General features: G+C 36.4%; 1 protein-coding gene across 2 annotated transcripts; it reads left to right on the top strand.

The window, feature by feature from the left end:
* The first annotated feature begins 39,835 nt into the window (after positions 1-39,835).
* Positions 39,836-70,764, top strand: Dcn (decorin). 2 transcript variants are annotated; one of them, XM_069989744.1, is made up of 8 exons: positions 39,836-40,116; positions 43,779-44,055; positions 52,371-52,483; positions 58,491-58,704; positions 59,579-59,692; positions 61,547-61,640; positions 64,804-64,942; positions 67,058-70,764. In XM_069989744.1, the coding sequence occupies exons 2-8, from the start codon at positions 43,812-43,814 to the stop codon at positions 67,250-67,252; spliced, it is 1,113 nt and encodes a 370-aa protein (XP_069845845.1). In that variant the 5' UTR covers positions 39,836-40,116; positions 43,779-43,811; the 3' UTR covers positions 67,253-70,764. The 2 variants fall into 2 exon arrangements, with proteins under 2 accessions (XP_069845845.1, XP_069845843.1); XM_069989742.1 differs by lacking the exon at positions 39,836-40,116 and adding an exon at positions 42,861-43,044.
* The last annotated feature ends 1,325 nt before the right edge of the window (positions 70,765-72,089 follow it).

The following is a 72,089-nucleotide window of genomic DNA, read 5'->3' as shown; positions in this document are numbered from 1 at the left end:
TAGTCTTTAAAGTACTGAGCAAAGTAGTGATCTGTAGATAGGAGCTTTTATAGTTTCTCCCCTTTTCATTCCTTTCCCATAATATCCTTACTCTTGATCTTTAAAACTAAGAGTGACAAATTTGATTATTTCAAGAGTATAAACTGTATTACAGAAACAGCTACTAAAATTGTCAGGATATAATAAATATTTCTATAATGAATGTAAGTGGGTTTGTGTGTGTGTGTGTGTGTGTGTGTGTGTGTGTGTGTGTGTGTGTGTGTGTGTGTTTGTATACACATTAGCTCACAAGCACTATATTCAAATAACACTGTTCAGAGAATTTATTTGTGGTTGAATTCACAACTAATTCTTAAATATTCCTGTGCATGCTCAAAGCATGCTCAAAGCATGTTTAGGATTCATGACCTAAACTGGAGACACCACACAGTCCAAAAAACACCTGTATTGTAGCATATACTAAATAGACTTTTCATTGGGACCTAACATTTTTCAATTAATGATCAAATAAATAATACTAATTAATCAACACAAGATAATTTGTATGAAGCTATTTGAGTTTTACATTCTGTACCTATGAAGTCTGCTGTGTGGTGCTTGGCATTTTGGTTCAATTTCTGGAGCTATTTGTTTACTTCATTTTTTAAATTTTATTTTATACGAATGCATGTTACTTTGAAATTCCATTACTCACAGTTCTTCAGCAGACTTAAAATTTGACTAATTTAAGCCAGGTGCCAGTGGTTCATGCCTGTAATCCTAGCTACTGGACTGAGGAAGCTGAGATCTGAGGATCACGGTTCAAAGCCAGCCCGGGCAGAAGAGTCTGTGAGACTTTTTTTTTTTTAAATTGTGAAAATACCGTACAGAGGGGTTACAATTACATGAGCAAGATAATGAGTACATTTCTTATCAAGCATTGTTGCCTCCTCCACTATCTCCAATTAACTACTAGAAAACTGGAAGTGGCTCTGTGGCTCAATTGTTAGAGCACTCATCTTGAGCTGAAGAGTACAGGGAGAGCCCAAGCCTAGAGTTCAAGCCCCAAAACTGACCAAAAACAAAATATTGATGAATTCTTGCTAAGATACTCTTGATAGATAAAATCTTAAGTCTGATTAGTCAGTATTCAGACTTTATCTTTGTTATCCCGTAGAACTCAAAAGCTGTTTAATTGAAAATGTCCAATATACTAAAGATACCCAATGTAGAGTGAGTTCATAGTCCTTTAAGAGATTAGAGAGCTTTTTGTAATTAAGTCTAAATTTTAGAAAAACAATGATATCTTGGCATTTATATCACCTATTGTAAAGTAACAATATGCTTCTCATATATTTTTTCTTTCTTTCTTTTTTTTTTTTTTTTTGTCAGTCATGGGGCTTGAACTCTGGGCCTGGGCGATGTCCCTCAGCTCTTCTACCACTTGAGCCCCAGCACCACTTCTGGCTTTTTCTGCTTATCTGCTGCTGAGGAATCAAACTCAGGGCCTCATGCATGCAAGGCAAGCACTTTACCACTAAGCCACCTTTCCAGCCCCAATATTTTCTTGTTGAATCTTTTAAATAAGTTTATTAAGTACATTAAATTCCTACTATATAGAGTATGAAGAAAATCATCAATAATTACTAACACAGAAAAGTACATATAGACTTTATGACTAAAGAATTATGCTCTTACATCCCATGAGAACCTCTACTGTTATGCAGGACATATTTTTATCAACCACCACTGCCTCTGACAAAATAGAGCACAAATTGAACCATCATCAGGTATATACTCCTCATTGTTTACAACACAGGACACATTGTCAGGCCTCATGGCGTTTTTTTCTCATCCAGATTCAGGACAATGAAACTGACATAATGAATTTTTATTGGACCATATAAGAATAGTTATTGTACTCAATGTCTAACAATAAAGTACTTTGATTTGAACACCTGCATTCAACATACATCAACTTCTGAGTATTATTGTACCTGATACGACTCTTTCACCATAATGGAACATGGAAGGAGTTTTTCTAAAACATGTTCCGATTTACTTATGTTTATTTATCAATCCAAAGAATTTTAACAAGTTAAATAATACTACATGTTGGCAAAATTTTAGGGTAATGATGGTTTTGATGTACTCTTTCTTAGAGTGCAAATTGTTAGAATCAATTTGACATTATCTAGTAAAGTCAAACATGCACCTGCCATCTGACTTTGCGATATTATTCCTAGAAGATGATAGGCTCTAGAGAAAATCTAGCACTGGCACACCAGGGAGAATCTGGACTGTTCCTTTATAAATCAAAGTCAATCTGACAATAAGTCTTTATCTCTTAGGACTGACAAAAAGTTACTTTCAGATATTTTAATTTTGCCTGCTTCCTGTTCAGATTATCAAGGTCCAAGTCCTTCGCATATACCCTGTAGATAGACATTCCTTGTCCAACATACTAGAATACAATATTCTTCAGCCATTCTCTGCGTATAGTGTACAGTAAAGGGACATTTGGTAGGGCCGAAAGCCCTCAGATCAAAGTGTAGCCTGTATAAGGTAGTTCCTGTCATCTTTCCCTGGAAACTTCAAAGTCAGCATCTGTGTCACTTACCAAGTCATTGAACTCCTAGACTCTGCTTTAGAGTGTAGCATAATCATCTCCTTTGCTGCTTCTCCCTCTCATCTCTGATCCTCACATTTTCTTTAAGCAATTTTAATAAAAAAAAACAGGAAGTAAAAGAGGAAAATTGAAGATAGCATAGAATACATATACTTACCTTGGAATAGAGAAATAAGAAGCACCAACTTAATCCAATGGAGGAAGTATGGAAAGTAAAAAAAGAAGCACAGAATAGTATCTCAGTAATATTCCTATCACCATTCTCATGAGTAAATTAGGCCACAGCAGGGTACCTCTTTAGATACCTCATCATTTACTAGGGTTTTGCACTTCAATATAATCTACTTTTCCATTTTTTTCAATCTTTTCAGTGGACCAAGAAAAATAAAAAAACAGTGAGAAACGAGCCCTTCTGGTTTGAAGTATGAAATAAAATACACATGAGGATTCTCTCTGAGCCATTTTCCTTAATGTGGAAGGTCAGCCTTGAGATGGTAGAATCCCTTTTTTCACTGTCACATGTCTATAACCAAAGTAGCATTTCAGCATCATTTTCAAGGTTAAACCTCTACTTAGCATAGTTTAGCTTATGTTGTTTTGGGTAAACCAAACCCCAATAATGTATACTTATCCCAAGATCAAGAATAACCCCAAACAAAGACAATAAACAAATAAAAGCATTGAATTTGTATTTGAGGATAAGTGTAGGCATGTTCAGAGTATCATGGACCCATTGTTAGTGGGCAAATCCTATTTTTGGAACAAAATTTTATTGTCCCCATCATTCCACGGATGCACACTCCTCAACATCAGTAAGGAACAAGGAAGGAAGTGAATTGGAATTCCACCCCCCCACAATTGTTAGTGAAACTTTATATAGTTCTTATGCAACAGTATTTACCCTGAAAGGCTAAACAGGATGTTTTTATTTTCTTTTGTTGCTTTTAAAAATGTATTTTTATTATCTTTTAGTAGTTGTACAAAAAAGTTGCCATTCAACAAAGAAGTTTATGAATGGAGTATATCCTCATTAATGTACCCCTTTTAATATTCTTGCCCACCCATCCCAACTACCTCCCTTCACCTTTTTTTGGGGGGGGGGGGTTGTGGATTTGAACTCAGGGCATGGGTGTTTGTTTCCCTGAACTTTTAAAATTTTATTTTATTTTATTGTCAAGGTGCTGTAGAGAGTGGTTACAGTTGCATAAGTAATGACATTTCTTGTCGAATATTGCTATCCCTTCCCTTGTTTGTCTCCCAATTCCCCCAACCAGTTGTAAAATTTATTTCCAACACAGTGTCTTGCAAGTATCACTGTTGCATTGGTTCACTCTTGGTCACTATTTTGTTATTTCTCACCATATTGTTATTCCCTTTCTCTTCCCCAAATCAGATAAACATATATACAAAACACAGGGTACCAAAATAAAAACAGTGACAACAGGGAATAAACCAAAGGGGGAAAAAGTAAGAAACAAGAAATAACTTTACACAGTACATTAAAAACAACAACAAAGAAAAACCTGGTTTCCATATCTTGGAGCTCATTTCAATTAGCATCATTGTATATAGTCATATGTACATAGCTATTGAGCTATTGTGATCCTCTGCTAGGACTATCCTAGACATATACTAATTATTACACATGAGGGAAACCATGGAGCCTATGCTTCTTTGGGTCTGGCTTACATCACTTAATATGTGCACTTTTTCACTCAGTGCTAGTGATCTAACACTTTAAGCCATAACACTACTTCTGGTTTTCTGGAGGTTAAACGGAAATAAGAATCTCATGAACTTTACAGCAGGGGCTGGCTTTGAACTGCAGTCTGAAGATTTTAGCCTCCTGTGTAGCCAGGATTATAGATGAATACTGGGACACAGTCCTCACTTTTCTTAATTTTTAGGATATGTATTGAATTATTTTTTCCATTTAACAAAGCAATATATGTATACAATGCATCTTGAGCTGTGTCATCCCTTCAACATTTTCACTAATCTTTGACCTGCCCTTTCCCTATTTTTCACAGTTCTATGGTATACACAATTCTTGCCTGTATACTATCCTGTTGCCCCTTCATTCTTCTACTCTTCCCTCCCACCTCCGGGCCCCACCCCCTCCCTCTTGTAAGTACATATTTCCTGGTACTTACTTTAGTAGGCTCATTGTTTAGAGACAAAATTTCAAGTTGCTCAGGATGGCTTTGAACTGCTAAACCTCTTGCTTCAGCTTTCCAAGTGCTAGTATTAAAGGTGCTGAATATAGAATCACCATACCTAGTTCTTAAAAATATACTATTTTTAATCAGATGAAATGATAGAAATTGTGTATGTATAATTGATTTCTTTTAAGTGTATATTTAATATAATACCATCTTTTTATGTTTACAACAGAATTTGTTTTTCCAGTGCTGGAGTTTGAATTCAGGGTCTTAGGTTTTATCAGCATTCTATAACTTGAAATATACTGTCAGATTCGTGAGAAGAGATAAAGAAGGTCACTACATACTAATTAAAGGATCTCTCCTTCAGGAGGATATTACAATTCTAAATATCTATTCGCCAAACAATGGAGCACCCAAATTTATCCAAGAAACACTACGTTCCCTCAAATCCCATATAGATCCAAAGACATTAATTGTTGGGGATTTTAACACACCACTCTCCCCACTAGATAGATCAACTCGGCAAAAACTCAACAGAGAAACCACAGATCTAAACAGCTGCATAGATCAACTAGACTTAACAGACATTTACCGAACATTTCACCCAGCAGCATCAGAATACACGTTCTTCTCAGCAGCACATGGAACGTTTTCTAAAATAGACCACATTTTAGGCCAGAAAGCAAACTTGTCTAAATTCAGAAACATTGAAGTTATACCTTGCATTCTCTCTGACCACAAGGGAATAAAATTAGAACTCAACACCAAAAGCCACCAAAGAAAGTCCGGTATCACATGGAGGCTAAACAACACACTGCTGAATCATGAGTGGGTCATGGAAGAGATTAGAAAGGAAATTCAAATGTTCATGCTATTCAACAAAAATGAACACACAAATTACCAGCTCCTCTGGGACACAGCAAAGGCAGTACTCAGAGGCAAGTTTATAGCTCTGAGTTCCTACATCAACAAATTGGAGAGATCTGAAACTAACAATTTAATGACACATCTAAACCTCCTTGAAAAAGAGCAGCAAGATAAACCCCAATCCAGTAGACGGAAAGAAATAATCAAAATTAAATCAGAATTAAATGAATTAGAATCCAAAAAAACTATAGAAAGAATCAACAAAACAAAGAGTTGGTTCTTCGAAAAACTTAACAAAATTGACAGACCCTTAGCAAACCTTATCAGAAAAAGGAGAGAACACACCCAAATTAATAAACTCAGAGATGAGAATGGAAACATCACCACGGAAACAACCAAGATTCAGAACATTATAAGGGAATACTTCTCAAAACTTTATGCTAATAAGTTTGAGAACTTGACAGAAATGGACCTTTTCCTAGCAAATATTGACATGCCAAAACTAAACCAAGATGAGTTAAACCAGCTTAACAGGCCCATATCAAGCATTGAAATAGAAACAGCAATAAGAGACCTCCCAGCTAAGAAAAGTCCAGGACCAGATGGTTTTACAGCGGAATTTTACAAGGCCTTCAAAGCAGAGCTCATACCAATACTCCTCCAACTCTTCAATGAAATTGAAAGAGAAAGCTCACTACCGAACACATTCTATGAAGCCATCATAACCCTCATCCCAAAACCAGGCAGGGACTCATCAAAGAAAGAGAACTATAGACCCATTTCTTTGATGAACATTGATGCAAAACTTCTCAACAAAATTTTGGCCAATCGACTTCAACAATTCATCCAAAAAATCATACACCATGATCAAACAGGATTCATTTCAGGGATGCAAAGCTGGTTCAATATACGCAAATCAATTAATATTATTCATCACATCAACAGGAGCAAGAATAAGAACCACATGGTTATCTCAATTGATGCAGAAAAAGCATTCGACAAGATCCAACACCCCTTTACGATGAAGGTTCTGGAAAAATTAGGAATCCATGGATCATTCCTCAATACAATAAAGGCTGTATATGACAAACCTACAGCCAGCATTATACTCAATGGTGAAAAACTAAAGCCATTTCCTCTTAACTCAGGAACAAGACAAGGATGCCCACTCTCTCCACTTCTCTTCAATCTAGTATTAAATGCCTAGCTACAGCAATAAGACAAGATGCAGACATAAAGGGGATCCAAATAGGGAAAGAAGAAATAAAACTCTCCCTCTTTGCAGATGACATGATCTTGTATTTAAAGAATCCCATAGACTCCACTCCCAAATTACTCAAGCTGATTCAAAACTTTGGCAAAGTAGCAGGTTATAAAATTAACCCCCCAAAATCAATGGCTTTTCTATATGCCAACAATGAGAAAAGTGTGGCTGAAATTAGGAAGGCAACTCCATTTGTAATAGCCCCACAAAAAATAAAATACCTAGGAATTAACTTAACCAAAGAAGTGAAGGACCTCTATGATGAAAACTTTAAAATCTTGAAAAAGGAAATCAACACAGAACTTAAAAAATGGCAAAACCTCCCATGCTCCTGGATTGGCAAGATTAACATCGTGAAAATGGCAATACTTCCCAAGGCTGTCTACAAATTCAACGCAATACCTATCAATATTCCACCCTCATTCTTCAAGGAAATAGAAGAGGCAATCCAAAAATTCATATGGAACAATAAAAGACCCCGAATAGCAAAAACGCTCCTCAACGGAAAGAACACTGCTGGAGGAATATCAATACCAAATTTCAAACTCTACTATAAAGCCATAGTAATCAAAACAGCTTGGTATTGGCATAAGAACAGACCTCAGGACCAATGGAATAGAATTGAAAACCCAGAAATGAAACTACAGACCTATAGCCATCTAATCTTTGATAAGGAAGCTAAAACAATAGAATGGAAGAAAGACAGCCTCTTCAGTAAATGGTGCTGGCAAAATTGGTTAACTACATGTAGAAAACTAAAGCTAGATCCTTATATATCACCCTGCACCAGAATCAACTCCAAATGGATCAAAGACCTTGAACTCAAAGCAGACACTCTGAAAACATTACAGGATAGAATAGGAGAAACCCTAGGTCTCCTTGGCTCAGGCCGAAATTTTCTGAATAGAGACCTGGAAGCACAACAAATCAAAGAAAGGTTGGACAAATGGGATTGCATAAGGTTGCAGAGCTTCTGCAGGGCAAATGACATAGCTAGCAAGATCAATAGAAAGCCCACCGATTGGGAGAAGATCTTTACTAGCCATACAACAGACAAGGGTCTCATATCTAAAATATACTTGGAACTCAAAAAATTAAACCACCCAACAACAAATCCTCAAAGAAACAACTGCCCAATAAATAAGTGGGCGAAAGACTTAAAGAGAAGCTTCTCTGAAGAAGAAAGAAGGATGGCCAATAGACACATGAAGAAATGTTCAACATCCCTAGCCATAAAAGAAATGCAAATCAAAACAACATTGAGATATCACCTCACTCCAGTTAGAACAGCAAAAATCAAAAACTCTAACAACAACAGATGCTGGAGGGGATGTGGACAGAAAGGAACCTTACTTCATTGTTGGTGGGAATGTAAACTTGTTCAACCACTTTGGAAAGCAGTATGGAGGTTCCTCAAAAGACTTCACATAGATCTCCCCTATGATCCAGCAATCCCACTTTTGGGCATTTACCCACATGTTTACAAATATGACCACACTAAAGCTACCAGCACAACTATGTTTATTGCAGCATTATTTACCATAGCTAAGATATGGAACCAACCCAGATGCCCCTCAGTAGATGAATGGATCAAGAAAATGTGGTATATATACACAATGGAATTCTATGCCTCCATCAGAAAGAATGACATTTCCCCATTTGTTAGGAAATGAAAAGGTTTGTTAAAAATTATATTAAGTGAAGTAAGCCAGGCCCAAAGAAGCATAGGTCCCATGGCTTCCCTTATTTGCAATATCTAGTATAGGTATGAGTCAAGCGGAAAAGGTCAGATAATGTGATGTTAGGAAAATGAACCCTTAAATATGTATTTTAATGTTTTCGTTTCTTTCATGCATGTGTTTCTAACGCATTTATAAGATTATTTCTTTGTTGCTTTGTATGTCCCTCCCCCACAGTGTAACCCCCGCTTTCACTATATTTGATGTCAGTATAACATGTGGAGTAGATGGGGACAAACAAGTCGTTTAAGGATTCAGGTGGACTTGTTGCAACAATGAGAAGTACAAAATGTCATGTCAAAACCAACTTTACAATGTCGGTGTGTGGGGGGGAGGGGGGTATAATTGGGTGGGGGGAGGGGGGAGGCTGGGAAGGGAGGTGAAGGGTAAATAAAGGAGGAGGCTGCAATGCTTGGTAAGAAATGTATGCATTATCCTGCCCATGTAATTGTAGCCCCTCTGTACAGTATGTTCTCAAATAAAATAAAATAAAATTAAAAATAATAAAAGAAATATACTGTCAGCCCAGCCTCTGACAGGCTAATTTGGAGGTAGAGTCTAGCAGTGCAGACTTTGAACTATTATCTTTACTATCTCAGCCTCCTGAGTTGTTAGAATTCCAGATGTGAGCTACTGACACTCAGCTATAGCAAGAATCTGGAGAAAAATAAGAAAGCTTACCTAGTTCAATAATGCTGATAATGTTAAACATCTTGCTGAAAGATCTGTTATTATTATTGTTTCATATATAATGTAGATACAGGAAATGTGAATTTATGTTACTGCTACATCACTTAAAATAAATTAGGTTCAGTCCGTCTCCTTCAAACTGCACATATTGAAATATGTAAATAAAGCCAACGAAATATAAATGTTAGATATGTGTGTCTGTGCATATATTTAGATCATATGATTAATTGCTCAACATGTTGAGTCTGTGGGAAGGTGAATGCATTTATTTAGAATGTTGTGGTAGGTAGTTTTGCATGATCATGCAAAATTTAGAGAGCATCTAATTAAGAGGATAAAAGTTCACTGAAATTAAAAGCAGAAGAAGGAAATGATTTGAGACTCAAGGAAGTAGACGACTGAGAATGATTAGGAAAGATTTTCACTGATAAAGAAAAGTAACTATCACAAAATGAGAGGAAAGAGACAGTATTTGGGGAAGTAAGGGGGGTCAAGTTGGCAAAATAGTAAGAATTCAGAGCAAATATTGAAAGTATTTGGAATTACTGATTGTTCAGATTAAGTGGTCAGAATGTATTATTTAAAGATACTTATAAGTTGAGAAAGTTTAAGGAGACAAGGAAGATTTTAGGGTAAGAAAGGGAGCACAGAGGCTGAGAGGCCAATGTTTTCATAATAAGTCACAGGATGTGGGGATTTCAGAATGAAGATTTCATAACTCTCAATTACCTCTAAATGTTTTCTGTAAATGAACTCTTGGAATATGAAGTAGACCTTTCTGGAGTCTTGAACAGAATATCCCACTGTGCAGCTATGAGCCACTGAGTGTGGAAATTAACTCCTTCTTAAATATGAATGACTGATACATTTTCCAAAAGGTAATATTTACTTGATTCTAGCTAGATGTTGCTAGATTCTATTTATGGCCACCTCCGGCCAAGCAGTCCTTCCCTCATATGGATGCACTTGGCTTTTCAGATACCAAGTGTGCAGGTGGCATGCCCTGAGGCCTTTCCCGTATCTTCTACCATTTCCTCGTTCAGTGAAACTTGGATGAAAGTAGAAAAATACTATCCTCCACGATTCACATTTCCACACTATCAGACAAGAAATCAGGAATGGATTATTGAATCACTTATTAGCAAGTTTATCTTGGCTTTTCTAGCTGGTCTGGTATTTGTGGTGTGCCATTATATTCTCACCTGTTTACAAGTGAGGTATTTGAATCCTGGATTTCTAAAAATTCCCACCTTTCATCTTTAGTAATTCAAGGATAAAGCTGACAATTCAAATTAATCTCTGACCAATTGAAAATTCCTTTTATTCCAACTGAATTTTGCCTAAAATTCAGCTTCCTTAGGTTATAGTATCAATTCTTTTGAATTCTCGTGAGGCCTCATCATCATAAAATTATTATGCTACAGGAAGCAAAAACATGTATTTCATTGGATGGTAAGAAAAATACAAGGGTGAATTTAATCGAAGTATGTATGGAAATACTATGATACAATCATGGCCAAAATTGTAACTCCCTTTTTAAATATACTCAGATTTTTATGCAGTAAATATGGAGCTTGAGGATATTGGCCTGTCCCCCAACTGTGGAGGGAAACATAGGTCTTTGCCAAATAGCTTTGGTTTGGGGACACCCATCCCAATGCACATATGCCTAAATAAGTATTTTTGTGAGCTGGCAAATGGAAACAATGTGCATGGATTGCTGGTATTCAGTGAAAGTAAAGAAACATCAGTTGGAAAGAATTTAGGCTGACAACACTGGACAAATGTGTACATGTAGTCATATAAAACACCCACAATAAAACCGCCACTAAAAATCTATGTTAGTCAACTATGTCTTTGTGATATGTAAGGAGGGAAAAGCTGTGACAACCATCTTGGAACAATGCTCTGGAATTTTGCTGATTATTATTATTTTTTTTATTCCAGATCAAGAATAGCACTCAAGAATTCAGTTTTGTCTCCCAGATGAAGGTTCTGGCTGAAAGCAATGTACAAACAAAACATGAAATAAAAAGAACACAAAATGAAATATTACTACTTGAAATTTGTTCACATGCCCATGGTCTGTCATACCCATGAGAATAAGTAACACGAGAAGAGGGGACCTTGATTTCCTCAATATTTTTGTTATAGTATCTGAATCTGGCAAAGAAAAGGTGGTTGATGAATACGTATTAAGTAAAAAGACAAACAAATAAGTGGATGAATAAATATAGTAGCCCTCCTGTATGTTGCAGAATCCAGAAGTCACAGTATTATACTGTGGTCTGGGATCACCCCCTGAATTAGTTGAAATTCTAGTTAGTCCCATGTTCTAAAGGCTCCAGGAGTGCTATGCTACACTTTGGTTCCTCTTTCAAATGCCTATATTTGCTCAAATTTGGGATTTCATGATGTGGATAGTGAGTGAGCAACTTTTGGATTATTTCAAATGACATTAGGGTTTGTGGTTCAGAAGGAAAATTCCAGAAAATCCAAGCTAGTAAAGCTTATTGGCTTACTAGATTTTTTCTCACTTTGCAAGCTATTTTAAAATACTAAAAAAATGTTTTGTGACATATCATGCTCTTAAAAAGTGAGTAATTAAAATAATATGAATGACTGGTGCCTGAAACCATGTGTAAAGTCATGATTCTGGGGAAAAGATCATCTAGTAAGTACCATCTTTACAGTTCCTGGAATTTTTTCCCATTTCTTTATGCTCTAGACATAGATTACACATTGGCTAAGACAGGGAGAAATCTCTTTCACTGTCACTACTCAAGACTAGGATCAGCACTGCATTTGTTTGTCATGTACTTTATTTTACAGTAATGCTCTGAATCTAACAAGAGTAACTCATGAAGGATTGATGATACTTTTAAGTTTTCTACTCCTTCCATGTACATTAGAAGCCTCTTTTTTCTCTTAATCCTTATTATAGCAATCTTCTAAAATGTACTCTACTCCATAATCTTGTACATTTAGGGCAAGAAGTCTATTATTCCTCTGGAGATGTAGATTTTTTATGTCTTAGAAACAACTTATTTATAATCAGTTTTAATTTTTTAAAGGCTAGCACCAAAATTGTGCTAGCACAATATATTTCAAATTTATTTTTTATTCACTAGATCTTTTCTATCAAATATTTACATTCATTCTACTTCTGCCCAGATAATTGAAACATATTTTTATGATTTTTAAATTTTTATTGTTATTATATAGGTAATGTACAGAGGGGTTACTGTTACACATTTATTTTTGGACAATATTACCCCTCCTTCACTCTGCCAGTTTTTCCCTCCAATCCCTACCCACAAGTTTTATAGGTCATTTTCAACATAGTGCCTAGTGAGTACCACTGCTGTCTGTTCACCCTTGTTTACCCTTTGTACCCATTTCCTACCCTCCCAAAATAGATAAATGAACAAACACACAAAATAAACAGCAACAAAGGAAACAACCTCTTGCTTCCATTTCCTGGAGCTCTTTTAGATAAATATTATTTTATATGATCAGATGCACATAGTTATTGTGCCTTTGTGTTCCTCTCCTAAGAATATCCTCCGTTGGTCTCACTGTGTGTGAATGCCTCGAGACCTGTATAACTTATCATGTCCCAGTGTATTTACTTACTATTTTAACATCCAGTGTGTTCACTTGTAGATTTATAGCCACATTCTAGTTACTATAAACAAGGGGAAACATGTTCATACAAATCTGAAATGGTAGAAACTAATGTTTCACTGATGTGAGTGGATGGCAGAAAATCTGGATCTGAAACTCTGAGGAGTGCTTTATCTTTTCCTTAGCTCTCATACCTGTAACATAAGGTATGCATGATCAAACACCTCACCTCTAAGTTCTTCTGTATACTCTGTTTATCATACCAAATTGTAGTAGTGTGTTTTGTCCACTGTAGTCCAGGGAATACACCCTGTGTCTTCGAAGACCTCTTTTTGGTTCTCCCCCAAATGAACACTTGGATAAAATCAACTCAAGCCACAAAGACAAAATTATAACCAACTAAAAAAAGAAATAAATGTAGCCATAGTTATACAGTCATTATAATGAGAGCAACACTCAAGTAAAGCTGATGGACAGAAAAGAGGCTAAATTTAAATTAGTGATATAGAGGGCATGTCAGTAGGAAATAAGAGTCATGAAAATAAAGGCAAGGCACATCAGAGGGAGAAGGGTAATGTGAAGGTAGAATGTAGAAATCAGTTATAGTATTAAGTTATATGGCAAGGTGTCATGGAAGAGGATTGTTGATGTAAAGAGGCAGGTGTGTATATAGTCAGGTATGCATATACAAGACACAGCGTATCAAAATACAAAACAGTGACAACAGGGGATAAGCCAAAGGGGGAATAAATAAAACAAACAAAAAAAAAACAAAGAACTTCACACAGTACATTTTAAAAAACCAAAAATAAACCTTGTTTCCATATCTTGGACTTCATTTTGATTAGCATCATTTTATATGGTTATGCATACATAGCTATTGAGCTATTGTGATCCCCTGCAAGGACTATCCATATAATATATATAATATATTATATATATATATATATATATATATATATATATATCATTACAAATGAGGGAAACCATGGAGCCTATGTTTCTTTGGATCTGGCTTACTGCATTTCATATGATTTTGGAGGCGATAACACTGTTTGACAAGAAATGGACTCATTACCTTACTTATGTAACTGTAACCCCTCTATAATCACCTTCATAGGGGCTGGGAAGGTGGCTCAGTGGTAGAGTGCTTGTCTTGAATGCATAAGGCACTGGGTTCAATTCCTCAGCACCACATAAGCAGAAAAAGCTGGAAGTGGAGCTGTGGCTCAAGTGGTAGTGTGCTAACTGAAGAGCTGAGGGACAGCGCCCAAGCCCAGAGTTCAGGCCCCATGACTGACAAAAAAATCACCTTCACAATAAAATAAAACAAGAATAAATAAAATAATAGATGGTTGTAAGAAAAAAAAAGATGCAGTGACATACCTTGCTTCTTTGAACAATGGTAAAGAAGTAACTCTAATGGAAAGAGGAGTGTGTGGAAATATTTGAGGATAAATCAGAGAAGTTAATATTGATGAATTAAATTTGAAGAATTCTTTTATTTCCTTTTCTAAATAGAAATGAGAATCGTCACAGGATTTTGTGCAGAGGATCAACGTGCTGTGAATTTCGTGTTAACTTTATATCATTGTGCTAAGGAAAGCCTCCCATGAGTTCATACTGCTGTCTTCAGCATCTAAGTTTAAAGTCTTTGCTATGTTGCCTTTAATTTCTTCATTAGTATTATTCATCTCATGATGTAGCTGCTCACATGATTTGAGTAATGTCTTTGGAACACATGGTCTTTATTTGCTCCCTATTTTCTAATGCCATGTAAATAAAAAAAACAGAACTTCTAGATATGTTAATAATTAAGATCCAAATGGTGAACTTTTAACCCTCTATAGTCTACTACATCTGCACTTTTTTTTTTTAATTGTGAAAATACCATACAGAGGGGTTGCAATTACATGGGCAAGGTAATGAGTACATTTCTTCTCAAGCATTGTTGCCTCCTCCTTTGTTTCCCCATCCCCCTCCCCACCCTGCCAAAGTTGTAAAGTTCATTTTTTGATATAACATCTTGTACATCTCATTGTTGCAATGGGTCCACCTGTATCCTTATTTAAACAATTTGTTTTTTCCCTTCCCCTCCACAAATATACCAACATCAAATAGAGTGAAAACAGGGGTTATACTGTGGGGAAAGGACATACAAAGCAACAAAGAAATCATCTTATAAAATTATATTAAATGAAGTAAGCCAAGCCCAAAGAAACATAGGTCCCATGGTTTCCCTTATTTGCAATAACTAGTATATGTCTGAGACAAGCAGAAACGGTCAGATAAGTTGATGTTAGGCGAAATGAACCCCAAGATAAGGATTCAAATGTTTTTTCTTTCTTACAATTGTTTCTTACATCTGCACTTTTATCATTGATTAAATCCCAATCCCTGAACCTATTAGTCAATATTAATGTTTAGTATTAATTACTATTTTAAATGAATTATTATGTTTACTATTAATACTGTGCTGACTATATTTCAGGTACCATTATATGAGTTAGTGAATTAGTAATATACTAAATAAACCAGCATCATGTTTTCATGAAATGTACATTAGAAATTAGATAGTGAATAAACCATCCAGTGCACATTTGAAGGAGAGCTCTTAGACACATAACTTGAATTTCATTTCAATGAGGTAGAAGTGTAAGAAAGCATGTGTAAGTACAACATACTCTTGAAATATAACAGCATCCCATGTCACATGTATTTTCACAGTCAGTTTTTGTTTGTTTGTTTGTTTTTTTGTTGGTCGTGAGACTTGAACTCTGGGCCTGGATGCTGTCCCTCAGCTCTTCAGCTCAAGGCGAGTGCTCTACCACTTGAGTCATAGCACCACTTCCAGTTTTCTGGTGGTTTAATGGTGATAAGAGTCTCATGAACTTTCCTGTCCTGGCTGGCTTTGAACCTCATTCCTCAGATCTCAGTCTCCTGAGTAGGATTACAGGCGTGAACCACCAGTACCTAGCTTCATAGTCAGGTTTGTACCTTTGAACGAGAAGAATAGTGCCCTCACATTTAGCACTTTCATTCCTCATTTTCCTTAGTTTTATTGTAGGTTCTTCCTTTGCAGAGCTCATTTGAACAGAGAATAATCCTAGCTCTAGGTAATCCCCGTTGGGCTCATCCAGTAGGCAGGACCCATGCTTTTAGCCTTCAGGGATGAAAACATAACTCAACTTAGGTCAATATGATAGAAAAAAATGTCTTCCAAGTATTTTTAATGAAACCCTTACTATCCTAGGTGAATTCTTCAAAAAATGTTGTCTTTTTCTGTCCTGTGTAAATGAGATGCTTTAGAATCACTTACAGATAACACACACCATTTTGCAGTCTTAAGAAAACACCGTCTTGGGTTGACATCTGTTTAAAAACCTAACTATGTAAATTTTGAGACTCGACAAAGCTTGTATCTGTACATGACAAGTTTCAGCTGGAAAAAATATTGTAAATTGTCACATCACAATTAGGGCCTCTACTAATCCCCTCAACACAGCTGGACTATATTATTTCATAGTTATTTTATGTGCATTCCTAAACCCTAAGGAGTAAGTGAATCTCCACCTGGATTATTATATCATGCTGCCATGATGAGGGAAAATATTTTAAAAATCAATATAGCATATTTACTGCTATCAATCCAATTATTTAAAACATTATTTTTTCTGTACTAATTATCAATGAACTTTAAAAGCATACAATAAAACAAGTATTGAGTACATACCAAAGAAAGAGATAAGGCAAATATCTAAAGTGGAAAGAATATGTAAACACATTGATTTATTATAAGTTGATTTAAAGTAATTTAAAGTAATTTAAAGTAATATATCATTAAAAGTATGTTACCTGTTCAGTGTCAAATAACTTTTCCCAAAGACTCTAAGGTAATCAATATGTAGCTTATAACCAAATTCCAGATACTTCCCCAGGTTAAAGCACAGCTTATTCATGTGGCTGGAAAATGAGAAAGGTAAAAAGAAGACAGAGAAAGGGAAAAGAGAAAAGAGAAGCAGACACAGAGACAGAAACAGACAGAAAAGAAAATAGAAAGAAACATAAGAGTGGGGGAGAGACAGAGACAGAGAGGAGGATGAAGAGGATACTAAAGGGAAAAGGAAAAGGAATTCATTTCCTAGACTAATTGTAATTTACATAACATTTCCATGACTGTTAATGTTTTTTCCATTTCTACAGCAAGCCCATTAGTATCCTATATCACAATAGAGCAAGTATTTGCTTGGTTAAAAACAATCTTGCCATGCGCCAGTGGTTCACGCCTGTAATCTTAGCTACTCAGGAGTCTGAAATCAGGATTGTGGTTCAAAGCCAGCCCAGGCAGGAAAGGCCATGAGACTCTTATCTCCAATAAACCACTTAGAAAACCGGAAGTGGCACTGTGGCTCAAGTGGTAGAGTGCTTCCCTTGAGCTGAAGAGCTGAGGGACAGTGTGCAGGCCCAGAGTTCAAGCCCCACAACTGACAAAAAGGAAAAAAAATAGCGCCATCTGGACATATTCAACATATCATATGTAAATAAATACTTCCAGCCTGATGTTGGATGGCTGTATTGACTTTTCCACAATACTGTCCCTCACCATGTCCCTCTACATATGCCTTAGGTTATTTAAAGAACCTAGCACAATACTACAGCTTTTCTTTGATACTGATGATAGCACTTCCTTCCCTTTTCTGCAGGGATGGCCAGTGTTTGCCATTGCAACTGGTTTCTGGGTATCAGCAATTTCCTCTTCTTTATTGCCTGAACACATCTATATCTATATATCTATATATCTCTCTATATATCTCTATGTATGTGTGTGCATATTCGTATATATACATATATATATATACACGCATATATATACACATACGTATATATACGTACATATATATATAGTCTCTTCATTAAATAACTGTGAAGAGACTATATATTCTGGCATAAACCATAACAAATACCAACTAACAATGAAAGCTAATGACTTTTTCAAAATGAGAATCATTATATGTCCATTTACATGTCCATTTTAGAAATTGTAAAGTCTTTTCGCACAAAAGTTTATCATAGCTTTCTGAGGCTGATATATTTTATGTAAAAATGTATATTATAAAGTTAATATTATAAATTTGAGGGAGTGCCAATGACTTCCTAAGATTATTAATCCTACATAAAGGAGGTAAGTAGAACCCAATCTTTTAATTGAGTCTCCATTACATAGAGCCCTACATTAAATATCCCATAACAACCTTAATAAATATCCAATGCATCAATATAAAAAGTACTTTCATAGCTGAGAAAATCAAATCAAAACCTAGTTTCTTAAATTGTTTTTCCAAAGGTAAAATTCCACATCACACTGGGCTATTATAGGATCTGATGATACAGTAAGTTTTCATGCTTCTTAAACTAAGAGTGTATGTTTTTCTACACATGGAAATTCTGGTTTTGACATTATCTCTGTGGTAGTGCAATGCCTACATAAATCTGCCCAACAACAAAAGCGTGAATGATACAACATCTGTCACTATTTTTTTCTTGAAAATGCCAATAGCTGTGCAGACTAAACCCCACCAGAGCAGACTTATCTCATCCTGCATTTCATGTGCTTAGAAATATCCATGGATCTATAAAACTTATCTCCTGCTGTAATAGAAAAAATATGTCCTCACTTAGCAAGTATTAGTATTTATCTTTCCAAAAAAGAAAAGCCCTATTAATATCAGACAGGAGCTAGAGAGAGTTTTTCTTAAATAATGTTAAATTTATCTTAACTTTGCCTAACTATTATAAGAGATACACTAATCAGTGTTCATTACAATTCTGTGAAAATAAGTTAGTATTTCATGTTGAGGACAATGAAGTAAAAATTATGATTAGTTCAGACTAACCCCTCTTGTATATTTCTTTTTTCTTTTTTTTTTTTTTTTTTTTTGGCAGTCATCGGGCTTGAACTTTGGGCCTGGTCACTGTCCCTCAGCTCTTCAGCTCAAGGCTAGCACTCTACCACTTGAGCCATAGCACCACTTCCGGCTTTTTCTGCTTATGTGGTGCTGAGGGCCTCATGCATGCAAGGCAAGCACTCTACCACTGAGCCATCTTCCCAGTCCCTCTCTTGTATATTTCTAAGAAGTAAATGAGAGTTTCAATAAATGAATAAATCGTCTGCTAGACTTAATAATTATTCTGTCTTACTTATTGAGAGCTAAGCAAACTAAATATTGACTTGCTTCATTGATCAAAGTTAAATATACATCATAGGCTCTCTTCTCCATGTCCAATTCTATTCACATTTTAGGCATTATCATAGCCTCCCAAAGGAATTTTGAGTTCAGTGATTGCTATCTCCAACAGTTCTAGGATGAAGAGGGAGAAAAGTAGAATAGGCATACCAAAATTTCTTAGAGCTAACAAATGAAAAGTAATGTAATCCTATTTGGCTGAGCACAATGCTAGGCACAGCATGTTGAATGCACAATAGCTAGTAGAGCTGCAAGGCACAGATGTTTGACTTTTTTTGTTGTTGCTGTTTGTTTTTGTCCAACTTAGGATTTGAACTGTAGGCCTAGGCACTTTCCCTGAGTTTTTGTGCTCAAGGTTAGCACTCTACCAAAGTTAGCCATCCAGTTCCACTTCCATCTTTTTGTGTTTAATTGGAGATAAGAGTTTCAAAGACATCCTGCCCTGGCTGGCTTTGATCATTGATCCTTGGATCTCAGCCTCCTCCTGAGTAGCTAGTATTACAGGGGTGAGCCACCAGTGCCTGGCTAAAGGTTCAAATTTTTCTATTCAGAAACTACATCTTCCACACACAATGTTGTGTCTAAATATTAGAGAAGTATGCAATCAGAGTCTAAAACAGACAAAAGCATGATCGCCTCTCTCCCCCCAAAAAGATCTGTATCTCATTTCTTGAATTTGAGGATGTTTTATGACACAAGCAAAGGGGAATTAAAGTTGTGCCTAGAACTAAGGTTGAAATTAGCTGACCTCAAAACATTGAGCTTGCCTGGGATTATTCACAGGCTGCAATGTAACCAAATGATCTTTCAGAGTGGAAGAGGGAGAGACAGAAGAGCCAGGGACAGTGATGAGTTCTAGCACTAAGTGGGCTCTTTCTGACTTTGAAGATAGAAATGGGCTATAAGCCACAGAATGTGGATAGCCTAAGGATACTTGTAAAAGCAAGAAAACAGCTTCAACCATAGTCTTTTTTGGGGGGGGTTGTCCGGTCATGGGGCCTGAACTCTGGGCCTGGGCGCTGTCCTCAGCTCTTCAGCTCAAGGCTAGCGCTCTACCACTTGAGCCACAGCACCACTTCTGGCTTTGTTCTTTTTGCTTATGTGGTGCTGAGGAATCGAACCCAGGGCCTCAGGCATGCAAGGCAAGCACTCTACCACTGAGCCACCTTCCCAGCCCTCAACCATAGTCTTAAGAACAAAATGCCCCCCATCCACCTTCCTCTCAAATGCATGAGGTCTGTTTCCACATTTTTACCTTTAGGACTGTATGATAATAAATTTCTGTTGCTTCCAACCACCTGATTTAAGGGAAATTTAGTGAGCTTCTAGTTGAGGGGATTTTAGCAATATTAAGAGACTGACAGAGTGCAATGAAAATAAATTCTTTCTTTTGATGGAATTGTAGCCCTCTATATGGTAAATTCTTGCCAATACAATGTTCTCTGCCAGTACTCAAAGAGACAAACATTGAATCAAAGGCTAAAATCCTAAGGTTGAGTCAGAGAGCAAGGTTATGAGACTCTGGAAGGTATTTTGTTGGCATGGCGGAGAAATGGGTTGCTTGGAGGAAAACCACAGAGGATGTTTTAGAAAAAGGAGTAAGAAGAATAAGCACTCTCATTTCAGTGAATTTCCAACTTCAGGATCCATTGAATGACATGGCAAAGAAAGGGCATTTCTACAGCAGTTTTTCATGCACATGCTCTGCTTTGTAGGCAGTTTTAAACCGCACTGTCATTTCTGTGGCTCCACCAGTAAAAATGGGTTACGAAAGTACAGATTACTCCAAAAGCAAAAGGACTCCAAAACAATGTTTCATGTCTATTTAACTCTACCTTTTAATCTAACGCTCAACCAGAACGTTTTGTGAAAAAAAAATCCAACATTAAAAGTGACTTATCCTATTTTAGAAACTAGTAAAAAAATGGCTATTAGTAGTTTTGGTTAATTATAGATAAGCTTTCTGAAATGGAGCAGCTTTTGGTCTACTCCATTTAGTAGAAAGCAGATATTTTGTTTGAGTTTCAACATTGAAAGGAAACTTATGCTCACTGGAGGATGTGAAACACTACGGTCTTCATGTCAAATAGGCTTTGGAATTATAAATATTATTAATTGCCTTTAGTTTCTGCTTTATATGTGGCAATGTATAGTTTATCTACGCTGCAAAGTTTTTCATTATTACTCGTGAAGAACCACTTTGTTGAAGATGCAGACTATGCTTTGATGCAGAATTCTAGATCCTAGGAATTATTTTACCCATGCCTACCATCTTTATCCCTTCTTATAATATGAAAGCACTAAAAATGTCAGAAGGGTTCTTGACCCAGAAAATTCCTACCACTGCTTTCACTCATGATACGGATTTCTGCAGTAGTGCTTTAAGAACCAGATTTGTATTCCCAACTAACGATTCTAGAAAAAGCAGCTTATAAAATACGTATGGACCAGTCTTTGCAGAAATACCAGTTCCCTGAAGAAAGTATACAGGCCCAGTGATAAATATTTTAATATGTATTCATTTACCAACTTATTGCAAATTTTAGAGTAATCACTGAGGGTAAAAAAGAAAATATGAAATGTAAATAGAGGTGGTGTCAATGAACAAAAGATGTTGTTTTCACAATGTGGCAGTTATTTATGCAGAGCTGAAAGTTTGAATATGGCTTCCAGGCTCCAAAAAGACTCTCTCAGATAAGACATGATTTTCTTGTTTTAGGACTCCTCATTTCCTTCTAAATAAAATCTTTATACAAGCGTATTTTCTCCTAGCTAACCACTAGCTCTAACTGGCAACAAGTCCTCTGTGAGCTTCCTCACCAAACAACCAGAGACTTCTAGTACCTTTATGAAATTTTTTTCTTAAAAGCTATTTTAGATGTAAAACAATGAATCAAATAAAGAATGCCATAAGTTATTTTTTTCCACCTGAATAAGATCTTATTTAGTTTTACCCAGAGTGATGTGAGAATCCTTGTCCTTTTTTTTGTTCCATGGAACCATAAATTTCTTCTTTGTGCAGTGGAAAGCATCATTTTCAGTATTGGCACAAGGTTTGTAAAAGGAGTTTTGGTGGGAAATCAAAAGATGTTCATTTAAAGCCAGCAAATTAGAGAAAGAACCACAAGCTGGGCAGATGAGGTCAGATGAAAGGCTGCAGCAAGCCGCCTCCCTTACTCATGCGAATACACATTGAGCCAACCTCCAAACTGTCCAAGCACCCCAAGCGTTACACAAACTGTACTCAACAACTAACCTCAACTAATCTCAGCTTTCTCTCTTTAGCACTTCTGAAAAAAAAGCACTCTTTCTGTTCTTTTATCCTACAAAGCATGGTAGTTAGAGCTACTCAGCTTATGGTGTTAGAAAATGATAAGTAAATATGAAATGTGATGCAAACAATAAAGAAAAAAACACAGCAGTAGTTATTTAGAAGGTGCTAGAAGACCTGATAAAATTTAGAATAAGATAAAAATTATGAGGTAACACCAGTAATCACTGACTTCGGAGCACTTCCCCTTTCTGAGTTGTTGTTGTAGTAGACCATCACAATTATCAGAAAGAGTCATTTCCTTAGTTTTCACCTGTAGATTTTGAGGTACAAGGTGTGCATACCTGTGATGTATAAGCAATGCTGAAGATATAATGATGATTGCCACCTTTGACAGACTGTTCATTGCATCACATATCTCAGAGAAACAATTTTAAATATTCATCCATCTCCAATCCAATCATCTTTGTTATAGTACAATACTTCTTAGTGCTTTCTCTCCCAATGAAGAACTTATCTGCAGAATTTTTGCCATATTATGAAAACCTATCCTATTAACCAAATAAAACCAATGACCATATTGTGACCATTATAGATAGATGTTAATGAGACTAAGGAAAGAAAACTTAAAGACTAAGAATAGATAAACTTGGGTAAAGAGGTAGGAGGGAACAGGCAGGACTTTACCTTCATTGATTATTGCTAATCATGTCACATAGAATATGCAACTGTCAACAATTCTAGTTTAGATGGGTGACTGTAGAATAATTAGGCTTTAGAGAATTTCTAAACAACTAAACAAGTGTCTGGAAGAACAGTTTTATCATGGTTATTGGAATTTTTATTTATTCCTAGATAGAAATTCATGAAACTAATAAATTACTTTTGTAGCCTAAAGTTCTTTTTGTTTTCTGAAGGATAAAAAATAACTTTTAAATTCTAATCTTAATCTATACCATAAATCAAGAAATTCTGCGTGTATGTCAACTGAAAAATAAAAGCAGCTTGAGTAATATTTACAGTTATCTTCAGGGTATAATTTAGTGCAAGTGAAAACATGCAGCAATACATCACTCCAAATACATAAATCATGTCATTCAAGATTCATAGCTCTATTCTCAAGGCAAACATTATAAAAAATGAATTTCCTGAACAGAACAACCAGCTTTGGTCAGCAAGTACTTATACAAAGCACTGAGGTGAAAACAGGCAATCAAGTGGCAAGAAATCTGACAATCTTGGATTAACTATTTCTGTTGTCCAAAACCGTGTTGTGAAGTCTTAAATCATCAGTTCTTGAGCTGGGTGCCAGAAGCTTGCGCTTTTAATCCTAACTACTCAGGAGGCTGAGACATAAGAATCACAATATAAAGCCAGCCCAGGTAGACAAGTCCATGACACTTTTCTCTCCAATAAACTAACTAACATCGGCAACAATTCCAGAAGTAAAGGTATGGCTCCAGTAGTAGAGCATTAGCCTCAGCAAAAGAAGCCCAGGGACACTGTGTAGGCCTCAGGGCCTAGTACAAACACACAAACACACCCACACCCCACACACAAACAAATCAATTCTTGTCGTCTCTTTCCCCCCACTGAATCCTTGTTAAAACCACACAAAAATAAATAAAAATAAAAATTATTGTGTAAGAAGAACGGGCATGGTGGCTTATACCTGTAATCGAAGCTATTTAAGAAGCAGAGATTGAAAGGATAATTCAAGGCTAGCTTGGGCAAAATAGAGAATGCCCACCACACAAATAAACTAAGCACTCAAGGTGTGTGCCTGTAATCTCAGCTATGTGGAAGGCATAGGTAGTAGAATTATGAACTGAGACTGTTCAACTATCTTTATCCAACTATAGCTGAAAAATAAACTTAAGGCAAAAGGGCTAAACATATGGTTTAAGTGATAGAGCCTTTCCTGGGAAGTGCAGAGCCTGGAGTTTAAACCCTAGTATTGCACAATTAATTAATTAATTAATTAATTAAGTGAGTAAGTAATAATTCTCTTTAAGACCCATTAAAGCCGGGTGCTGGTGGCTCAAGCCTGTAATCCTAACTACTCAGGAGGCTGAAATCTGAGGATTACGGTTCAAAGCCAGCCCAGGGGAAGGAAAGTCTATGAGACTCTTATTTCCAATAAACCACTAGAAAACTGGAAGTGGCATTGTAGCTCAAGAGGTAGCGTGCTTGCCTTGAGCTGAAGAGCTGAGGGACAGCACCCAAGCCCAGAGTTCAATCCCCACGACAGACGACAGACAAAAAAAAAAAAAAAGACCCACTTAAAAAAAAAAACAAAAACCTACTATTCGGGTTAAGTATCTACCAGTATTATAAGCCTAGCACTAGTGTATTCAACTTGAGAATCCCTATCTTCCCAAGATAAGAAAAAAAATCAACACATGAAAAATGTATCCTGTGTTTAGAAGAATACCTATAGTGGACTTTTGGTGAATGTCTCTTTGTTCAGTTCTTTCTTCAGTACCAAGATACATCATTCTCTAGATGACTGATTTTTGACTCAAGTGTTCACAGCCTCGTCCCTTGAATGAAGAGAGCTACTTTGCCTCAAGATCTGCCCCTTCTTAGAGGCAATGTGCATACTACATCACACTCACAGGGCACAGAAATTCAGTTGCCTTGCTACAATCAAATAACTAAAGGCCTCGGCGTTCCGGAGGCCTCCCTATTTCCAGGATTGGCTGGGATTGATTGCTGCTGAGGTATCTATACATTTCAACCTCTCTTGTTTAATCTTGTCTTCCTTTGTCTCTTGTAATTGTAGTTTCTGAGACTGTTGTCCAATTTGAATTGTGGTGAGAAAGCTGTGTTTCGAGGTCGGAATCCTGGAGACTCTGACATCAGTGATTAGACCTACAGAGTCCAAAGTGTCAAGTATACTGTTAAAGTGGATATTTTAAGAATAGGATCAGTCATCAAATGAGGCAATTTTCTGGAAAGATTCATGTGGGATTTTGTAGACTAAGCCCCTGAGATATTTTCTAGACACTGATGCTCAAAGTCATCTCACTGAGTAAAGATCATGGCGGGGTAATCAGCTCGGGATGTACAGTTGGTGTCACATAAAGAACCAAAGATTGGTTTAGCTTTCAAATTGCTATTATTGAGAAAAATCCTCTTTTATCCAAATGACATCTATAACAGATATTAAGTGAACAATATTTGATGACATTAACTATCTTGGATGAATTGTTTTCCACAGAAAATCTGTACATACTAGTTGTTACATTTCTTTTTGCTACTCATTTAAATAAAGAATGTTAATCATTTTGAAATTCCACATAATCATAACAAATCCTAGGCCGACCCACATATTAGACTTTATTGACTGAAGTCAGACCTGTCCTCCTAAAGTCACTGCTTCAGAAGAATCACAGCACTGGCTCCATTCTTGTGTCTGTCCATTTCTTTCCATTAAATTCTCCTCCCATTTAAATTTGATATGCAAACCTAACCCCAATCAAAGACTGGAAAGCTTGACTGGAATGTAAACCAAGACCAGTGCTGGCCCTAATACAAGAAGGGAGGTTGAACAGTACTGAGGTAGAGGTGGGAGAAGATGGACCATGTACTCTCTGTAAATGTGTGAGAACGGAACAGTGAAGCTTCTTGAGATTGCTTTGACAAAGGAGACAAAGAGAGAGGCCGCGTGAAGGAAAGGAGACTCTGATCAGTGTGCATTGTGTGCATATATGGATATGTCAATATGAAACCTCTTCGTACAAATGAATGATGCTAATAAAGAAAGAAACTAAGAAAACTATGACAGAAGATGCAAATGACAGCATTATAGATATATTGTGAACTCTTGTTATAATTTTATTTTTCTTAGAGTATTAGCAGATAGAGTATGAAAGGCTTGCATCTCTTTTTAAAGAAAGCTTTTCCAGAGATCTGCATTAAAAATTGTTTGAGTCTACTACATGCCTTAAATGGGAATACTTATGGAGACATAGAGTAGAAGGGATACTAGCAGCCAAAGAAAGGAAATATAGAGTTGTATAATCCATGTGGGATTTCTGTTTTACAAAAAATTTCTGGGAATGAAGAGCAGTGATGGATGCATGACATTATAAAGTACTTAATCCTCCCTAATATAAATCCTCAGGGTGTAAAATGGTAATATTTATATTATGTGAATTTCTACCAACATAAAAGTACAAAAGAAAAAAAAATAGAGAAAGAAAACCTTTGAAATTACCAGACACATAATGGCATCATTACATACTGCTCAGTGTCCTGTAAGTAGCACCCGTATTAATCGTCAGATGGCAAGATTTGCAACTCCAGGGAATTAAAAAACAGAAAGAGCCTTTTTGGTATTTCCTATAATCTCTTAGCAGCTGTCACTATGTGGTTTTACTCTCTTTAGATAGGCGCATAATGTTCTTATCTTTCAGAGGGTAAACAAATCACCTATTTAGGATTACAGGCGTGAGCCACTGGCGCCCAGATTAAAGGATGTTTTGATTGCAGAAACTTCTATGGTTTCTGGCCTATGGGAAGAATTAAACACTGTTTCTAGATGGGTTTTGTATTATCTATGACCATGAGTCTTGCCAGAGCCGTTCTTGAAACTGGCCTCCAGGAATGAAGATGTTTAATAAGAAGCCAGCCTTTTGATGAAGAAAGCTCCAAAGAGATTTAAACCTGAAACATCAAATGCAATCATGGTCTAATTTTCTTTCCTTGTCCCCACAGGCTGATAATTATAAGGTAAGCATGTAGGTTTGTGATTTAATGTCTTTATAAATGATAAGCTCAGCCATCATCCTATACAAAATGGCCCATAAATTTTCCAAGTAGTAATATTTGCTCAGGTATTTGAAGTAGTTTTATTCAAGACACAGGATTGTTTCCAAAAACATAAAATATAAAAAAGCATTTCCATGATTCAAATGGAAAGCATGCATTACTTTGTTGTTGTGCTAATACCTTTCTGTATCCAAAATTGGTCTCAGAACTTACTGAAGAAATCATCTCAGCAAGGCAAATTACAAGGGCTGAATTATTACAATAACAAGAATGACTTGATTCAAATCAAATAGTTCTCAAGGGGTTGCAAACTATCTCAGAAAAAGTTTCTAAACTGAGTCATTATTTTACAGTATGAACACTAGAATAAAACTGTTCATTCAGTTGCCTTCTTAAATTCTGGAAGGCTGTTCTCTGTGGTTAAACATTTACTTTTCCTAGGATACTGGGCAAATTGAAGAGAGAATATTTACAAGCCAAATAGGTGCCTTGCAATAAATACACTGTAGACATGACCTGCAATCTGAATGTTCCAAACTAAACAGGATAGAACTCTCTGTATAGCCTATGAATAAAAGTTTGAAGAAGAAGAAAACCATCTTTTAATACTCTCCATCCACTCTGAAATCTTAGCTACTTGTGTAAACTTTCAGAGCTTGCCCTTCATGCCAGGTTGTTCTATATCTTCTACACATCTTCATGGGGAAAAAATCTTTTGTCAAAAAGAGAAATCTAATAATGACATATGCTGGAGGGGAAGCCTAATGCACTGTTGATGGGAGTGTAAACTTGTTCAACCACTTGGGGACGCAGTATGGAGGATCCCTCAAAAGTCTACACATAAAGCTCTCCTATGACCCAGCAATCCCACTTCTGGGCATTTACCCAAATGGTCACAAACAAGGCCATACTAAAGCTACCAGCACAACTATGTTTATCACAGCATTATTCACCTTACCTAAGATATGGGAACAACCCAGATACCCCTCAGTAGATGAATGGGTCAAGAAATGTGATACATATATATATATATATATATATATATATATATATATATAAATTCTATGATTCTATCAGAAGTAATGACACTGCCTCATTTGTTAGGAAATGGAAAGACTGAAAAAATCATATTAAGTGAAGTAATCCAAACCCAAAGAAATATAGGTCCCATGGTTTCCCTCATGTGTCTAGGATATTTTTTATCAGATGATCAGAAATGCTAAAAATCTATGTATATATGACCATATAAGATGGTGTTAAGAGAAATGAACCCCAAGATACTGCCACAAGAGGTCTTTCTTTGTTGTTGTTTTTAATGTACTAGGTGATTTCTTTTTGTTTTCTTTGTTTGTTCTTCCCCCTGTAGTATATCCCCTGTTGTCACTGTACTTGATTTTGGTTCCCTGCATCTTGTATATACATTTGTCTAATTTGGGGAGGGAAGGGGAATAACAAAACACTGAAACAAGGACACAGGATGACCCATTACAACAATGGTACCCACAGGACACTATATTGAAAATGAACTTTACAATTTTGGGGTGGGGGGAGGAGTGAGGAAGGTAGGGGAGAGAAGGGATAGTGGAAGAATAACAAAGGAGCATAACAAGGCTCAAAAAGAAATGTACTCATTACCTTACTCATGTAACTGTAACTCCTCTGTACAGCATTTTCACAATAAAATTAAATTTAAAAATATACCCGTAAAAAAGAAACTTCTTATGGCCACACAGATAACTCGAGGACAGAGCTGAGAAAGAGAGCTAAGCATTTTGAGTACAGGGTCTATGATGTTAACTGCTATTGCCCTGTAATACCATTGCACAGAAGATGTCTTTGTTGAATGGAATAACAAATGCAGATTATTTTTTGCTTTCCATACTCCAGGTAGTATGTATTATCTTATTGCATCTGTCCAATGCTTAGCCTTATTTTTTTTCCTTCACATGTGGACATTTTTCTTTCTTTGAGAAGAAGGAAGAGGAAGAAGAGGAGGAGGAGGAAGAGGAGGAGGAGCAGGAGGAGGAGGAGGAAAAGGAAGACGAGGAGGAAGAGCAGGAGGAGGAGGAAAAGGAGGAAGAGGATGAGGAGAAGGAGGAAGAGAAGGAGGAGAAGGAGAAGGAGGAAGAGAAGGAGAAGGAGGAAGAGTAGAAGGAGGAGGAGGAGCAGGAGGAGGAAGAGGAGTTGCAGCTGAAGCAGCAGTCGGGTGCAGGTTGCTCTAGCCTGTAATTTCAGCTACCGAAGAGGCTGTGAAATGAGGATTGCAGTTAAAAGCCAGCCTGAGCAGAAAACTCTGTGAGACTCTTATCTCTAATAAACTACTGAAAGTACCAAAATAGCCGGTAATGGAGCTGTGACTCAACTAGTATAGCACTAGCTTTAAGCCAAAGAAACTCAGGAATAGTGCCAAGGCCCCCAATTTTAAACCCCATGACAAGCACACACATACACACACAGAAATAAAAAGTAAAGGGAGGGAGAGGACATATAACATTACTAGTAGAGTTGACCATAGCAGGCTTCACTTCCAGCTTCAAATAGGCCAGAATAGCATTCAGTAGGTGATCATCCAGGTAATGTTTGGCATTTATCTTTCTATTTTTCAGTTTCCACTTAATATTTTCACCAGGGTTTCACCTGTGCAATAAAACACAGTGGGAGAAGTCTGCATTCAAGACAAGGTCCTTTCCCATGAGAGATTTCAGCCAATCAGGGATGGCACTATACTAATCCTTCCTTCTTTCTCCTTTTCTAATAACCCAGACTGTATGACTTCTTCATTCATTCTCACCTATGGTCTACTCTGTTAAGACTTATTATCCAACAAGTTGAACTCGGATAGGATGGCTAACTTCTCATGCTTTTCTGGGGCATCAAGATTTTTGGGTCAAGTCATTCCTTTCTTCTTTGTTATTCTTTTACATTAATGCTCTCTTTGGAGATAAGAATGCAATTTGAAGCAGGCAACTCTTGGCATCATTTACCTCACAGATAGTCCAGAAAACAATCTCTGGACCTTATGGCATCCTTATTTATTGCCTGTGTGTTAAAAAAAAATCACTATGTAAATTATGCTTGCAGCTATCTAGTAAGTGTATCATATGCATTAATTGAGATAATGGATGTAAGAAAATATATTGAAATACATTGAAGAGATGCTCCAAATATTTACCTTCACTCTATCATATCAGCTGTCTGAGCAAGCAGTGGCTCTATCCTTGCCATGGTGCTCTTCTTGATACTACAATGTTATTGTACTAAAACTAAAGCAGTGTCTTAACTACAATAGTTAGCTCTGTTTCATCACCCTGAACATACTTGATGGATATGGTTTGCTAATGTCTTAGCACATTTTTTATTTGTTTAAATGCCTTTGATAAAATCTAACACCTAGCACAGTCACTTGTTCATATTAATCCCCAAATGAATATTTGCAGAACAAACCAGTAAACACAGAAAGGTGCCTCAATGGAGACTTTCAAGAACTTCAATAGATAGTCTCGATGTTAGTTTTCTTTTAATGTTCATAAGCATTGAACATTTAATTACTGTATAACCTTGATAGGACAAACACCAAGGCAATTGCTGAATATTCAAGATGAAGGTGTCCATGCCTTCTTTAAAAGAAAACATGCATTAAAATTTCAGAAATTTAATTTTTGCTTTTCCATTTTTAAGATTTCACTGAAGTCATTTTGACGAACTTTTTAAATGATCTAATTTTTCAGTTGAAAATTATCTTTAAGTAGTTTGTGAGAACAATGCATCTTGAACAATGTTACCTTTTTCATCATTTTTTCCCATCTCCCCATCTCCCCCAACCTACCCATCTGCTCAGTTTACTTGGTTCCTTTGGTGAGTGTGTGTGTATGTGTATGTGTGTGTGTGTGTGTGTGTGTGTGTGTGTGTGTGTGTGTGTGTGTGTGTGTGTGTGTGTAGGTTTTGGGTCTTGAACTCAGGGTCTGGATGCTTTCGCTGAACTTTCTTCCTGAAGGCCAACATTTTACCATGAGAGCTACACCTCCACGTGCAGTGTTATAATGATTAATTAGGGAGTAAGAGTCTCATGGACTTTCTTGGCCAGGCTAGCTTTGAACTTCATTCTTCAGATCTCAGCCTTCTGAGTAGTCAGTGTTACAGGTGTGAGCCATCTGCATCTGGCTCTGGTTCCATTTTTACTTATGTACATTAAATACATTCACTCACCCTTCTGGTCTGTGTTTGTCTGCTCCCTCCCCTTGATACTTTGCCAGCTTCAAAAAGCCATTTCTCTTCTTTCATTCCATGTACATTCTTTTGATCCCTGGGGAGTCAGCTCAAATTGTGACTTGTTCTCTAGAAACACTTACCTAACCAGTCCTCTGTAAAGTGATCTTGCTCTCATTCCTCCTTTGATTTATTAAAACAATTGTTGTCAAGTTACATCATACTTTGGCCAGAAATTGTACATTAGACAATTTTCCGGTATGACACTACTACATTTTCGTGCTCTACCTTCTTGCACAGTATAGCTCCTTGAAGTCATGACTTTCACATTGTGCTTTGTTTCTTGGTATCTCTCACAGGACCTGGTATCAATACTTTCTTCCACAGTGGTTCCTTAGTCAATATTTGGTAAATGATTGATGGATAGGTTACTAGATATTTCCTTGTGCTTAACAGAGAGGAAGGTATCCTGAACAGGTTACTGAGATATGTAAAACATTAGTTTATATGTACATATATAAACCAACTTATCAATATTATAGGAAGAATAATGAATATTTTTTGAAACACTCAAAAGGTATGCTGCTCACCAAGAAAAGAGTTGTGTTGTTAAGAATTACAGAAAGACAGGTTTTTAGCATCCCCATAACTTTTCCCAATTTTATTCATTCTTTATCTTGACATGGTCTTTATTCCTATTTCTGCAGACAGATTCTTAAACTGCAGCCTCTAGAGCCATATGAAGTCCATGAATGGATTTAACCAGACCCAATAAAAACTTAGACATAAAGAAAACCAGTGTTATCCCCTCCCTCATTTTCTACCACTTTCTCTCCTCCTGCAAATCCCTTGTTTTAAAGTCCATTTCCAACATAATGTCTAGTGTCACTGTTGCATTGGTTCACTTGTTGTCCCATTGTTTCTGTGATTCCCCTTCCCTTCTCCAAATAAGGTAAACTGATATACAAGATAAAGTGTATCAAAATCAGAAACAGTGACCACAGGGAATAAACCAGAAAAGAAAAAGAAGAAATACAAAAGAAATAACTGCAAGTAATACACTAAAAAGAAAAAAAAAAGAAAAAACAACCAAAAAAACTTGTTTTCCTCTGGCAAAATAGCAGGGTATAAAATTAACCCTCAAAAATCAATGGCTTTTCTGTATGCCAACGATGAGAAGAGCATGGCTGAAATCAGGAAAGCAACTCCATTCATAATTGCCCCACAAAAAATAAAATATCTAGGAATTAACTTAGCTAAAGAAGTGAAGGACATCTATGATGAAAACTTTAAAAACCTGAAAAAGGAATCAAAACAGAACTTAGAAAGTAGAAAAACTCCCATGCTCCTGGATTGGAAGGATCATAGTGAAAATGGCAATATTTCACAAGGCTATCTACAAATTCAATGTGATACCTATCAATATTCTAACCTCATTCTTCAAGGAAATAGAAAAGGCAATCCAAAAATTCATATGGAACAATAAAAGATCCCGAATAGCAAAAACGATCCTTAACAGAAAGAACAGTGCTGGAGGAATATGAATACCAAATTTCAAACTCTACTACAAAGCCATAGTAGTCAAAATAGCTTGGTACTGGCACTAGAACAGACCTCAGGACCAATGGAATAGAACTGAAAAACCAGAAATGAACCTACAGACTTATAGCCATCTAATCTTCGATAAGGGAGCTAAAAAAAAAATAGAATGGAAGAAAGACAGCCTCTTCAGTAAATGGTGCTGGCAAAATTGGTTAATCACTTCTAGAAAACTAAAGCTAGGTCCTTATATATCATCCTGCACCAGAATTAACTCCAAATGGGGACCTTGGAGTCAAAGTAGACACCCTGAAAACATTACAGGATGGAATAGGAGAAACCCTAGGCCTCCTTGGCTCAGGCCGAAATTTTCTTAATACAGACCCAGAAACACAGCAAATCAAAGAAAGGTTGGACAAATGGGATTGCATGAAGCTGCAGAGCTTCTCCATGGCAAAGGACATAGCTAGACAGATCAATTGAAACCCCACAGATTGGGAGAAGATTTTCACTAGCCATATAATGGACAAGGGTCTCAAATCTAAAATATACCTAGAGTTCAAAAAATTAAATCCCCCAACAACAAATCCTCAAAGAAACAACTGCCCAATAAATAAGTGGGCTAAAGACTTACAGAGAAACTTCTCTGAAGAGGAAAGAAGGATGGCCAATAGACACATGAAGAAGTGCTCAATCTCTCTAGCCATAAAAGAAATGCAAATCAAAACAACATTGGGATTCCACCTCACCCCAGTTAGAATGGCTAGAATCAAGAACTCTAATAACAACAGATGCTGGAGGGGATGTGACCAAAAGGGAACCCTACTGCCTTGTTGGTGGGAGTGTAAACTTGTTCAACCACTTTGGAAAGCAGTATGGAGGTTCCTCAAAAGACTCCACATAGAGCTCCCCTATGACCCAGCAATCCCACTTTTGGGCATTTACCTGAATGATCACAAACAAGACCGTACTAAAAGCTACCAGCACAACTATGTTTATTGCAGCCTTATTTACCATAGGTAAGATATGAAACCAACCCAGATGCCCCTCAGTAGATGAATGGATCAAGAAAATGCGGTATATATACACAATAAAATTCTATGCCTCCATCAGAAAGAATGGCATTGCCCCATTTGTTAGGAAATGGAAAGACTTGGAAAAAATTGTATTAAGTGAAGTAAGCTAGGCCCAAAGAAACATAGGTCCCATGGTTTCCTTTATTTGCAATAACTAGTATATGTCTGAGACAAGCTGAAAAGGTCAGATAAGATGATGTTAAGTGAAATGAACCCCAAGATAAGGACACAGTGTTTTTTTCTTTCTTGCTATTGTTTCTAATGTATTTATAAGGTGATTTTTTTGTTGCTTTGTATGTCCTTCCCCCAAGGTATAACCTGTGTTTTCACTGTATTTGATGTTAGTATACTTTGTGGAGGGGAAGGGAAAAAACAAATTGTTTAAATAGGGATACAGGTGGACCCATTGCAACAATGAGATGTACAAGATGTTATGTTGAAAAATGAACTGGGGGTTGGGGAGATGGGAAGGGATGGGAAAGGGAAACAAAGGAGGCAACAATGCTTGATAAGAAATGTACTCATTACCTTGCCCATGTAATTGTAACCCCTCTGTACAGTATTTCCACAATAAAAAAACTTGTTTTAAAAAAACTCAAAAAAGTATTGTTTCCAAAAAATGGAGATCATTTCAATTAGCATCATTGTATGTGGTCATATGTACCTAACTATTGGGCTATTGAGATCCTCCCCTTGGACTATCCTAGACATATACCATGGAGCCTGTTTCTTTGGGTCTGGCTTACTTCACTTAACTCATTATCTTACTTATGTAACTGTAACCCCTCCATACATCACCTTTAAAAAAAAAAAAAGAAAGCCAGGCACTGGTGACTCATGCCTGTAATCTGAGCTCCTCAAGAAGCTAAGATCTGAGGATCTTAGTTCAAAGCCAGAGGGAGCAGAAATGTCCCGGAGACTCTTATCTCCAAGTAACCACATAAAAATTGGAAGTGGAGCTGTTGCTTAAAGTGGTAGAGTGCTAGCCTTGAGCAAAAGAACTCAGGGACAGGGCCCAGACCCCAAATTCTTGCCCCACAGCAGACAAGAAGACGAAAGAAAAAGAATGAATGAAAGAGAGAGCAAAAGAGCGAGAGGGAAAGGAAGAAAGAAAGAAAGTTATATTATTATTTATCAATGAAAAGTGGAAGCTTAAAGACAGCCCTAGTGACTGTGTTCTTTCAACTATATCATAGTTTCTGTGATTTCATAGGATGTCAGATAGAAAAGCCATTGGGTTAAAAGAGGAGTTCAGTCTGAGTTCTATACTTGACCATCTGAAGTGAGATCTGCGAAATCATCGAAAAAATAATAATAATACCTGAAACAATAACAAATACGTATGATTGATTTGATCTGAGACAGGCAGAGCTCAAAATGTTCTATGTACTATAAAGAACACCACAAACCTTGCAGGAGATAGCACTGTGGCCATTTATAGTTTACAAGGTAAATAAAGGCCTAAGGACAAAGAAGTTACTTGTGCAAGATACAGGATAATAAACTTGGTCGTGAGGGCTCAGGAGCATAGCTAAGAAGAGAAACAAGATAAATTCCCCCACAATTATTGTTTTCAGATATCTAAGGCCCTAAATCCTGTCCTATTATTTTTCTTGGCTCAGAGAGCAATCAGTTTAGGAGTGTAAAATATTCAGGCAAATAATCTACTTCCACCCTGACTTAATTTTGAAGAGTCAGTCTACGAATAAGAATAAACCAATCAAATAACATTCTGAAGATAAGCACTTGCTTCCTGGCCCCTTAGGAAATAAAAGACATCAAAAGAACTTCTAATCTCTGGCATTCTTCACATCCTTCATGTGGGTGAGCAATGTCAATCACTTGCATGGAGGTCAGTGAGGGAGAAAGCTTAGCCTTCAAATTAAAAAAAAAACAAACCCTTTGACAGCACACATCATGTAGTAACCCTGTTAGCTCCTGTCAGGAAAATGTCACACCTTAAGTGGTTTTGTTAGGTCTGCCCAGGAGAATAGTTCTCTTCCCACTCCTCTTCATGAGGAACATCAAGTAGCCTCATCAGACATCACCTGCCCTAAACCAGTAATCACCTGTAACTGACAATCACCTGACCTGACCATGAGTCAACAAGGACTTCAGACTCTGGATCACTTCCTGAAATGGTGGGGTGGGGTGTGGGGGTCATGATGATGCCTCCTTTTGGCAATGAGAGGTTCCCAGGCTCTGTGATCACTTCTGCATCTGCTCCTCCCAGCCTCTTCCCTATATAAATGCTCTGCCCTCAGTTCTCAATCTCTGCATGCCTCCATCTCCTTTGGGCCCATAATTTGGTCTCCTCCCCCAATACACTCTTTTCAGCCTGAACCATGTGGCAGTCTTTGGGCAAAGCATACGGTTTTATCATCAGATATGGGAAGTTCTCTGCACTGGAGTATTCCGTATTTCTAAATGGCAGCCACTGTTTCAGGAACCCAAAGCCTCCAATATTCCAGGCCAGGAGAGTGGAAGCAACCTCTGCGTAAGAACTGTTTCTAGCCTCAAAATTGTTCTTTTTCATATTAGATTGCAAGAGGCTTGGATTCTGGAGTGAGTATCATGACTTCCTTTTGATTTAACTGTATTTCCTGTGACTTAATTCCTTGTACCTGAGTATATGTTAAATGTAACTTAACATCTCATTAAAGACACAGATTTTAAGTAAGACAATGTTTTATAAAATGCTTGGGGCTTTAGAATCAGAATTCTTACTAAATTAAATATATAAATAATTAAATAAATAATATAACAGGTAGAAAGGTTTGTTCCTATACAGATAAAAACAGAGTTCATAAGGTATTGTAAGTTGGTCACAATTTTGAAGAGTCTACAAAGGTTGGTTACCCAAGAGTTTGAATATTAATTTTCTAATATTAGGAGTTTATTCTTTCTTCTTGGGGACTGGTGGCTCAGACCTATAATCCTAGCCATGAAGGAAGCTGAGATCTGAGGTTCAAAGCCAGTCTGGGCAGGAAAGTCTGTGAGACTCTTATCTCCAATAAACTACTTAGAAAAATCCAGAAGTGGTGTTGTGGATCAAATGGTAGAGTGCAGGCCTTGAGCAAAAGGGGTGCTCAGGGGCAGCACCCAGGCCCAGAGTTCAAGCCCCAGAACTGTCAATAAAAAGAAATAAAAAAATTTATTCTTTCTTAAGATGTAGCGTGGGAATACAAACTGGATTAAGTATGTTAAATCCTGTGTATTACTTTCTGCTTTGCTTTTTACTAGGTCTGTGAAATGAACAGGCCATTCAATTTTCTCACCTGTAAAATGGAAGTAGTAATCCTTATTTCTCTAGTATAGCTTAAAGGATTATTGTAAAATATATTAGAATATAACATCATCTTATAAGGGATATCATCTGAACCGTGTTTTAGAAATATTGCCTCCTTTTATCTTCCTTCCAACACTATAGATTAAGAGATGATTTCTATCCATTTTTCTTTTTTTTTGTTTGGTTTCTTCCTCCTCTTTCCTTTCCTCTCTTTTCTTCTCTTATCTTCTCTCTCTCTCTCTTTCTTTTTCTCTCTACTTTTTTTTCCTGATACTGGAGGTTTGAACACAGGGCCTCATACCCGTTCAAGGCTGATGTTCCATCACTTGAGCCATACCTCTACTTTCAGCTTTTTGTTGATTAAATGGAATATTCTGCTCAAACTCACATTGAACTTTGAACTCAGCTTCCTGAGTAGCTAGGATTACAGGCCTGAGACACCAGTACCTGGCTTCTATCCATTTTAGAGGTATTAAAAACTGAGGCTCAGAGAGCTTATGAAAATTGCATGGGCTGTATATTGTACCACTCTAGGGAAGAGCCAGGGTGTGTATATACCTCAACCACAACAGGTCTACATTTATATAAGTAAAAGTTATTTTACAGCACAGCTCAATTTCTTGCTTTTCTCTTCTTCTTGTCTGTTTCTCTTCTTCTACTGTTTTCTTTACTACCTATCTATCTCTCTTTTATCTTTCTATTCTTCGTTATTTGCTAACAATTATTGCCATAATTTGGCATTATACACTTAAGTAGGTAGGATTAGGTTTGTGATAAGGGAAAATCAAAGGTTGAATAAGACAATAATCATAGGATACTTTATAGCCAACATCTGACTGCCCTTAGTAACTCATTGAATATTTCTTGGATAATTTATTATATACCATGACTATGTAAGGCACTGAGATTCTAGAAATATGAACATGTTCTATGTTTTCTCTTGAAGGAACTCACACACACACACACACACACACACACACACACACACACACACATATAAACGTAATGAGGAAGCAATTGCTTATCACTTAAAGAGATTAATGTCCTGCCAAGGGAGGTCAGAGAAGAAAACCAATGCCAGGTGAAGGGACAGAGGCCTTCACACCAATGTCTATAAGAACTGAAGTTTGTGTTTTGCTCAACTATCAGAGTAACTGTTATGTGGTTCTTCAATATGAACGAGTGGAAAAAAGGAATCAAATCCTGAGAGGCTAGTCTGGTCTTGGGAAACAGCCAAAACATCATATACAGAATCCCTCCCCCCATTCTGTGAAGACCCTCTGGGGAGTTTAATTCCTTCACATTTCACCAATGGGAATAACATTTATGTAGCATGATGTCCTGGGATAACTACTGGAGGATGGGAGGAGGGTGCAGGGTGTGCAGGAAGGGGGCCACTCCTGTTTCATAAAGGCTGATTGCAAGTTTCCACCTGGTAATAGCCTAGGGGCCAGGGCATCCCCATACAAGTCAAAACACAGAGAGCCACACTGCAACAACTAGCAGCATCCAGCATCCAGCAAGGGAATTATAAAAAGTTAAAAAAATAAAATGTTTCCAGAGGCTAGATAAACATCGTCTGCTTGTACTTTCTTCTTCTTCCCCTCTCCCCGCCCCCATTTACTGAAATTTGGAAAGCAGTAGAATCTGTTGCCTTTGCAAGGTTCTGGATTGCATAAAAGTATAGTCTGTAAAAAAACCTAATGTTATATGTATATATTAAATTATATTGTACCCAGCTCCTAGTGCCCATGTGTTTTACTTAAACAACAAATGGACACATGGCACATAAGAAAGAATTTTAAGCTATAAGGAATAAAATCAATACATGAGTTTGTTTTTTCTTTTTCATACAAAACTCTAGCTTCATTCCAGGAAACTGTAGAAATAGGTTCAAAACACAGAGAAAACTCCAAAGCACAACTCTTGAATTTTCACAAATATCTCAGAGCAGGTAACTAAAACTCCGAGAGAAGGTTCACATAAGGCTACTCAGTTATTTTTATGGGCCACCTTTAAAACAACTTCAAGATTAATTTCATTCCATTTTTCAGACCCATACACATCTTAAAAGCAAGAAAAAAATCACCCTTCCAGATGTATCATAAATGCTACTTATAAACAAAGTTTGGAAGGGTGGATAATGGATTGAAGTGGGGATGGGGGGTGGGGTGGGGCACTCTTTAGTTACAGTCTTGTAAAGAAAGAATGGACAATAACACGAATTTCAATTTAAGGTGCTCCAAAAAAGTTTTCAAATCTTAAACAGATGCAAAAAGAATAAAGCATGTGTGTGTGTGAAAAGAGAGAGAGAGAGAGAGGAGAGAAAGAGAGAGAAAGAGAAAGAGAAAGAGAAAGAGAGGAGAGAGGAGAGAGGAGAGAGAGAGAGAGAGAGAGAGAGAGAGAGAGAGAGAGAGAGAGAGAGAGAGAGAGAGAGAGAGAGAGAGAGAGAACCGATAAAGTTTCTGGCTACACTACAAGAGACATATCATTACCATATGATCTAATGTGGGTGTCAGCCGGATTGTGTTCATTGAGGGAAACCTTATTTTTTAACTGTGCTATGGAGTAGAAGCAGGAGATTTTCAACCTAGTGACAGCCACAGAGGAGCATCTACCCCCTCCTCCTCCTCCTCCTCCCCCTCCTCCTCCTCCTCCTTCTTCCCACACCTGCAAACTCTGGCTGGGCTGAATATTTAGTGTAATTACATCTCTTCTTTGAGAGTTCCTGTGGCAAATACCCGGATTGAAAAGGTATGGCTTTCAATAATTGTCCTGAACTCTGCTACAGACTAATAAAACTTGGGTCAAGTGGTTAGCAAAAGGAAATATTTGGTGAGAAAAAAAGAAAAGAAAATTTGTGCTAAACTTTTATTAATCTTTATGCAATATTTTGAGCAAAGAGTGCTTGAAAGCAGAAGTGTTTGGGAAAAGGGTTGGATGCATTGTTTTTATGCTTTTTCTTCTGTTCTTACAAAGATGTTTGTTTAAAAAACACAACTTTGTAACACTGTAACTATGTACATTCATGTTTATGTATTTGTACTGATGAGACTGTTGGCTGTTCATGGGAAAACTATTCTAATCTAATGTTGGATATTTAAATGCTTATTCTCCTACTCTGTTCCTGCATAATTTAAAAACTTTTAAAACCTCAGGGAAGTGAATTCTGCAGTTGTAGAGACCTAATTTGTTTTTGTACAACCCCAGAAATGAATGGAAGTTATTATGAGAGGACAAAAGAAACACTGAAAACATTTATTGAAGACCTGAGATATTCTTGTAGTTGTATCTTAAAAACAAGCAAGCATCCAGTCAGTATTTTCAGTGCATGTGAAGTTTTAAAAGATATTATTACGTATGAAATAAAAATGTGAGCTAATGTTTTTGTAACTTTAAAATAGGGTTAAATGGCTCCCAGAAATGTAAATACCTGTGGCTTTTCTTCCCCTTGCTGTATTTACCAGTAATGTAGTAAGAAAAAAAGCCAAACATTTTTATATTTTCCCCTATTTATGAATGAATGCTGCTTTTATTATTTATTTTCTAGAGCTGTGAGATTTTAATTTTGTTCTGCATTTACAGATTCACTCTAAAAGCTATATCAAAGGTATGAATACCTCTAGGTAAATGTTGATCTGAATGATATAGTTAATTAAATTTGGGAGTCACCAAATATTATATTTGATAAAGCAAATTTAAAGCAAAACAACTAGCCAGCCTTGTGGAATTGTGAATTTATATGTATTTTGAGATACTTAAAGAGTTTAGGTGAGCTATAAAAAGTGAATCATCAAAATGAGAATCTTATTGCAAGTTGTATGGACTACTGCTGTTTGCTGTTTATTTTTATGATTTATTAAGGAAGAAAGGAAATGATCAAAGAAATCATAAATATAAACAGCGCACATTAATTACTTTAGTAGGCTTGGCATACAAGTATCATGACACTCAGTTAAAACAAGTATTTCATGGAAGAATTTACATGAAGTTTCTAGCTACAGCACTCTTCCCTTGAGGTTACAATGCACACACACATACACACACACACATGCCCCTAAATGAACATCATAACAACAAGTCATTGAAGTTATAAGCCCTCTGGCTGTATTCAGCTTCAAGGAAAAGAATATGGTGCAGAGAACTTGCCCATTTCAACAGGAGTAAACAAATGTACACATTCATCTGTTTTCTCTGAGCTAATTAATGTTCAGTAGTGAAACCAGCAGGCATTTTCTATGCTGGAGAGAAGATTAGAGACATCTGCATTAACTCCCATTGCTATTTATTAAAGCTGCAATTACTTTACTCCATATTTCTTCTAAAATTGTAAGATATTAAATATGCAGGGCTAGAAAATGTGTGGTAAACATTGCATTTTAATGTGAACCAGACAACAAACCTCCCCTAAAGAAGAACCTCAAGGAACCATACTGCCAAAACAATACTCCACTCTTAAAGAGGAACTCCATAACTAACTGGGTTAGAATGGTGTCCCAGAGAAAAGAATTGATGTCAAACATAGAGAGGAAATGTGAATGATTTTTCCTATTTTAAAAATGAAAAGCTACAAAAAAGTACTGCCTTGGACATACTTCAGTATTAAAGATATAAACATAACCTAAAATGAAGTTGTAATTTTCCTAAGTGAAAAGTGTTTGTTTCCTCTAGTTGATCTGGCAGAATCATCTAGAAGATTAATTCAGGTTATCCATGAAAAGTTCTTTTTTTCTTCCTGGTTTGCATATGGTACTTTTGAATAACATGACCCAAAACAGTTTGTTAAATTTTACTAATATGCAGCTTCAATACAGTTTCTTAATAATGTGTCATTTAAAGTGGTGACCACGAAACTAAGGCAACCACTATAATAGATCTTTGGCATACTTAGGAGAGTTTCAAAGGAATTTTAAAATATGTCATGTCATACCCAGACTCCTTCTTTATAAAATCAACTATTTTTGTTATTCATAGTTATTACTTATAGTTCTTTAGTTCACATCAGTCATGTTAACGCATGTGTGGGTATGTGTTTATTGAATTAATGTATAAATTAATGTTTTATAGATTTTCCAAAAGTATACCTTTTAACAAAATTAAATAATCTTATTAGTAAACCAAATAACTTAAAAATCAAGACTTCTGTGCATATTTATTCACTCATTAAAAATAATGAATCGGGATTCTAGCCAACAGTTGCATTTGTAGAGGTGATTTTTTTTTCTCATACCAAGTTCAAGTTTTCATTTGATGATTTTTTTTCTTATACCAAGTTGGTGTCTTATTTGATAACTTTTTTATACCAGAAATTCGCTCATGAAAAAAACCCACATTTTTCATGATTTAAGAAGTCTGACAAATTTATTCCTTAGTACCAATGGAATCAATTATATTATTAATAAGCTGATGCTCAATTGAGTCATTTGTGTTTGAAATATTGTGCAAGGCCCCGGACAGGACAAGGAATAAAAGACACGCCCCAAAGGAGTAGATCACGATGCAGGGACAGAGCAAGCACACAAAACAAATTGCAATATAATGTGATAAGTTCTTTAAAAGAGGTTAAAGAGCAGTGTGTGCTGGAAGGACAGAAGAGACAGAGAGCAGCATCCTGCTGGATGAAACAGGGAATACAGCAGGGACTCCCAGTATCTCATTTAATCTTTCCAACTTTCATTGAAGGTAGGTATCTAAATAGCAAGGTGGATAGGATGCAGGACTGAAGTGAGGCCTGGAGTAGACACAAAATGGTCTTCACAAAATGCAAACGTAGCTAGAAGTATCTGTTGGCAACAGATGATGAGTCGTCTTACCAAGGACCTTCGTGAACATGGACACCATTAAAAGCCAGGAGATGTTAGCAAATGGTTGGCTGTCGAATTTAATGATGTCAAGTTTAATTGTTCTTAGAAGGTGACTTGTGCAGTGGAGTGGAAGACGAGCTGGAGTAGATGAAATAGTTCAAAGAGTGATGAGCAGGGCTAGATCTATAGAGATAGGATGGACAGATGAGCTTGGCTTGCAATGATGTTTCTAGGAAGGCGTTGGAAATTGGTCCTGTGTACAGCCAATATTTTATTTGTCTGTAGCATAACTGCATTGAGTGAACAACAAAATTATTATTTTATAAACCTTGCAGATGATGAGAGGACAGAGTACATGATCTTAGGTCAGACCCTGCATTCATACAGATGGACTTAATAATATTCAGATTTGTATTTGTAAATAAATGGTTGTGCAAGCGTGACCACGGTTTCCTTATCAGTTTTCGAACTTATTTTTAATACTCAATTTCCTCGTAATCAATGATATTTTGTACACAGTTCTCATGGCTCACTCTTCTCTGGGAAATTATAGAAGAAATGCCATTTGCCCAGGAAACACTGCTCTTCCTAAACCTTTGACTTGTTTCCTAGGTTCTCAGGTTGTGAAAATCTATGAGATAAATCATGAAGGCAACTCTCATCTTCCTCCTGCTTGCACAAGTTTCCTGGGCCGGACCATTCCAACAGAAAGGCTTATTTGACTTTATGCTGGAAGATGAGGCTTCTGGGCTAGAACCAGAAGTTCCTGAGCGAGTTCCTGAGCGAGTTCCTGAGATCTTTCCTGAGCTACCAGAACTGGAAGCCCTGGGACCCATATGTCCCTTCCGCTGTCAATGCCACCTTCGGGTGGTACAATGTTCTGATTTGGGTAAGTAGAATGCAGGTTTGCATTGCCAACTTGTTTACCTTAGTCCTGCCAGTGGCTGCTTTGAGAATTTGGCATTTCAGTTTCAAAAGCAAGAGACAGTGCCACCTAATGAGAAGTAAAGGAAGCAGGGTAGGATGGAAAGAGAAGAGGCTTAGAGGGTTAGGACACACACAATCTTTGTTCCTGCCCTTATCTATTTTCTAAAGCCATGCTCGACATTCACAAATCATTTTTATAATTCTTTTTTTTCCTCCCAGAGTTTCATGGCCCCTTTTACAAAATAAAATTTGGAACAAAATAATGACTTATGTTCTGTTCCCAGAGTAATTGTTCACTTAAATTTTATAGTGTAATTTCATGAAACCTTAGCTCTTAAGAAAAACCTGGACAATCTCCCTATTCTTGACATGTCCCAGAGAGAGGAGTTTGAATATTACTAATTCATAAAGAATCCAGCTATCAGAAGCAAAACAAGGTAGATTTTACAACACACACTTATTTTCCAAGCACAAAGACATAGCTTTCATTTCTGGGTCTTAAATTTGTCTTTATCTTTGACATTGTATAATCTATCTGTTTATAACATTTCAAAGGAAATGTTTATAACCAAAGGACAGTGTAAATATTCAATATAATCTGGAACATGTATCTTTTGTCTAATGCCCTAAAGATAGTTTGATTTACCAATTTAAAGAAAAATTTGGCCTGGAATTTTTAAGAGCAACATGCGTAAGAGATAAATTTCCAGACACTTTTGAAGAGCCAAACTAAGTTTAGAAATGAACTCAGTTTACAGAACTGCTAATTCACATTCCTTCTTTCCTTTGGTATATTTTCTGGCTGCAATGGAAAACAAAGTTTTCACAGGATGATGGTGCCATGTGTATTTTGGTATGAAAGAGATTCTATAGAATATATGACACTTCTCTCATGATCCTGTATTTACTCAGGACATGGTTGTTAGTAATACTTTGCAGGTGACAAAAGTACCAGCAATTTCTAAAAAGGGAATAAACTACACAGAGCCACTAATAAAAGGCATATTCAATAGTAACAAGTAAAGTACCCCAGTACCTTTTTGGCATTACTAAAGATTAAACCGAGGTCCTCATACTTGCTTGGCAAGAACTCTACCACTAAAATTACACTTTTAGTTTGTTTTTCTCATACTTTGCCTCGTGATTATCAGGGAGTGGAGAGTGTTTCTTTAATGTGAATATATACTGTATTGAATTAAAAACCCCAATCAACATTGGGTATGATGGCTTTCAAAAGGCTATATAGACTACTCCCACTAGGTTCATTGATTCAGTAATTCATTCATTGACTCAGAAAATATAACAAGAGCCCATAACATTGGGGAGAACTAGATGAGAAAGTCAAAGATGGTACCTGTTCTTGTCAATCTTGTGTTCATGTGTTGTTTATCAGCTCTTCTTGAATCATCTATTCAGTGGTAGGGAGACTGAATTACTATCAAATTCTATGGAAAAATTTATAAGTATCTATAGATGACCTGGATTCTTTTCTTGGACAAATGAATAAAGGGGTTGAAAAGTAATCAAAGAAACACTATTTGCTGTATGTCACACAGGGAGAATTTTTCTAAAGTTGCTAAAATGACCAGGTTCTGAAGAATTCTATGCAAGGTAAATTTTGCTTTCAGATGCATAGAAGGTAGAGCTCAAGATGACTGTGGTTAGAGGGTAATTGGTGGAAATAGTTAATGAGAGCCCATCTCAAAGAATTCAATTTAGCATGGTGGCACACACCTGTTTTCCCAGTTATGTAGAATACAAGGAAAGGAAGATATTTGTCCGATATCCTCCCTGGACAAAAGTGTAAGGCTGTATTTTAAAAATAGTTAAAGAAAAATATTTGAGGCATGGCCCAGATTCCTCAATCATCTTTTCTTCTCGCTTTATAAATCTACATTATACTGGTTTTTAAAATTTATAGTCAATCTAAAGTGCAAGAGTACAAATTCTTATCCCTATCAAACTGTAATTTAGGATCCATTAGTCGAATCATACCTACCCTTCCCACTGTCTGCATCCTCTAATAACTACTATTCTACCCTCAACTTCCCTGAAATCAAATTCTATAAAAACCACTTAAGAGTGAAAATATGTATTACTTGTTTCTCTGTGCCTCAGTTGTTTCTCTGAACATTGTGATCTCCAATTCATTCTTCTTGCTGCACTCAACAGGATTTCAATCCTATTAAAGACTTAGTATTTTGGTGTGTGTGTGTGTGTGTGTGTGTGTGTGTGTGTGTGTGTGTGTGTGTGTGTGTGTGTGTGTGTGTGTGTGTGTGTGTGTGTGTGTGTGTGTGTGTGTGTGTGTGTGTGTGTGTGTATTGTTTCCTGTACACATTCTTCAGTTGATGCACATTAGACAAATAGGATTTCAGCTGTGAGGAAAGGAAATAAAACAGCATATCAGAGTGTAACGATCAGAGTACAAACCCCAGTACTGGCACACCAAAAAAAGTAATGATAGTAAGTGCTGGAAAAGATGTGAGGAAAAGGATAGCTTGCATGCTGTTACTGGGAATATTAGTACACTCAGCCTGGGAAACAATATGGGGGGGTCCTCAGAAACTTAAAAATAAAATTACCAGCCCATTACCAGTGGCTCAAACCGATAACCCTCACTCCTCTGGAGGTTGAGATATGAGGATCATGGTTCAAAGCCAGCCAGATCAGGAAAATCTGTTTGACTTTTATCTCCAATTAAACACTAAAAAGCTAGCAGTAGAGCTGTGGCTCAAGTGGTAAGTGCTAGCTTTCACAAAAGAGCCCAAGAACAGCACTCAGGCCCTGAGTTCAAACCCCAGGACTGGCAAAACAAAACAAAACTAAAACTACCACACTGTAGCACCATTCACTAAAGCCAAGACGAGGAAACAATAAACAGAAAGTATCCATCCACGGACAAATGTAACTCACTCACCAAATATTCAAACGTTGATCTTGATTAGCTATTCTGTTTTCTGTGCTGGATATCTTAAAGGGCAGCATTTTCTATCTCCTACTTCTGTACTCTGGTTCAATCAGTCATCCTGGAATCAACTGTCACCAGGCAGTATACTTCAATAATGACTTTCAACTTTTAGAAAGTCATTTCTGTAATATAGATCAGGCCCCCACCGAAGTCAAATACCTATTACAATATCTTTTTCTCTATTTTCCAATCTAAAGTATCGTCATTAAATATATTTCCGAAATCAACTTTGAAAAGAATCGAAATACGTTTAAAATCATTCACTCATGGAGAGAACTTAGGTTAGGCTGATGAGCGCCTCTGATCTCAAGGCCAACTTTGCCCTTTACTACTTTTAACTTTGAAGCCTCCAAATCTTGCTTTCTCCTGGGATGATCAGGGATTTATCTTACTCTTTAATAAAAGAATTAAGTTGAAGTTAAATTAATTTTGAAAGATAAATCTGGCCTGTTTTGTAGAGGGGAGGACAGAGTGCTAGGAACCCAGTTGTAATTTAGGTCTAGACTCTGTAGCAATGGGGACATGGGCTGTCCTGGATTGAGAGTTTCAGATGCATTGGAAGAATTTATGCAAAACATACTAAAATAAAGAGGCTGTGCACAGACTAAGTCCATATCACTGGGTAGAAGCCAAGAATGGGCAGCCCTGAGGTGAAATAAGATCAGATGTGACCAGATAACCAAGACTCTGGATTTGAAGGGGTTAATGATGCCTGAACATAGACATAGCCCAAGTTCCCTCCCTGGCCCCAGCAGGGAGAGTGAGGCAGCTGTGTGGGATCAAGGTACTTCCTGATATTGCAGCTGTGATCCATTCTCCTTTGGAACATCCTGGCTCCAGAGGACATGATAGAAATAGGTTAGCCAGACAGCAATTCCCTGGGAAGAAGTGGAAAACTGTAGACCCTTTCAACTTTTCTCTTCACAAGAATTGCAAGGAGATTATATATGGCCTCAAACATTAAAAAAAAAAATAAAGAAATTAAGGCATCATATAAAGCCATCAATAAAAGGAGGAAAGCCAACAGGAACTACAACATCTAAGATTTAGTTTTACCTAATTCAACCTTCAGACTCTGGAAAAAATTTCTGCTGGTTTTGAGCTTTATATTTAATCTGCAGTTGCCTTGATGACTCTATAATAATCAATTACAGATTATTATTTTATATTATATTTATAATTATGTAGTATATTTTAATTACCTCTTCATAAAGCTCTTTTCTTTACCAGAAGGAAATAATGTGGTAATGTGTCTTTGTACGCTTTCTATTCAGAAAAATGTCTTATGTTTGGTGGGGTCTTAAGGATAGATGGAAAAAGAATAGAAGTAGGAGGGAAGTCTTCTGTTTCTGAAGCCTTTTCTAACTAATATTACATTCCAATTTGCCATTTTTAAGAGTAAAAGGAAAAACAGAAAATACCCTGCATAAAATAGAAGCATTTGTTGGAACTAAGAATCCTAAATGTGATCTTGGTGATATACCAAAAGCTGAAGTAATTGTATCACTGTTGCACATTTATTAAACTGAAGTTTGAATTGCAAAAGTATAATTTGTTTGAAATCAACAAAAATAAATCTTTGAATTTAGGCTCAGGCCACATAGCAAAAAAAAAAAAACAAAAACAAAAAAACCCAAAAAACAAAACAAAAAAACCATGATGTTTCATGACTCAGGACACCCTGGCCTCTTTCAACAAGATATTTACCAGATTGATGACATTAGCGAGTAGAACAGTGATGGTCATCACTGTAGCAATCAGAAAGAAGAAAAAAGTACTTTTCCAAAATGAAAAGCAGAAATAATTTTCCAATAATATCTTAGAGTTTTATTTACTTTAATAATTGTATTTTAAAGAAAAGTAAGTTCCTTTTACATAATTTGATAAAAATTTTTTTCTGTTTTTCATGGGTCTTGAACTCAGGGCCTAAGTGCTGTTTCTGAGAATTTTTGCTCAATATTAGTGTTTTCCCACTTTGAGCTATAACACCACTTCCAGTTTTTGCTAGTGGTTCACTGGAGATAAGTGGCTTACAGACTTTCCTGGCTTTGAACCGTGATCCTCAGATCTCAGCCTCTTTTGAGTATCTAGGATTCAAGGCATTATCCACTGGAGCCCGGATCAAATATAATGTTTTTGAGGAAAGTATGTCCAATAAAAGGAGAGATTGGAGAGATTTTTAATACAAATCTCTAAACGTTTTAACATTGGACAATAAGGCTCTGTGATTTCTTTTGTCAATGAATCAACCACAAACATACCAGTATGCAAAACAGAGAGAGAAATACTCGATGGAAATCAATCATCTCTGCTTACCCTGAACTTGCAGGAACTAACAAACAAACCACTGAAAATATAGGGTGGTTTATCAAGCTTGCAAGTGTGTATTTTCTAATGGGTTTGGCAGTAGGAGATCACTGTTATCTAAGGTGCAGGGATGGTTGTTTATAGAGAATAGGGGGTAACTGAGTAAGCTTCAAAGTATTGTTAGAATAAAAAGTAGGAGGAAATTACTGGGTGGGGTTTCCCATAAAACATACATTGTATGAACAAAATAAATGGCTGGAACTGAACATAGTATATGCAAAGGCTAGCTTTGGTAGCCATGAGACAATATAGTGAGCCATGTAACTTCTTGTGCTTTGTGTTTACTTGTGCTAAAAGAGGATTGGGATTAGTTCAGGAGTTCCCTGATTTCTGGGGCATGTAAGTATGTTACAATGTTGAACAAGTTCATTTCTTAATAAGCTTAAAAACCAGTTCCAAAAAATGACAGCAACCTGCTATTTGCTACAAAATCTTATTTAAAAGAAAATACATTTAAAAGTAGGAAAAGAAGTGGGAGCAGAGGAATGGTCTCACAAATGTGGACACACAAAAGTGTGTATGTGTGTTGTGTGCCATTTTAAATCAAATCTAACCAGATTACCTGTTGACAGAAACTGATATATATCTTCATTATAGAGCCTGCCTGGAATCATAGACTAGCTGATATTTATAGATCCTTCTCTCTGTCACATTCTAAGAACTCATTAATGGGGAAATTTGCCATTATAGTTTTTATTTATTTATTTAATTTTTTATTCATTCATTCATTCTTTGGTCCAGTTCTGGGGTTTGAACTTAGGGCCTGGGTGCTATCCCTGAACTCTTTTCACTTATGGCTGGTACTTAAGACACAGCTCTACTTCTGGCTTTTTGGTGTCTAATTGGAGATGAGAATCTCCTATCCAGATTGGCTTTGAATGGTGATCCTCAGATCTCAGCCTCTTGACAGTGTGAGCCACCAGTGCCCAGCTGCCTTTAGCTTTTAAGATGCTAGTTAACAGCCCAATGTCTAAGTTTTAAAATATGTAACATTTAAGAGATATGATGTCATAACAATTCTTTTGGGGATACCAAAAGATAAGACAGCAAAGAAGATCATACTAGAAGCCAGGAATGTTACTTCCAGGACCATTTGTCATTCTTAGCCAGAAGGACTTATCAGTAAACCTTTCCTACAAAATTACCTCATAGCAGGAAATCGTTGTACTGCCTACTTGTCATATCAGGCAATTGAGAAATAGATAACATTTTAAATTCTAAATTATCCTTAAAATTATATAAAGATACATTATCAGTAATAAGTTGTCAGTATATGAAATTGCTCAAAGGTATAAGTTTTTATTCTTGCTTCAGAGCATGTAATAGAATATAATTTTAATCATTCAAATAGTCCTCCAAGAATTCAACTGCAAAAGTCACAAATCTGAAGATGGTATTTTCATGTTAAGTCTTCTGAAAGAAGGTATGTCGTTCACCTTAAGGAATTTTTATCATTATAAAGTTATAGGATGACAATATGATCAAAATTGTCATCCATTCAAACACCTCTTTCTTACCTTCCATAGTTGAAATTTTCTTTGCCACTTGACACTGAAGAAATGTTAAGAATGTAACCAGAATTTAAGTTTACCAGTGAATACAAGTAAGCATAAATGAAAATTAAGACTAAAAAAGAAAACTAATAATGAGACGTGGGTAGTAACCATTCCAAATGAAAGGAAATTATGTCTTGGTTGGAATAACATTAATTTTCAAAGATTTGGCAGAAGTTTTCTCCCTCTAATTGAATTCAATTAGTAAATTGACATTTCTTAAAATGGCAGTAATTATGATTGTATAGTGCCGTTAAATATCCTCCTACGAGGTAGCTGTTCTGGTGGTTTACTGTTTACTGCTGACAATGCTTCACTCTTGCTATTTCTATGGAAACCATTTCTGTAATGAGTTCGACATTTATGTAGCATATAGATGTGAATTAAAAATCACCTGTATTCTGATACTAAAATAGAGATAGTAACCATTAAATAATATTTTCTCCATTGTCATTAGAGCAAAGATTTGTAAACCAAAAATCTGAAATAAGCTCTTTTAGATATTTTTTAAAAATTTAGTAAAAGATAAAGGAAGTTGAAGTATGATTACTATTTAGTTCATGGGTAGATGCTTACTGAAAAAAATGTGGAACAGTACTTTTTTTTTTTTTTTTTGTCTGTCGTGGGGCTTGAACTCTGGGCCTGAGTGCTATCCCTGAGCTCTTCAGCTCAAGTCGAGCGCTCAACCTCTTGAGCCACAGTACCAGTTCTGGTTTTCTAGTGGTTTATTGGAGATCAGAGTCTCATGGACTTTTCTGCCTGGGCTAGCTTTGAACTGTGATCCTTAGATCTCAGCCTCCTGAGTAGCTAGGATTACAGGTATGAGCCACTGGTGCCCAGCTTGGAGCAGTACTTTTTCAACATAGAAGTTATTATGTTTCGTTGAAATTTTACTTTTGATTGAAAACTATAGATTAAATTGTATTTTCCATGAATTATATTCCTGGGTAACCTATATTTGTTACTATTATATTCCCATCATTTAGCAAATAAAGTTCAGAGCAACTACCAAATTGCTTTATAGAGGTTTTAAAAACACTGTATAGAGGATCTAAAAAGAAAAGAAATGAAGAGAAAGGAAAGAAAAGAAAAGCAAAACATCCAAACCAGTCTTACTTTAAGACTGGTTACTTACTTTAAGACCTAGCATATCATTCTTGAGAAAGTAGCTGAAGGATTATATATCAATATACAAGAGACAAATATATATTCCTAATTATCGCCCTTTTATTCACAATAGTCATGCTGTCAAATCAACCCAGGTGCCTAACAATTTATGAACTTATTTAAAAAACTCTCAGACCCCCAAATAAGAATAAAAGTCCTTTGTGACTCTTCACTCATGCATTCTTTGTAACTGAATTTTCATTCCTTTTATGTTTATTCTAGGTTTGGACTCAGTGCCCAGAGATCTTCCCCCAGACACAACACTACTGGATCTGCAAAACAACAAAATAACCGAAATCAAAGATGGGGACTTTAAGAACCTCAAGAACCTTCATGTAAGAACTATTAATTTATTCATTTATTTATAACAAACATTTTTCAACTCAAAGCTGAAGTAAACCCAAGAGTACTTGTGGCAAAGCAGCACACAAATATGTATTAAATTCTCTTCTTAGGATGGTTAAGCAGAACATCATATTAATTAGCCACTAAAACTCTGTCCAAATTCCTGCTGTTCCTCCACAGGTCTTCATTACCTACTTCAAAAGATCTTCATATTTTAATCCCCTTCTATGTTTTTACCCGTAAAAATACAAGCATTTCTCAATCAGATTGTACTGAGACTCTGGGATGAATTACAAAATATATTAATCTTAGTATTTTTTCATTTCATTTGTTTAATTTCATTCTCTAAGAAGGGTGTGAATGATCTTCTACATTCTCAAATAATTATTTCCTAAATTCTCTTGGTACCAAGAGAAAAAGGATTTAAAAGCCACATATTGCTTAGTTAATACAATTCTAGTCACATTTATGCACACATAGACACATAGATGTATACCTTAGTGGTGTTTCCACTTATCTCTGCCTGACAATAATGTCGTTTGCTGGCCAGGAATTCATCTCTAGGATATGCTTCTGAGCATATCCTAGAGGAGACTTTAGAGCAGGAGCTTTTTGTCAAGGGGTATGGGAAACAACATGCATTTTGCAGCATCCAGATCTACAAGGCCCAAGGACCTGAAGGAATTAAGAGTTGTTAGTCACAAGAGACCTGAGGAGATGTGATTCTTCCTCCAAATGTCCTGAAAGTATTTCTTATGGTTAAACATTCTTGAGAGAACTGTTGCCGAGGTCAGCGTTTCAAGACATACAGGAGACCCAAAAAGGACAAAGAGTGCATGTAATGGCAAAGCAGAAGGTCATGCAATAAAGAGAGAATGATCAATCCAATTTAATAAGGTCAAACATTTCAAAGCAACTTTCTGTAAAAGTGAATGGATTTTCTGTTCACACAGAGCAGCAGAGCTATTCTGATATTTGTTATTAAATCTAGTTGCTCTAAGGATGTCTATAGAATAATTATTGTTGTACTTTTAGTATATGTAATCCAGATAGCAATGTTCAAAAGCTATGCTATGCAAATCTCCCTGTGGCTGTATTCCACTGGGTCACTTCACATGCTGTGTGTGTGATCCTTGGCAGAGCATGGTTTGGGTGTCATTACAGACCATACAAAGGACCATCATGGGATAGGCGTATAGAAGTCATGCATGCTAAGTACAAGTGATGAAGACTTGGATGGCTAAAGTGAATGAACAGGAGTCACTAGTGATATATCTGAAGGGCCATGTTGGAGAAGAGCAATTTCATTTATTTCAACTGAAGAATGACAGACTTGCCCTAATGAGTGGAAATTTCAAAAAAGTAGTTTTTGTTCAACATTAAAATTACACCATAGAGGTTGGAAGCATGGCTCAAGTTGTAGAGCACAAGCCAATGAGCAAAGGCAAATGTCAGATACCAAGTTTGAATCCTAATCTTGGACAAAAAAAAATCACTATAAAGCAATCAAATTTTCAGAAAATAAGTTTTATTTATAATGAATATTTTAGAAATACATTTGTAGTTGCTGAGGGTATAAATATAGAAAACTTTGCTTTTATGTTTATTGTAGTAATTATAGAAAATAATTAAGGAAATGCATAATGAAATAAGCAATGTATGGTAAAATATGAAGATAAAATATACCACCTGGGGGCTGGAAAGTTGGCTCAGTGGTAGGTAGAGTGCTTGTCTCACATGCATGAGACCCTGGGTTCAATTCTTTAGCATCACATAAGCAGAAAAAAACAAAATTGGTGTTGTGGCTCAAGTGGTAGAACACTAGCTTTCAGCTGAAGATCTGAGAGACAGCGACCAGGCCCAGAGTTTAGGCCCCACGACTGACAAAAAATAAATAAACAAATAAATAAAAATAAACCACCTGGCTGATAAATAATAGAATAAGAAATTTAGTTCACAAACAATAATGTAATAGAATAACTGGGTACTGGTGGTTCATGCCTGAAATCCTACTACTCAGGAGGCTGAGATCTGAGGATCACAGACCAAAGCAGTCTGAATTGGAAAGTCCCTAAGATTCTTATCTCCAAGTAACCACCAGAAAAACAGAAGTAGAGCTGGCTTAAAGTGGTAGAGCATTAGTCTTGAGTAAAAGGTGTTCAGGGACAGTGCCTACAACCTGAGTTCAAGCCCTAAGAACAGGCACCAGGCTAAACCAGGTTCAGAAAAAAAAATCATTAATTATATACCAGATTTATTTATTTGTTTGTTTGGTTATATTTTTGGTGCAGGTTCTGGGGCTTGAACTCAGTGACTAGCATAGTCCCTGAGCTTTATCTACACATGGCTAGTGCTCTACCACCAAAGCCACAACTCCATTTCTGGCTTTGGTGTGGTTAATTGGAGATAAGAGTCACATGAGCTTTCCTGCCCTGGCTAGCTTTGAATCACAATCTTTTTATCTCAGCCTCTGGGAAGCTAGGATTACAGGCAAGGGCCATTGGCATTTGGTTTAGATTTTTTTTTTTTAATCCAAACATTTTCCTTAAAATGTTGTGAGCCAGGAGCTGGTGGCTCATGCACATTATCCTTGATATTCAGGAATCTGAGACCTGGGGGAGCAATTTTTGAAATCAAGCAGGATGAAAAAGTCAGAGAGATATTTCTGATTAACTAGCAAAAACTTTGGCTGGAGGTATGGTTCAAGTAGTAGCACACCAGCCATAGCAAGCAAGCTGAGCAAGAGTGAAGGTTCCAAAGTTCAAGTTCCTGTATGTACCCTTGAGCTCTCAAAAAAAAAAAAAAAAAAGAAATTAAGTTTACAACACAAGTAAGGATTAAAGATTCTAAATCAAATAGTTTTAAAAAAACAATAGAATGTAACTAAATGCTATACTTAATGTACTGATTTATCATCTCCACCTTAAAGCTAAAAGTTTTTGTTGTAGTGAGCTGGTACTTAAGCCAACTTAAGCTGGTACTTAAGCCAAGAATGTCAGGCACTTTTAAACTATTATTAAAATAAGTTTAAAGAGATGCCAGTGATGAGTGAGTATCATCAATTTCACTAAAATAATACATGTTTAAAAATCTCAATCTAGTTGCATAAGTTTACCCTGAGGCTAATTCTTTTTTAAGAAGGGAATTTCTTGTGCTCTATTCCCTACTTTACAGATATTTAAATGTAATCTGAATAATTTATCAAGCTCTTTGATCTTTCTGTGCATTCTCTCTAAATTCAATATTGGCCATAAGGTGTTCTTTCTTTGTCTGTCGCCTTCTCTGTGTGCTTTAAGGAGCTGTCATCTACATTATCCTTTTCTTTCTACTTCAAGCATACATTGGAAGAAGTGAGCGTTTATTAAAGCCTCCAACCATGAGGGGGTTATTTAACAGCTGTTTTCCTCCTAGCCTTTCATTTGTGATCCTTGTTATTATACAAGCATCATAATTTCATCTAGGGAGGCTTTACTTGAATTACAAGGAGGATTACAATGGGCAAGATAAAACAGAAAACAAAGCCACCTTTATTCTCCAATAACTAATCATTTACAACTCTGTAACTTCTTGCCTGAGTAATTTTATAGAGAGTGTAGACAACTTATGAACTTGATCTATAAAATAATGGAAAATGATCAGGAGGCACTATATTCATAAACTGCTCTGTTGGTGGCAACTCTTTTGTATGACTACTTAAAGAAATTAAATATATTAAAGAAACAAAATAAAATGTAATGTGATAAATGGTCTCATGTAAAGCATTTCTTGTGATTAAAACTAAGTAATTGAAATAAAGGCTTTTTAAATTAAAATAAAAAATTCTCAATAACTGATTGGTAATAAATTAGTATGTACTAAGAATGATTCTTAATACCTTAAATTCATTATCTTATTGAATCCTCAAAACAATTCTTATTCTTGTTCAGTAAATGGATAACCCCTTTTCACAGATGAGGAAAATCAGGAAATAGAGGGGTTAGCTGCTTTCTCAAAGTCACACAGCAAAGTGGTGCTTAGAAGGGAGTAGTCTGACATAGCATCTTACTTTACAACTTTGGCAAGGGTTGCGGGGGACTGGAAGGGCAAGGATGGGAAGGGGAAACAGGAGGAGGCAACAATGCTTGATAAGAAATGTACTCATTATCTTGCTCATGTAATTGTAACCCCTCTGTACAGTATTTCACAATAAAAAAAACTTATTAATAAAAAAAGAAGGGAGTAGTCTGCTTGAGCATGTGCAATAAGAAGTTCCTGTAAATATAAGAATAACTAAAAAGTCCCTTAGAGTTGGTCTGACAGAGCCTTTGGGGAAAATGTACATGGTATGAAAAGTCATATTGCAACATTTAACAGAAAAGCAACCAGAGTTTCATGTACCTAACTACGTCAAGTGTTCAACATTTTCCTCCAGGAAGATTTCCTTTGAATGTATCATGAGGCTTCTGTCATTGCCTGTACAGTGGTTTACTCTTTGCTCTCTTGCTCTGGTTTTAACTGACTTTCCTGCTTGCTACTATCAGTTTCCTATGTGAGACCTTCACCAACAGAAGTATTCAAATTTTCTGTTAATATTCATTTAGAATCGCTTAGAAATTTGTACTAAAGAAGCAGTAAATAGATGCAAGATAATACCCTTTGTAATAAATTGTAGTTCATCAAATAGTGTGAATTACATGAGAATCTATATGGTTTAGTTAGCTATTACCTTCAGAAAATATTTCAATTCTGAAATGGAAAATTATCACAATCTGAGTATCCTAACTCATATCTCACCCTTTTCCATCCACATATTTGCAAAGATATGTCTTTAAGTTAAAAACACAAAATTCTGCCAGGTACTGGTGGCTGATGCCTGTAATCCTAGCTACATCCTAGACTGAGATGTGAGGCTTGCAGTTTGAAGCCAGCCTGGTCAGGAAAGTCCGTGAGACTCTTATCTTCAATTAATCACATACAAATCAAAATGGTGCTGTGACTCAAATGGTAGAGCACTAGCCTTAAGCAAAAAGAGTCTAGGGACAGTGCTCAGACCCAGAGTTCAAGTCCCAAGACAGCTCCCCCCACCAAAAAAAAACAACAAAAATTTTAAATCTCAATAAATGATCCTAAAATCCCTTTAGAATAGTTGATAAAGTTGACTTAAAATGATTAAAAAGAATACAGATCTGTTAGAATATGTAGAAACAGAATAAAGTGGTCCATAAATATAATTACCAATATCTGTTGGCCTAGTAATAATGAACTACAAGAATTTGGATATAATCAGAAAATGATCAAAACCATTAATATTTTTGTTAGAAAAGGATAAAAAGCCAACAGACAAATCTATTAATATTTTCAGGTCCGAGGGACTACATTTAAGTCAAGTGTTAATATAAAAGTTTAATACAAATGAGACGCATTTGTGAAGATGCAATGTCTTTCATCAAAAAGTAGTAAATACAACAAAATTTAAATGATTCAACATTTAAAGTGACAAATAAATGCAAAAAAGCAACAACTAATACTCTAAGTGCTATTAATCTGGAAAAAAGTTTTGAAAAATGATACTAATATTTTTTAAGGTCATAGCAAAATTTTAGTTTCTTATATTGCTGTCATAGTATAAGTTGGCACCACTCTTTCATAGCTAACTGATAACCACCAATGAGAAGGCGTCTGGATGCCTAGAAACAAAGAGGGAGATGAAATTCTGTGATGCTGATAATAGGTTTCATGGGTGATTCTAGTAACTCTAACCTTTAGGATCATTTATTATAATCGTATTTATATGTATAATATGCATATGCAGTTTTACACATACACATACAAAAATAAGTCACAGTTGCTTTTAGTTGTATGATTAATTTCCTAAGTTACTGTTTGTTGCATGAATAAAATGAATGTCATACATGTACGCACACATGCATGCATGTGGGAAAGAATGTACAACATACTTGTATGTACCTGGGATGTTTTTTCAGTCTAAGGAACATTTTTCTTTTTTGCTGCCTACAGGCATTGATCCTCGTCAACAACAAAATCAGCAAAATCAGTCCTGGAGCATTTACTCCTCTGGTGAAACTTGAACGACTTTATCTGTCCAAGAATCATCTGAAGGAATTGCCAGAAAAAATGCCCAAAACTCTTCAGGAGCTTCGCGCCCATGAGAACGAGATCACCAAAGTGCGAAAAGCTGTGTTCAATGGATTGAACCAGATGATTGTCATAGGTACAGATATTCTTATAACTTGAAGACCAGGATTGAAGGTTCACCTTGAGAGATTTCAAGTAAGCTTTAGCTGCAAGAAGGTGAATGACCTGCAGCCTATATGCTTAAAGGCTGCAGAAATTATAGTAAATTGGCCAGGAGAAATGGGATTCTATGCCTTACAGTGATGAGTATCTGGCCAGGAGAAATGGGATTCTATGCCTTACAATGATGAGTATCTCCTTGACCTGGAGGATCTGAAAACATAGAGAAAAAGAAAGGACTGAAGTCATTCTGTGCTATATGCAGACTGTAGAATGGATTTAAGTAGTCTTAATCAGAAGTATTTGGGGATACTTTACCTAGGGGAGATTTGTGTTCTGAACAACCATATATTATTTGTTTTAAATAATGTGTTATTCTGCTTTATAGTTGCTGAACATGTAGTTTCAAAATACGTTTTTAATTGGATAATAAAATGCTAGCTTCACATTCTTTGACAATGTTTTCAAAGTATATTAGAAGAGTAATGGCACTTATTTCCTGGAAAAACTGCAAGAAATGATGGGGCTACATTTTCATAAATCATGTATTTGTTCATTATTTATTTACTCATTTACTTTTGGAGATGGGGGTCAACCTGAAAAACTGATCCGCTCCAACTGCTGCTAGAATTAGAAGCTAGGAGTCCAAGCATGTAGCACCACAACTGGTTTTGTTTATTTTAGTAAGCAGTTTTATTCCATTTTGTGATTCTTCTGAAGAGTATGCTCTTTTTTCTTTCATTAGTGTGTCTGTCATTTAACCAAATTTCTTTTCAGAATCTTTGATGAAAAGAACACTGCATTTTCTTATGATATCTTAGCTAATTGCCTTGCATTCATTACATTTGTAGAACTGGGTACAAACCCACTAAAGAGTTCAGGAATTGAAAATGGAGCCTTCCAGGGAATGAAGAAGCTATCTTACATCCGTATTGCTGATACCAACATTACCACCATCCCTCAAGGTGACAGAAAATTCTCCAAAATATTGTTGGAAATCTAAACTCAATGTTTTTGTTTTGTCATGGAAAATTTTTGTTTGTTATGGAAAGTTAAGTTGTAACCGATGCAGGCAATATTATGACCAGTGAATTGGTTCTATTGAGTCTATCTGACTGACTACTGGGCCACCCAGACATGGTAAAATTCGATAGCCTTATTTTTTTTTCTTTTTTCCAGTCTTGGGGCTTGAACTATGGGCCTGGACATTGTCCTTGAGTTTCTTTTGTTCAAGGATAGTGCTCTACCACTTGAGCCATAGTGCTACTTCTGGCTTTCTAAAGTAATTTATTAGAGCTAAGAGTCTCACAGTCTTTCCTGCTCAAGCTAGCTTTGAACTACAATCCTCAGATCTCTGCCTCCTGTGTAGCTAAGCATACTGGCATGAGCCCCCAGCACCCAGCCAAAAAATTAATAGATTTTTTATAAAGTCTCTTCTAGGCTGTGACCTAATGGAAAATGAGTTTAAATTTTGTAATTATGGTATCACAAAAAACATAGCTAGTTATAAAACAGGTCCTTGGCTAGCATGCATGGGTTCAATTCTCAATATTGATAGATAAAAATGAATAGTTCCTTGGTAATTTAGGGGGACAAAAGTACGTACAATATGTATGAAATTGAGCCAAATGTTACTTTGAACTTCCAATGCCTTGGTAAATTCTTTATACTCAATTATATAGGGAATAAGGGCTCTATCACAATTACTTAGTCCCGGTTGCTGTAGAATATAGATTTTTGGAATCTATTTGCTTGAGTCTAAGTAATTAATGATTAATGACCATTAATTGTTTGAGACATAATAAACATATAAATAGAAGTTTACTTCCATAGCATCTTGCTTACACAACATTCTCCCATGAAGATACATAACTATATACTAAATATATTCCAAAATTATTACACTAAATAAAATATTGACATTACACAGTGACACAGCTTGAAAATCTCTTACCAAATATTACAAAGAACCAAAATTTTCTGCCAGTCAGATGTTAGTTTTATGTGGAAACAATTTCTTATTTTCTTTGTAGTTTTTGGTATTCCTTTAAGTGAAACAATATGTTACTTAAAAGCTCTAGAAAAACTATGGTACATTCTCAGATGTAAAAAGGAAATGAAAATATTTTAACTTTTATATTTATATTAATAAATCTTTGGAAATCTCTAACATTCAGGAAGTATTATCCAGAGGTTTAATGGATACTTTGGATCTGAAATTATTCTAACAGGTGCTCTACAGATGACAGATCACATGACTCTAGGCCTCTGCACATCTTGTATTAGGAAATTATCCTGATTGAATAGGTGCAAGTCAGCTTTAGCTCTTCCTGCTCAGCCACATTGCTGAAGCATTTGATGATTGTATGGGGAAAAAACTAATTTAGTCTAAAAGCCAGGACAGTATATCAATTTCACTTATTATGATACCAATGAAATACCAGGCAAATTTTTTCTACATAGGTTTAATTTATATGTAATTCATTCAATATGGATTCAAATGTTCATCTATTTTATATTATATATTTTATCAAAGATTATGACATTCAGTTTACTTCAGCTGTGCAACTGCCATGACAAAAGCATACTGTAGGATGAAAACAGACCGTGATTATTCTTAAATCCATCAAGGAGATAAGTAGGAAGGTCTACTTTCAAAAACATACATTATCAAAAGAATGAGGAGCATGAAATTATATGTGATTTAGAAAATTAATGAAAGTCTTTGAAAGTCATTCAGAGATTTAAGGCACTAAATCTGTCTTTTGCTTATGATGCTTCTTTGATCATTTAGCATTTTGTTTATTTCTGTATTTCAGGTCTTCCTCCTTCCCTTACTGAATTGCATCTGGATGGCAACAAAATCAGCAAAGTTGATGCATCTAGTTTGAAAGGACTGACTAATCTGGCTAAGTAATAGCATTCTTTCAGTTCTTTTTGTCAGAAAAATGACTACATATAACTATTACATATACGCTTGGAGTTAGAAACACAGTGATTGATTTGATTTAACTTTTGTGACAATTTTTTATTGGGCCAAATGTCAGCTTATATGATCATTTCTTAAGGCAAAGGTAAACAAAATAATGCCCACACTATAAGCCAAAGATCAGCTTCAAATTTTGCAAATATATTTTTTAGATCTTATATAAGAAGCTGATTAGACCAAGTTTCAACTGAATTTTTCATTCAGCGTATTCTAAGTTAAAAGTACAAAACAGAAAATTAAGAAATTATAGTATGGTGTCCCAAACTTGCAAATGTTTTGAAACAAAGGATATTAGGATATAGAAATATCAGGTGTTCTATCAGACTACTATTACAATAATTAAAATGAATTTCTCTACCTCTTCTCTGAAGAGTTGAAAGTAAATTATCTCTGAAATTTAATGTAGACTAACAAGAGGAAAGTTATTTTTTGTGGCCCTTCTTAACTTTATAACTGATCAGTCAGTAGCATAGCTTTATAACTTAACTTAGATCCCTCTATATTTGCAATATGGTGAAATAATAAAGGGAAGAGAGCTGGCCCACTTTCTGAGTTGTATACTCAAGGACTATTCTGTTTTTAATAGGCACACATTTCTCAGCATTTTTACAGAGAATGATTCTGCTAAGGTAGTCCTGCCAAATTGAGTGATTCATGTTTGTATATGAATCTCATCGTAGATAAATGAAGATAAAATTTATCCTTGTGTGTGACAGAAATCAGGAAGACCAAACAATATGCAAAGTAGCTTTTCCCATTTCCATGGATGTTTCCCAGTGGGTAATACGGCCTGAAGATGAGTGTATCATTGTGAATATAGTGACCCTGATATATCAGTTAATAAGAAATGCTTCCTACCATCGTATTTTAGCTACAGTCTCTAACACAGAAGAAAGCATTCTTCATAGTAGTGTTATGCCCTGCTTATCTTTATCTGGTGATTTGATCCTTCTAAATACAGAAAAATGTGGGCAGAAAAGACTCATTATTCATTATATAAAACTATCTCTGAAATTACTATTTGGGATCACTATTAGCAGTCTTAGATCTAGTAAATCATGCATTTTATGTCTGCTTCTCTCAAAGAAAAGCTTTATTTTACTGAAAATTGCATGTGATTTTTGAGATTCATCCCATTTCATATGTTTTCTATTAAATCAAATCATAAATAGCAGAACGTTATGAAAACGCTAATAGAAACTCCAAGTTATCTAAATAGATTTTGAAAAAAAATCTGTTTTTTACAAAATTTCCTAATTTTTTTCTCAAAAGTTCTGAGCAATTTTTTTTCTAGTTTTGCGCTTGCCAATCACATTCCTTCTTAGTATTTTCTTCCAATTAATCTTTCTATTACACCATCAAATCATTATGCTAGTTATTGCTCATTGGTATTTTGGCCCTAAAAATAAAAAACTGTGAGAAGACAAAAAGAAATAATCACTTATATCATTGCAGGGCAAGTGTTCTCATTTCTTATTAGGAATAAATTGTGAGAAAATAGTGTATAGCCTTTTTCATAAGCGTAAGATTAAAAAAATTGTTTCATGTTTACACACTTACACACCATTACACCTACTGTGCTAGGATTCTTTGTTGGGAAAGATAACACGTTTGAGCTTTGTGTGCATTCCTCTGCACAATGAAGAGTGTAGTATAATAAAGTTAATATTTCCCCAAAACAGCTTGACTGAATATATAAATGCATAAATAAATAATTGTGAGTTGTATATTCTAAGAAATACACCCGGAAGTGGAGCTGTGGCTCAAGTGGTAGAGTGCTTGCCTTGAGCTGAAGAGCTGAGGGACAGCGCCCAGGCCTAGAATTCAAGTCCCACAACTGACCCCTACTCCCAAAAAAGAAATACACCCATCTTCAATTGAATATTGGAACCTACAATCTTGTTAGTTATAGTGAACACAATTCTGAAATAGAGAGGAATAGAACAAGAGATGAATATCTGAAAATGAGTGAAAAACAAAGGGTTCAGCTCCAGAATACCAGGTTAATAACCATTAACTAAAATAATTCCATGGGGCAACACACAAGCCATAGATATTAATCATTATATCAAATATCAAGCTGTAATTAAAACTGCTCCCATGAACTACAATCTGGATCTCAAAAAGGCTCATAGGTCAGAACAAGCTGAAGGTGAAGAGGGTCAGGTCCTCTTCATTGGCATTTGAAGAACTTTAAGAAACTCTTGTTGCTCTACTGGGAACCTTCTACTGTGTCATTATTTTGCTGCATCATAATGCCTGGTACTCCCATTCTCTTCTGTCTTTTGGCTTGACATCTTTGAGTGCTTATTGTTTGATCCCTAGAATGATGAACAGATGTAGTCATGTCAACTATGTCTAAGTCCACCTCCAGTCCTGGAATTCCATTTACCACAAGAGGACATCACAACCTCAGAACCCTCCTATGTGATGGATTTTATTTAAAAGGATGAACCCAAGTATTTGTCCTAGGAACAAACTCCGAATCAAAGCTCTAAGCTGGAAGCCAGAGTACTAGGCACCAGAAAGATTCTGAGAGTGACAGTTATTGGCACCCAGGAACTCTTTCAAACTAAAGGAACATGTTCCTTCTGTTAACCCTTCTAGAAAGTAGGTTAAATCATTGTTTGGAATGGACTGATTGTTTGGATATATTTATATGATAAATGCATAATTTGTTCATTAGCGATGATCCAAATGATCCGACATTTCCTTTAGTTGCTTCTCAAAGGAGTTTGTTACATTCATTACATGTACTAATCAATTCTGCTAGATACTTATCTTGACAAGCACTGCTAGTACTGAGAATACTAAAAGACAGTCACTAGTCCAATGGAGAGATAAGAAAGTGGATGGAGAACAGAATGTTGAGACACACACCCATCTAGCCTTGTGCAATCAGTTTCAAGGATTATGCTGAGCTGAGCTCTGAAGAACAGCCTTTGTCTAGGCTCAGAGAGATTGGAAAATCATTCTAAGCACTGGGAAATGTGTGTGCCATGCCAAAGAATATCCTTTCTATGTACTTGCTTAATCATACATTGCTGGTGAGATAGGCGCACCTGAGCTTTCTGCTTTCGGTTGCAGATTGGGGCTGAGTTTTAACAGCATCTCTGCTGTGGACAATGGTTCTCTGGCCAACACTCCTCATCTGAGGGAGCTTCACTTGGACAACAACAAGCTCATCAGAGTCCCTGGTGGCCTGGCAGAGCACAAGTACATTCAGGTAACCCAAACCCACATTGATTGGGAGAAATATTCAGAGTTTTACTCCTTCCTCGGATGCTAGTAAATCATTTGTGCAGTGTCATAGCCAGCCAGGCCTTCAAAATAAAATAGTATAAACTGGGTGAGTAAAAGTACAAATATTTATCTCCCATAGTTCTTCCAAGATTAGAAGTCTGCAAACAGGGGGTAGCCATGTTTGGCCTCTAGTGAAAACACTCCTCCAAAATTCTGAATGTCAACAGCTTGCTTTTCTCTCAGATCACAAAAAAATTGTACTAGCTAGTTCTCTGGTTTCTTATAAGGGCAACAATCCTCTATATATCATAATCCTCTTCTCTCATAATCTAGTCACCATTCAAAGAGTCCAAACCTACCAGGATTGGAATTTCAATACAAGAAATGATACAATACCATAGTTAATCTATTGCTCAAAGAGATACTTGTAATATTTCCATAGGTATTTATTTTGGTCCCTTTTACTCTCTTAATTTTTAAAATTAGTATTGTATTTTTAAATGTACTATAATCTTTGAAGCTAAAATGTAATGTCTTTTACAACACAGGGTAGTTTATATGTTAGTAATCAGGGGAGAATGGGAGAAGGTAGATATGAACAAACAAAGTAGGGTCATGATTCATGGAATTTTTAATTTAGGGGAGAAAGACAAGGCCCAGTACATAGCAACAACTTGTTTTGGGAAAGTAGGGAGGAGGAGGCGAGAGAGAGAGAGAGAGAGAGAGAGACAGAGACAGAGACAGAGACAGAGACAGAGAGACAGAGAGACAGAGAGACAGAGAGACAGAGAGACAGAGACAGAGACAGAGACAGAGAGACAGAGAGACAGAGACAGAGACAGAGACACAGAGAGAGAGACAGAGACAAAGAGAGACAGAGACAGACAGAGACAGAGACAGACAGAGACAGAGACAGACAGAGACACAGAGAGACAGAGACAGAAACAAAGAGAGACAGAGACAGAGACACAGAGAGAGAGACAGAGACAAAGAGAGACAGAGACAGACAGAGACAGAGACAGACAGAGACAGAGACAGACAGAGACACAGAGAGAGACAGAGACAGAAACAAAGAGAGACAGAGACAGAGACACAGACAGAGACAAAGAGAGACAGAGACAGACAGAGACAGAGACAGAGAGAGACAGAGACAGACAGAGACACAGAGAGAGACAGAGACAGAAACAAAGAGAGACAGAGACAGAGAGTAAAATAGATTAGAAAACATTGTAAACTTGTGGAAATGTAACAGTAAAATCATTCTCTTCTATGTAATTAATATGTTAGTAAAAAAATTAAAAACAAGTAAATGTATAATATGTCACCTAGTGGTAATTTTTATGACTAAATATAAAGGAATATAGTTGGAATACAGAATGGCAGATTGGGATGATCAGGGAAGACAAGATCATGACAAGAGGCAGCGAACTTTGTAGATGTCTTTGAAGAGATTATTGCAGGGGGAGGAGCCTGTGTGTGACAAACTAACGAGGACCACATTTTGTGCATGAAGAGAGCAACATGTTTTTCAGATGTTTGGTTTGAGAAGGCGATGAGGTTATGGCAGAATTATGTCAAACTAAGTAGGAGCTGCAGGCGATTGTGAGCACTTGGGATTTTTCAACATGCGCAGGGAAACCACTGCAGAGCAAGGGCAAAGAGGATGTTCACTTCTGTTTTAAAATGACATTTCTTCTTTCAAAATTTACACTTGATTTACCTTTAAAAAGAATTGTTCTATGATCTCAAAACTATACATCTTATCAGGACAACTCCAATAATTCAGAAGAGATTCTGGAATCCTGGAAGAGACAAACTAGGAAATGTGTACAGTTGGAAGGATTTGAAGATCAGGTAGAGAATTCATGAGAAAGGGAGGTCAAGTTAATGACAATGTTTTTAGCCTAAGCTATTAGAATTAAACCACATGCAAATTTCTGAGATGGGGAATAGTAAGGCAAGGGGGAAAAACACAAGTTATGTATGAAAAGTGGTAAGGTCAAACTGAAGGATGAAAGTCTTTAAAAATGTTTTTTTTACAGGAAAGTCCCAGCATATTCAGGGGGAAATAAGCATTCTCCATTTCTTCATGTTGTAGGTTGTGTACCTGCATAACAACAATATCTCTGCAGTGGGGTCAAATGACTTTTGCCCTCCTGGATACAACACAAAGAAGGCTTCTTACTCGGGAGTGAGTCTTTTCAGCAACCCTGTTCAGTACTGGGAGATCCAGCCATCTACTTTCCGATGCGTTTATGTGCGTTCTGCTATTCAGCTTGGAAACTACAAGTAACTTCCAAGAAAGTCTTCATTTTTATAACCTGGCAAAATCCTGTTCATGTCATTGCTAAAATATATAATTAATAAAATTTACAAAAAAAGAATGAAAGCTAGATACTGGAAACTTAACCATATTGTGGATGCTTTTCCCACATGACTTACTATGCATACAGCCACATATGCAGTTTCAATAATTGCCTACAATAAAAACTATTTTGCCTGCCATGTTCAGAATCATCTTTGAAGTTTTCTCTTGTAACTGAGACACTTTTATTTTTCCAAATGTAAAAATTGAGAGTAACCAATATATTGAGTATAGTTAAGTTCATTTTTTTCTTGTAATTTTCAGAAGGAGCTAAAACAGAATATCATATCCCTGTGATTCACAGGACAAATAGCTCCTTTGACAAAATATAAAAATGTCACATGCTTAGCCCCTATTCATCTTCATTATTATTGAAAATGTGACCATATAGACACATTTTTTACTGTTACTGTATTTGTAATTGTATAAAAGCTTAATGGTAAATACACCTTTTTATTTTTTATTGTTACTGTATATGTGATATATAGAGGGGTTACAATTACATAAGTCAGGTAATGAGTATGTTTCTTTTTGAACAGTGTCACCTCTTCCCTTGCTTCTCCTAGGTTTTCTCTTACAACCTCCCTCCTCCAAGTTGTATAGCTCATTTTCAACATAGTGTCTAGTATTATTGTTGCATTGTTTACCCACCATATATCTTAAAGTCAATTTTCCAACGAGAGTTGATGGTGTTATCTATTCTCAAGTTCTCAGCCATTCTGCCCTCCTGCTTTTGACATTTGATTATCAATTTTACAGTAAAGCAGGAAGCAAAACATTATAATTAGCATCAAGAACGAAAGTTTCTCTTTATGAAGTGTTAAAGTATCATGCTCACAGCCAGAATGCTGTCTCAGCATTTCTGTAATGGCATAAGGGACTAGAGGGGCTGGGAAGGTGGCTCAGTGGTAGAGAGCTTGCCTTGCATGCATGAGGCCTTGGATTCAGCTCCTCAGTACCAGATAAGCAGAAAAAAAACTGGAAGTGGCACTGTGGCTCAAGTGGTAGAGTGCTAGCCTTAAGCTGAAGAGCTGAGAGACAGCACTCAGGCCCAGAGTTCAGGCCCCATGACTGACAAAAGAAAAGCGAGGGGGACCAGAAACTCAACCTTTATGTAATCACTGATTTTAGAATAGTTATCAGAGCAAACAATTAAACAAGTCCAGAAGTGGCAGGGATGTAGCTAATAACAAAGCATTTGCTTAATTAGTACAATGTTCTGTGTTAAATCCCCAGTACCAACAAAAAAAGAAAAAAGAAAAAAAGAAAAGAAAATATTACAAACAAAAACAACAACCAAAACAAAAACCAAGTCTGAGATACAGACTAATGGACCTAGAGCTAATAATGTATTTATGCTAGTAACTTCTTGGCTTTGCTTTTTGTTGTTGTTGTCTTATTTATTTTAATGGGTAGAAATTTGAAGGTAGGGACATATGATTGCTAGACAAGAGCTCTACCACTTGCCCTATAACCCCAGCTGCTTTTGGCCCAAGATAGCCTCAGAACATGATCCTCCTTTTTCTGCTTCCTACATAGTACAAACTTAGTCATTTATCACCACCCTGACCTCCTCTCTGCATCTCCAACTAGCTGGTCTTCAGGTAAGACTCTGCTCCCAACCATATACCATCAATGTTTCTGAACCATCCCGATAAGCCCCCTGGTACCTTTATATCAAAACTCTAGCTGGATTTACCAGCAGTTTTTCTCAGCTTTGTCAATCTTCATTGCTTTACCAGGCAGGCTCCCCTAGTGATAGCAAAATATAATTTCCATTCTGAAATTTACTCCATTCTGAACACAAAAGCATATCATCAAAAAAATTTCAGTAGTCATGAGTTTTCTCTCTTCTTAGTACATGGCATCTATACAATATTATAAAGAAAATATTATTTATGCTGTTTTGTAGAGATATATTGAGGTTAGAAATTAGTTATTCTAGAGGGTTAAAATGAAGATAATTCCTTGAAGGGATGATTGTAGATTGAAGTTAGAATATGCCAGGTCAAATCGGGGACTGTGAATTGTCCAGAGATTCACTATGGTGAAATGATACATACATACATACATACATACATATATATATATATACACACACATATATATGTATATATACACACATATATATATGTATATATACATACATATATGTGTATATACACATATGTATGTATATATACATATATATATGTGTGTGTATATATACTATATGTATATATATATATATATATGTATATATGGACAGCAGAGGAATTTGAATTCTGGAAGCAAAGAAGGCACTGGTGTGATTCAGCTTCAGCCACAAGTGTAATACTGAAGCAGGATCTATCCTCTTTCACTTCATATCACCAACTGGTGCTGCCTCTACTTCCCATATGGGAAGACACTAAGAAAGAAAGCCTGGAGCTGGGCGCCAGTGGCTCACGCCTGTAATCCTAGCTACTTAGCAGGCTGAGATCTGAGGACCACAGTTCAAAGCCAGCCCGGTCAGGAAAGTCTGTGACACTCCAATTAACCACCAGAAAACCAGAAGTGGTGTTGTTGCTCAAAGTGGTAGAGTGCAAGCCTTGAGCAAAAGAGTTCCTGACAGCACTCAGGTCCTGAGTTCAAGCATCATGAATGACAAAAAAAAGAAGGGGCCGGGGGAGAGAGAAAAGCTGAGGGACTGAAGGAAAGAGGGAAGGAAGGAAAAAGAAAAAGGAAAGAACAAAAGAAAGGAAGAAAAAATAAAAAAGAAAAGAAAGAGAGAAAACAAGTCAGCCTGGAAAGCTGGTTGCCAGGGGCTCACATCAATTCTAGATACTTGGTTGGATAAAAAATGGAGGATTGTGATTCAAGGCTGGGCAGAAAAGTTCACAAGACCTCTTCTTAACCCATAGCTGACAGAGAAAGTGAGTAATAGGGGTAACATTCTCATTCCTTTGAATGAGTAAGACCAGGAGGAATGGGTAAACAATTTTCTTCCTATTTCTTCCATCTCCTGACATATCCCATTCCTGTGTCAACCAGTGAAGAGATAGCTTTGTCTAGAAGACCTTCATGGGCTCAAGTTCCATATCTATCATCAGTCATTCCTGTTGTAATTGCAAAGCTAACCTTCCAGTATGTCACTCTGTTGTAGCACTGTATGACACACACTCTGTGATGTTGTAGCCTGCCTCTTGCAGCAGGGAAAGCTTCAAGTAGCCTACTACTAGCCCACCCTTTGAGCTGAGGGGAATAGAGATAAAAGAGAGAATGATCATTTTGGATTGTCACCTGCAAAGACTCATCCTCCAAGAATATGAAATCATGATCTCAATCAACTAGGCCGGCAAAAAGAAGATAGCCAATCAAATAACCCAACCCATGATGTAGAACCTGTACTCAATCCTGCCTTAAAATCTGTATGTTATCCTTTTGCCATGTACTAATAAACCTTTGTGTTTTCTATTCTCCTGCCTTGGTAAATTCTTTTTCTATCTCACAGTTCCAAAATCCATGACAGTTTGCTGTCAGTTCATGTCTTTCTTTGGTTTCATGATGGTTAGACATCCTGACTCAATTAATTTTCTACGTCTTCTATGACATAGTAACACAAACTGGGTTGGTTAAAGCAATAGATATTTATTCTTCCATAATGTGGAGCTATATATTAAGAGTCAAAATGTTGGCAGAGCCATTCTAGATAGTTGGGGTCTGGGATGTGCCATAAAGGGCCATGCATTAAAAGCTTTGTCCTAGCCTGGCACTAATGAGAAGTGATGGGCAAGTGGGAGGTTTCAGTCGTGGGGGTCTCGGAGTGTACCCGCACAGGAGAGTGGGTTCCTTAGCCCCTTCTACTTTTGTCCTTTCACATCCTGGCCATAAGGTACATGGTTTTGATGTACGATCTCATATATAATGATGCATTTCCCTCCCCTCCCAGTTCTAAAGAATTTGTCTGCCTGATCTAAGACAGAGACTTTCCAAACTATAAGCCAAAAATAAACCTTTCTCTTTATACCTGATGATCCTCAGTATCTGATTACAGTGACAGAAGGCTGACGACTATGGCCATCTTCCCTCCAAATCCTCTGGTTAAGATGCCAACCTGGCTTCTTCTCTTCTAGTTTCTGGGAAGCTCCCGATATTATTGGACAGCATCTCTGCCTTTCTGTCCATGGCTTTCTCTCAAGGATGATAGCTATATGTAATTAGGCATGACTTCATCGTAAGCACATTTGTGAAGGCCCTGTTTTCCAATGGAGTCACATTCAGAGTTAGTGTGGTTTAGATGGAAATCAACTTTTAGGGGCAGCTTAAATCAATAATCAATACATGCTTTTTTTCTTGTCTTCACAAAATTGTTTTTACTTTTATTGATTTACATATGGTTTAAGTAAAAGTTTGGAGACTATGAATTTGCCTCTGATTCTTGATGGTTAGGCAAGTTCATTTAGACTATGCTGTACAAATTTCTATCTTGTTCAAGTGGCCATATTTTCCCAACAACCTATTTATGTTCTTTTAGAACCCTTCTCTTCAATTACATCAACCTGGCAATAAATCATGAGTATGTTTCTAGTCACATAAATTAGGCACGACCTAGCTCTTCACAGTCATTCTAGCACATTTGTTTTCACTGAATCATCAGCATTATCTTTATTTTTTTCTTCTGTCTTCTCCATAAAACTGTGCCAAAGAATTCCTTACTATTCCACAGTTTTATTGCTGCTGCAGATGTAGGATATCATTATCTTATCTTCATGTAAACCAAGAAACGCCTAATCCCTCAAAGAGA

Source organism: Dipodomys merriami, unplaced genomic scaffold (assembly GCF_024711535.1).
Source record: "Dipodomys merriami isolate MVZ:Mamm:240054 unplaced genomic scaffold, mDipMer1.0.p SCAF_10, whole genome shotgun sequence".
Taxonomy (NCBI): Eukaryota; Metazoa; Chordata; class Mammalia; order Rodentia; family Heteromyidae; genus Dipodomys; species Dipodomys merriami.
Note: the sequence above shows the minus strand (reverse complement) of the source record. Positions and strands in the feature narration are given on the sequence as shown.

Coding starts and splice junctions, on each gene's coding strand:
- Dcn (XM_069989744.1), top strand. CDS start 43,812: ATGAAGGCAACTCTCATCTTCCTCCTGCTTGCACAAGTTTCCTGGGCC. Junction 58,705..59,578: donor GAACCAGATGATTGTCATAG/GTACAGATATTC, acceptor TTACATTTGTAG/AACTGGGTACAAACCCACTA. Junction 61,641..64,803: donor GGACTGACTAATCTGGCTAA/GTAATAGCATTC, acceptor TTTCGGTTGCAG/ATTGGGGCTGAGTTTTAACA.